The 65338-nt window shown below is 31.5% G+C and overlaps 2 protein-coding genes across 3 annotated transcripts; one reads left to right on the forward strand and one right to left on the reverse strand.

Annotated features, from left to right (window-relative positions):
* The first annotated feature begins 10539 nt into the window (after positions 1–10539).
* On the forward strand, positions 10540–28037 carry LOC134708639 (uncharacterized). The gene is made up of 12 exons (XM_063569286.1): positions 10540–10691; positions 11352–11470; positions 11995–12097; positions 13572–13689; positions 14675–14763; positions 15528–15649; positions 16720–16764; positions 18153–18320; positions 21298–21384; positions 22835–22870; positions 23841–23922; positions 27315–28037. Exons 1-12 carry the CDS (start codon positions 10540–10542, stop codon positions 27667–27669), a joined length of 1476 nt encoding a protein of 491 aa, XP_063425356.1. The 3' UTR covers positions 27670–28037.
* A 4647-nt stretch (positions 28038–32684) lies between these two features.
* LOC134705605 (uncharacterized) lies at positions 32685–52250 on the reverse strand. Of its 2 annotated transcripts, none has more exons than XM_063564328.1 (4): positions 51982–52250; positions 35446–35539; positions 34362–34430; positions 32685–32895 (listed from the first exon to the last, which is right to left on the reverse strand). In XM_063564328.1, the coding sequence occupies exons 1-4, from the start codon at positions 52108–52110 to the stop codon at positions 32738–32740; spliced, it is 450 nt and encodes a 149-aa protein (XP_063420398.1). In that variant the 5' UTR covers positions 52111–52250; the 3' UTR covers positions 32685–32737. The 2 variants fall into 2 exon arrangements, with proteins under 2 accessions (XP_063420398.1, XP_063420397.1); XM_063564327.1 differs by having other exon boundaries at positions 51970–52250.
* Between the last annotated feature and the right edge of the window lie 13088 nt (positions 52251–65338).

Here is a 65338-nt window from a genome sequence, read left to right on the forward strand (position 1 = left end):
TTACACAAAATTTTCATAAGTACACAGGACAGTTATTTTCGCGTTTATCTGCATGTATACAGTAATAATCATACTAGTATATTGTAGTAGACTACTATTATATAGAGATATTCTACATATAATAGATCAGTGATCGCCGTGGATAATAAACTTGGAGTTGATAGTAAATAGCAAATACACTTTATTTATAATAAACAATTATGTATGTTCATAGTATGCAGAAAACAAAAAAATAACAGACTTTAGAAAAAAGGACTTCAATAAAATGCCTCTAACTACATTATTTTTGACTTTTGATACCTTTTCTTAAATTCTCCGATAATAAAATCTTTTACAAAAATTCAACCATTTAAAGTCATAAGAAACCTCAAATCAAAAAAAAATAATGCATATGTTTTTTTATAACTCAATGGATAGTTTTCATTGTAAAACTTATGTACATATATACTTTTTTCTGAAGAAAATTCTTTAATTTATTCATATTTAGAAGAAGTTTACTTTATTTGAATTGCTTCCTTCCAGCAAGCGATTCCCCCGATATATTTTCCGTATGCAAGGTGACCTCAGTGTGACCCATCTCGTAAAAATCCGGTGACCACAATACGCATGGATGTCCTTAAAATAAACTATTATCTGAATTTACATGTTAAACACGTGCTCAATTTCCATGCTGTTTTTTTTTATTTTTCGTCAATTGTTGACAACAGGTGACAATCGTTAAACTTCGGCTTCAAAACACGAACTTTATTTACCTGCCATATTTTCACAACACTGACCGATTGAAAAAAAAAAATTGACGATTATACGAAATTGACACGAAAAAAATGATAAATTCGAGCACAGAAGACTAAGTTTATGATGTTTGTATGCATTGGTTTAAGAATTGGAAGAACATTATTTTTCAGCGGTCACTCGTTTCTTATGACTTTAAAATGTACTATCGATTTTTTTTTTTTTACAAGCTATATTTTCTTTTAACAAATGTGAAAATTAAGACGGCAACGAAATACCTGGTTGTCTCTCTTTGTATGAAATTGTTTGTATTAATTTTTTTCTCAGGTTTTTAATGTTATCGAAGTTTTACCATTGAACAGAGTCTTTAATATGATACATTTATGTTTATTCATTTTTCTTCATTTCTTTATCAACAATTTCAGAGAAGATAAGGAAAGTCTTTTAAATTTGAACAACAATAGAATGTATAGTGTAAGAGTCCTAAAAAAACATGGATTATAGGACCTCTATTTCCCCTGTCTTCCGCTCTCAAAATCCCAAGAGAACACTTGCTAGATTTAAGGATTCATTCAAAATGTGGAAGACCGTTCTTCGACCCATAACTATAGTTGACATTACAAATTGTGACTTAGATGAGAGAGTTGTCTCATTGGCACTCATACCACATATTCTTCAATAATCTTTTTACATTTAAAAACAAAGAAAGTATAAAGGAGAATAAAAAACAGATGCCGATTATAAAGCTAATAAAAAGGCGGCAATACACAAAAAAGAAGAAGATAAAACATGGCTGTCGACAATCATTAGCCGGAAATTGACTTATATGCAGTACCATGACCGAACGGCAAAAGAAAACACGAAAAGTACATCAACAGTCTTAAACACGCTCAGCAAAAAAAAAATAATTGGGCTGCTAAATATCCATCAACTTGAGTAGAAGCAGTTGAAAAAGTTTAAAGATTTTCCGTAATACGTAAAAATTGACTGACTTAAAAGTGAAAACATTTAATATCTCATTTAAAATTTTATAAAAAGCCTTTGTTATGTATTAACTCACCATTAGTAAAAGAAACTTGTGATGATTTGAAATTAAATGCATTTCTACTGGAAAGATAAAAGATCCGCCATTGAAATACAACGATGTGTGTAATATTTTGTATATTTTGCAGTTTGCAAAGTGATTCCAAAAAATCATAGTATAACAAACTATATTAACTTATAATTTAATTTTAGATGTAACGTGTCTTCTGATTGGCTGACGTTATTTTAGTTATGAGCACATAGACATAATTTAGTCATGTGACCCGTGACGTCATCAACGTTTTTTCATGGTTTTCTATGGTTTAAAATGGAATTTAGAATCAAATCATAAGAAATGACTGTAATATTTTTTCTGTCTATGAAGAAATAACATAAAAATGTGGTACACACTGAATAACGCGCGTAGCGGGTTATTTAACAGTGTGCACCACATTTTTTATGTTATTTCTAATAGACAGAAAAAATATTACAGTCATTTCTTAAATATTATGACGTGATTCCCTGAAGTACTAGCTTGCCACATGAACATAAAGGGGAGCGTGAATTCAAATTATACGGAGGGCTACAACATCAAGGGGAGCGTGAATTCAAATTATACGGAGGGCTACAACATAAAGGGGAGCGTGAATTCAAATTATACGGAGGGCTACACATAAAGGGTAGCGTGAATTCAAATTATACGGAGGGCTACAATATAAAGGGGAGCGTGAATTCAAATTATACGGAGGGCTACACATAAAGGGGAGCGTGAATTCAAATTATACGGAGGGCTACAAAGGCTAACTACCCAAAACTATTGTAATTAATAAAATCATAAGAACGATACCCAAGTTAATAAAGTAATTAGTATGAATATCAAAATGATAAAAAAAAAGTAAAAAAAATAATTTATAATGCGGAAATATTTACACCGAGAAATAACGAATATGAAAATCGTCAATTCCGTATGAATTTAGTTGTTTACTTAATATGAACATGAAACCAAATTTTTGATAATTAATGAGAATACAAATGAGCAATGACAAGCGGTGAGGAAAATGCAACATCATAGATTTATGATATTGTTTATGTTACTGATGCCACGACCTCTTAATTCATCCATACCCTGAAGCCACAGTAAAAAACTGTAACTTTGCATGTGGTACAAGATACGTTTACTATGTATCTGTCATTTTGATATTTTTCATTATCTTAACATCTTGTCCTTATAAGTGTAAAAAGTAGTTCCGTGACGCAAAAACAGCTTTACTAATAAATACTTTAGTTGCAACATCCGTCAATTTAGACACTTTAATTTATTTAAAAGTTTAATTCGTTGTTTTTAATTCAGGATGTTTATGTTATTAGATTAAAAAAGTTTAGATGTATCGGAGTGTTCCGAACGGACAATTGAATTGATACGATGTTAACACAATATTTTTTAGGAAGTGTACTTTTATATTGTATGTGTCATGTTTGTGTGATTGCAGGTAAGTGTTTTTTAATATCATTACATCCTTTTTTGTAGTATGTGTATAAATTAGGATTTGCGTAGGGAGTTCTTCGATTAATTAAATCTATATTCTTCAATTTTTCAGATAATTTTTTCTCTATTCTTTAAAAATTTTGCCTGCATTTTTCATTTTTCATCTTTTGACACCGCGACATTCGCTATTCTGTATATTTTATGCTTTTTTTTTATCTTTTCTACTTTTCTTCTTTAATTTCTAACCAATTTCATTGCAGCACTTGCTCATTATTCTCTATTCTGTAAAAACCATTCAGACCCCAATAAATTGAACGCCGGAAATATTAGGCAACCAAATATGAATCAATTGCTACCATCTTCAATATGTTTGGACATCTCTTCATACAAAACCATGCACTGTTTAGCATTGTATCAATGTGTTTTCAAATATCCCTCAAACGTTTGTCACTGGGCGTAACGTGCTTTTTCCCTTCAGAAATATCAATATACTTAATATTTTCTTTAAATATTTTTTTTTATTATGATTGGGTTCTGTCCGGCTTATTGACGCATATATTATACTGTTAATCTCTTTTAACAAACAAACGTTTATCGTTTATATCATGATGCGTTTTCACGTGATGGTAGTAAAATTTCAAATAAAGTTTGACAATCTGGCTTTTTTCACTCCCGTCACATAACCAAGATATCATAACTGTAATGAAGTATACTCTGCCTATGTCACAAATATGTGTTTAAAGTGTCATTGACTTCATACCCGTGCTTACGCAAAAAACTTTGAAGAATCATATAAATTCATTATACTAGTACATTCTTTCTGAGTATGTTATTCTTTAATGTTCAGCTCTAACTCGAACAAAAATGCTCGCACAGTTTTTCAATCCTGACGAGTATAGATGAAAATTGACATGTATGTAAAATATAAACGATGTTTTACTTTAGAATAGAAGCGTCCAGGTGAACATTGTGAAGATTATATATGACGGAAGCCACGTGACAGTTGCACCATAATGCCCTCATATTTACCATCTTAAACATATTTTTAAGGGAGCGTATATAGATCAAATATAAAAGTGCATATTAGGGCCAAGCAAATCGTTGTGTGTTTTCAGGTTTTTCTCCATAAGAAAAGCTAGAAAGGCAGACCGGGATTATTTTAATGCTACTCAGTTTTTTGCCTTGAGTATATAAGGATACCTCAAAATTTGTCATCATAATACATTCACCACCAATTACGTCAATAGATGTTTTTTTTATGTTTGAATTAAAATGGTCAAAATTTATTTTAAAATGAATTACACAATACACTACTAAAATGATAAATCAATTTGATATATATACGTCATCCATTAATTTACGTTTGATACATTTTTCTCGTTTGTCCATATTAACGATATTTGATTTTGAAAGAATCGTTACACTTGGTTGACATTTGACAACATATCTTAAATTCCAAAAGATCCATTTGCATATCACAAGAGTATTCTTTCACTTTCTTTACAGTAAATTGATTTTATTTTCATTTTTGTAGCCTATCTTCTATGTAAATAATACTGTGTAGTAGCATCCATTGCAGTTGTGTTGCTTTATTATAAGCAAACTGTGTGTGTTCTAAATATTTCAATGCCGGGCCACTCGGATTCAAAATACAGTTCCTACCGCCTGCGAAACTTGATTTATTTTCCCGTTCTAAATAGAAAGACCAAATGATAATGTTTATCAATATTTTTTTAACGTTGACAATAAGAGGCGTACAAAAAGAAAATCGATACGGTATGGGTTTTGCTCATTACAGGAGACCGTACGATGACCTATAGTCGCCTCCATCCACGTCATTTCAACTATTAGGGGTATTTGTTTCATAAGCGAAATAATTACCACTACTCTTTTTTTTTCTAAAATTATCGGAAGGTAATGCAAAAACTCCCGTTTTGATATTTTAACCTTATATATTTGTCCATTTCACTTTTTTCATTTCTAAAAGTATTTGTGATTATTATAAACATTTGTTACCCTCAAACAAATCTTTCATCGCACCGGTACCGGTTGGAAAAACAAATTTTCCTCTTGTTGAGTCAGTTGTATTACCAGTCGTCTTTACGTCGATCCGGCTAACAAATTGGACCTCGTTATTTTAGTAGTATAGATATTACCCAATTACAAAACCATGATTGGAAGAAAGTTTGGTTAAGATACCAATAAATGAATTTAGTCTCTCATTTCATATCCTTTTTGGTTTTGATGCTATACTTTATATTCAACTTTGTATCATATTTGACCTATTTATTTTTTTTATTTGAGGGTCACTGCATCATGTTTTTTTTGTAGACTGCACATAACTTACCCAATTGTAATCCTTGTTTCAATGAAGATTATTTTATAAACAATATTTTTTCTTCAAAAGCTTAAGGGTACATGACAAGTATATTCCATCTATCAGTGGCGTGCGCACTAAATTAGATATCATAAATGTTTATTACCTTGAAATATATTTATATGTTTCTCATAACGAAACTGTCCAAAAATATCTATATAACATGTCATAAACAACTGTACCGTTATATTTGTAGATCATAATGTCTTTATTCAACCTATTACTATATCAATTTAAGCTACAAGTATGACATACATGTACCATGGATGGAGAGTTGTCACATTGGCACTCACACCACATCTTCCTAGATTCTTCCTATATCTACCAATAATAACACCAAACCTGTTTTGACCTCTCTTTACTCGTACACAACAGCACAAGCCGCCTATTTCAACAGTAGATGCTGCGAACCAACTAATTTTGACCCACATAATTGGAAGTTAATTTAACGTACATTATTTTATCATGTTCTGTATTTGATATATGTCATGTTTACAAGAATGGACACCGGTAAAAAAGGGTGTAAACATTTAGGCAATATTCTTTTTTCTTTCATTTTCCTCTTCTTTTTTTTTAAATCGTCAATCTCATGTTATGCAGACCATGACCGAAACTTTCCGCAAAACAGATCTCCTATGCCCGGTCACTTTTTAAGCCAATATTTTCCCTTATTTTTCTGCAGATATATTATTAAAATAATTATCAATTATTAAAATATATATACATTTTCTAGGAAACGTGTTATAATTTTTTCTCAAATATAGGTCATCATGTTTTGGTTACATGTACCTGATGTTTTTTTTAATGTTATTTTGTACTGTAATACATATTTCATTTGAAAGAGACTGACATAAAGGAATGTGAATTAAACATGTCATGAATAAATTAATGTACTGTTTGTAGGCGCCTAAATATTATTAAATGCCTGAAAAAAACACCAATCAGAGTCTTATCGGAGCCTTTTATAGCTGACTATGCGGTGTGGGCTTTGCTCATTGTTGAAAGTCGTACGGTTACCTATAGTTGTTCAGTAATGTTTGTGTCATTTTGGTCTTATGTGGACAGATAGATATAGGAAGATGTGGTGTGAGTGCCAATGAGACAACTCTCCATCCAAATAACAATTTAAAAAGTAAACCATTATAGGTTAAAGTACGGCCTTCAACACGGAGCCTTGGCTCACACCGAACAACAAGCTATAAAGCTATAAAGATGTCTCTTTGGCAATCATACCACATCTTCTTTTTTATATTGATCAGGAATTGACTATACTGCACGGACAACTGTACGGACGTTTGTAAAAATTATCATGATTTTGACATTTAAACTCTTTCACCACGTGGTGCTTGTGTATATTTAATCATTAATCAGCTTGATTATTTACTGAAAGTTCTGTATATTCTTTCTTATACATGTATCAAGTTCAAATTCGTTTTGAGTAAATATGCAAATGAAGACAGCATATTCGGATAAATCATCTTCATATGATTTTACTTATACACGAAAGTCCACAAAATATCTTAAAGCAGTGTTACGTATTCATGGTTATTGTAACCAGGGGCGGATCCAGCCATTTAAAAAAAAGGTGGGATTCAAAGGAAAAAAAGGGGTTTAACCGTTTTTACACATTCAAATTCATTGATCGTCCAAAAAAAAGGAAGTGTCCCCCCCCAGATCCCTGACTCCCCCCCCCCCCCCCCCCCTTTGTCTCGATCCGCCACTGGTAATAAAAAAAAAGCCATTATATCCTGTTAATATATTAGTAGTTTCTTCAGTTGTGGCGAAATTTTCGTTCAGTATTCATATCTTGTATAAAGTTATAAAGATATCAAAATGCAAACCCGCTACACTGCTACCACATAATTCTTAGTCTTGCATAACAAGTTTAATTTTTGAATATAACATCCATATACCTCTTCATGATTTAAATGACAAAAAATCGTAAACTCGTGATAATACGATAGTTATTGAAATAAGTGTTAGAAACTTATGGATAAAATTGCGATTACTGATATCACTTATAGATCCAAGATGTCCACTGCACTGGATTAAGATTGGATCACATTGTTACCGTACTAGATATAATTATGCTACAAAGACTTGGGAGGATGGACGACACTGGTGTCAAACACAAGAGGCAGATCTAGCAAAATTTGACAGTGTCCAACAACAGGTAAGTTCATCCTCTTTGTGCTATTCATTATTTAGTTTTTGTTTTATTGAAGATGTTGTCCTTCAGGATGATTTTCTTAAGGATAAATCTTGTGATTGTTATTAAATCTTATTATTCATTTCAGTAGAAACTGATCCAATTGACTGTTCATATTATTTAAATAAGACTGATGTTCCGTGGATGTAATTGTCTGTGAGTGTCCGTTTTTATTGCAATGCTTGAGTCACTTCCACTTTAAATTCACTACTAATAACGTCTTCAAAATAGCATTTGTTCCTTTTCTCTGAATATGTCATTAAGCATACCGGTGCCTTTCATGGTTACAAAGCTACCATAAGGTTTAAGACTTATGAACTAAAGGACATGAAGTAAATTGTCTTCTTCTTGTTTATTCCCTTACCCTATGTCCTTTAAAAGTAGAATTTGACTAATTGTAACACGAATAACTTTTTTTTTATATTTATTGATTATACATCATAATTAGCAGCTGTGAACCTGTAAGTTCTTGAAATTCTTACAATTGGCACACATGTGGTATTCAGCTTTCTATTGACATATTTCCACAACATTTTGATAATACCCAAGTATTTTAGGGATGACATTAAAAGTTCAATGTAGGATAAAAAAAACTTAATTCACATAGTTTTTCCACTGACCCCTACCCCCTCTTAACTTAATTTGGGAAAAATTGATTTACCGTAAAAATCGATTTAAGATATACAAAACTTGTAGAACCCCACCCCCCCCCCCCCCCAAAAGAAAAAACAAAAAAACCAAACTATAAGATTTAAGTTTTTTATCCTACATCGGTCTTTTGATGTCGTCCCTTAGTATACCACGTTCATTGATAAAGTAAGGGGATTGCATCTACAACCCGTTGTAATATCATGAATATCCGTTTTATGTTGATTAAAAAAGTAAATCACAATTTTATAATTTTCTGCAGAGTATTAAATTCATATTAATATCCATTTTGTTATATCTTGTGATCAATTTTATTTGGCAATCGTCAATGGCAGTCAGCAGGGTTAAAGAACATCAGTTGTTTGACCTGTTAGTTAAATGCGTTTTGTTTAAATATACTTTTTCACTTTTTTGGTCTTTTGGAAAATGCTGTTTGTGCTGTATTTAGACCCTTCTAAAACGAAATTTGTTTTTCATGCACACGTATAAAAATTGCGGTTTGTATCCAACGCAATCACAGGTTTGAACGTAGTTTTCAATTTAGACTCGTTTACAATTTTATTTCATACACAGATGATTAAAAACATGTTAGTTATATATGATATTGTATGTTGTCATAATCATCTTGAACTGAAAATTTAAGGTATGTTTTACGTTAATTCATGTTAGATACACGAATGAACATCTATATTTATGAAATGTCATGTACATGTCTTGGTCAGCGTCCTTAGGGTAATCTACTTATTTGATGTGACGTGGGTGTTGTAATTATATATATATCTTTACTTAAAACATCTAAATTTCTTCTTTCACTCTAATTTAGTATTATGTAGATATAACGTGTTTCTGTTGTTTATTTTCTACAAGTAAATTGACAAATTATAAATGTTTTAATTAAACAAGAGACACTAATGCTTAAAAGAGTAGGTCCGGTAAGGACCGATTTTGGCCTCAAATTTCAGGTTCATCTAAGGAAAGATTCCGACCACTTTTTAAACACTTAAGTGTCTATTTTATTTGATTCTATTAGTTTATGTTCAAGATTTTAACTGATTTTGTCATTAAAAACGATCCGATTCAAGCTCAAATGTGCAAAATCTACAAAATATGCCGAAAAATGTCCCTTTTCATATGGTTTTTGTCAAAAATGAAAGTGGCCGTATCCGTGTTCATTCTCAACCTTTATATATGGTATGTATTATCATCAAATACAACTTACATTTAAATATTAAGGATGAACACGAATGCGGCCACTTTCGTTTTACACGAAAACCGTCTAAAATTCAACTAAAATGCTAGAATTGTGAAGATTTCAGTGATTAAGCATGACTTAATGGTGCTAGTACACGATATATGTGCAATGTATTGTCAAACAGCCCATATTTATGTAGCAGAAGCATTCTACTGTCCAATAAATAACTAAAAGTTTACTGTTTAACAATTTTGTAAAACAGCTATATTTTGGGGCCAAAAAGAGGTCTTACCGGACCTACTCATTTCTTTCAAACCTTTGTGTTTAGTACCAACCTAATAAATCCAGCTCTTTATAACTGTTACTTTTATCTTATTATGTGCTGTAACACAAGGGTGTTAAATCCCGCCACACTTTAAACTCATGGGCCTGTAACTCAGTAAGTGACGTTCGTTTCTGTCCACCATTATGGGGGCATAAATGAGTTTTCGTTGTTTAAGCCTTGGTCAAGCAGTTAGTTTCCCTATTTGAATTGTTTATCATTTTTTCGAAATCATTGTTTATAGATGACCATACGGTCAGCGTTTTCCTTTTTTTAATACCATATGAAGTCCCCTCTAGTTGTTTTCACTCTCGTCCACTATTCGTTGTCGGATATTAATCTCATTGTCTCAAAGGCAGTCATATTTCTTATTTTAATACCGCCTAAAACAAATGTAAACGATTATAAAAAAAAAAAAAAAAACAAACTTGAAATTAGTGTCTGACAAACCAGACACACACCTAGTAACATCTAATATGTCCACTGCTCTACTTTTCAATGTAACTCGTTAATTTGAAGCTAATTTCACTAGTCAATTAAAATGTTCGAAATGTCATCGATTTTTATGTTGTTGAAATTACAGGATGAAGTTAAAACCTATGCTGGATTATTAGTAAAGGGATTCTCATTCTGGGTTGGATTACATCTTGTTGGAGAGGACTGGAAATGGGCCGATAATTCAACAGTTCATAGCAATGTTCTGTAAGTACTTACTATTCTTATCTTCAATACTTTAAATACCTAGTTATAAAAGCATGGTCATACGGCTAATATTGTTGTAGAATTAGTTTTACATTAAAAATCATTAGTACGATTGAATTGTCTTTTCCACGATTGGATGGTGTATAATGTATGTATGTGGACTGTCTCTCAAACAGAATACTAATAACTATTAGACAGTTAATGTAGAACAAACCAAAAACAACCAACAATAACCATTGCATTAGAACAGATTGGTACCGCAGCTGTCAGACTTTAAGTCCTCATGTGTATCACCCACCGTTAACTAGGGCTGTATGATGGTGTTCGTGTAGCCCAGTTTTTAGCCATCACCCACCGTTAACTAGGGCTGTATGATGGTGTTCGTGTAGCCCAGTTTTTAGCCATCACCCACCGTTAACTAGAGCTGTATGATGGTGTTCGTGTATGCCAGTTTTTAGCCATCTATTTTTTTTAAATTTATATGTTGTAAATATATCAACAGAACATCGTAAATTGTATCAATGCCAAAACTGTTTTTTATCAAAGGTACTGTATATGTCAGTCTCGGTACTGTATAGGTCAGTCTCGATCTGTTTAGTTGCTTTTATTATGGTAATGTTTGAAATCTCATTTCATTTAATTATATTCCTTTTGTTTCAGTATGCTTGCTAAAAAGGTTTTAATAGGAGGACATAATTGCATAAAGTTTGATAGTAGAACTGGAATGCTGGTGGCCGAATGTCATACATTAAATGGTGTACTGTGTCAGCGCCGAGCTGGTAATTATATGACATAGAAATGTGTCTTTTTGTAACATTGTTGCTACACATATATATAAATATTATACACACATTTTTAGCAACGGCTTACCATTCTCGCAATATAAATGGCAAGATCTTCTAATAGTCACTTGCTTGTATACTCTTATGTTATATATTCGGTTTGATATGTTCTGTTATCATTTCAGAGAGTTATAATGTAACGTTTTATTATTTTTTTTGTCAATTAGTCAGTAGAGTTTCAAGGACATACGGGACTTTTTTTAGGGACCAAGCATCTAATCTGAATGGAGGTGCAAATACTGTTACACTATGTTTTGAATCTGATCCCGTAAGATACGATTGCAAAATTCAGCGTTGATTACATGCTTTATTTTAATTATCATGAGCATTATTACAACTTGAATGTAAACCAAAAAAAATCGTTTTACTTATCAAATGTTTAAGCTAATGTTTATTTTAAACAGAAAATAAATACCTCACAAGAAGATTAAATTCGTATAATTTCTATGTATCTATTCTAGGAATGCAAATCAGATGTAATTCAGCGGACGATTGGCAATCATATGGCGACAAATGTTATAAAGTAACAGGTCATGGGCAGAAAGGTAGTTGGAAGCAAGCAAAGTAAGACATGGACTAATGTTAATTGATAATAAAGAAGTTTTTATATGAATTGCTATAAGTATGTTTTTCGATAGAATGGACACCTTAAAGTTACTTTTAGATTATCTGGAAAGGTTTCTTCAAATTACAAATCCAAGTAAAGTTCACCAGCGAGATAGACAGCACTTCTGTGTTAACATGAAGTATTATTGACATAGTCAAAATTATAAATAAACTGTTTACAAAATATTGAACTTATCAAAATAAACATATTTTACTACCCTTTACCTCATAAATTATATGTATAACTTTTGGACTAGTTTGATTTCTGTAATTTATTCTTACATACTTTTGATTTTTTAACCCTGTCTGCGCTCATTGCCTATGTAAAATTTAAAATTGTTTATAATCCAGGTACTTTTGATAACTATTGTATGCACATTGAACGACAAATTTATGTGACGTATATAATTTTTCTGACGTCAGACACTCAAATCAATCCATGTGTTCGTAGATAGTAGATGTTGTTGTGTCCTGTTAAATTGTTATACGATGATGACTGATGTTCCCATATTTTGACTATTTTATTGATTGTGACTGTTTATTTAACGCATCATGTAAATGTAACGGAATTTGATGAGACTGTTATTAAAGTGAGAGGGTTAGCGCTATAGAACCATGTTTAATCCACCATTTTCTACATTTGAAAATGCCTGTACCAAGTCAGGAATATGACAGTTCTTGTCCATTCGTTTTTGATGCGTTTTGTTTTTTGTTTTTTTGATTTTGCCATGTGATTATGGACTTTCCAAATTGATTTTCCTCTGAGTTCAGTATTTTTGTGATTTTACTTTTTAGAATAGATTATCATAACTTATCTTATCTTGCAAAACCTTTAAGAATTTTATTTCCTCAATGCTATCCAATTGTGCACTTGTTTGATTATGTTTTATTTTTTTTACATGTGCTGTTTACAACATATCTTTATGATGACGATTTTAGGTTTGCCTTTGCCTGATGGGCCATTTAATCGAAAAAGAATGCTGCAAACTAAAAACAGAAAAAATAGTTGTTAAAATAAGTGAAAAACATTATATAACAGGTCACATATACGTGTCTGAAAGCCTGTTGAACTATTTTGTTTCTACATGAAATTATTAAATGACTCGTATTTTATGGCGAACATGCTTCATTAGCAAACCTAAACTTATACATTGAGTACTCCATTCATTGTTATTTATTGGGACATTCTCACAAACATAATTATGCTTCGGCATAGACTATATGTAAATAACTTCATCATAGATATCATGATAGAATGTGTACATCAGACGCACTTTTCTTCTACAAAAGACTCAATAAAGGTTTGAAAGGCAAAAAGGTTTTGCTAAATACAGCTTAGGTATTATATTCTAGGGGTAGGAATTTGGTTTTCAATTATGATTTTTTATTATGATCACGTATATATTATTATTTGCATGTTTCTTTCTTTAAGGCTGTATTGCAAAACAATGAACGCTACTGTTGCCAGTCCCATGTCGACAAACGAACAATTTGCACTATATGACTTCGTACAAAATAATGGACAGAAATTATGGATTGGCCTTCATTCCGTAAGTTCAGATACTGATGCAGGTTAATGCAGTTCATTCGTATATATGTAACTTGATGAAATTGGCAATGAAATCAAATAATTTTTAAATTACAGAAAATGGCATTTTTTCTTTCTTCTCAAGCCGTGTCAAGATCTTTTGTTTTGTTTCGGGGTGGATATTATTTGTAATTTTCACAAAGTATAATACAGTTTATTACAGGTTGGCATACTATAAATTCAGAAGTAAATAAAAATGTGAATGGAAATGCATGCATCTATTATTTTTTTGTCAAGTTATTTTTGATCTATGAGTTTGACTATTCCTCTGGTATCTTTCCTTCCTCTTTCATGCAAATCACTGTAAACTGGTTAAATCGAGATCGAATTAATTCGATGGCAATTAAATTTTAAAGGTAACAGACTGTTGGAATTATAATGTCGATTTTTAAAAATTATTTACGGTAAATTTTTTTAAAGCATCAAACTTAACTTTATGTTTTATTCACGCTAAATAACTAATATTCTACAAGCAATTTGCAAAATCTTTAGCTTGAAGCAAGGTTGGCGACAAACATATTATTTATATCTTTGTTGAAGACATGATATGAAAAATCAAAGATCAACCAGGCTAACAATTCAGTATGCCAAACAGACTCATAAGTGGCGCTCGAACTAACAAATGTAGGGATAATTCAATTATCAAAAATATAAAGTGTATCGTTACGAGTTCAGCATCGTGCCCATAGGATAGTACTTCACAGTTTTTCAATTGTTACCGTAAAATTGGCTATAATTGCCAAAACAAAACTTGTCTTTGTACTTTCATATTCGGAACAAAACATGTGGAAGACAGTTTTGGTTAAAGTACAATTACAGTATTAATTTAACAGATAAAAAGATGTGCTTTTCATCAATAATTTTTATTATGGTAACATAAATTTTTGTTTGGTATCTCTTGACAACATTTATTGTCATAATCGCAATAAGTAAGTTAACTTTTTCAGGCTGATGACCGTTTCAATAATCAGTGGATTTGGACTAATGGGTCTGTTTTAGTTGATGGATTCTGGCAAGAAACTGGTTCAGCTACTCTGTAAGTATTTCAAACCGTACTTTATATGCTTATTTTGAAAAAAAATTATCTGAATTTAAAATTCATTCAAATTATGTGTATTTTGGGTTTTCTTATAAAAAGAACTGGATTTTGTAACGTTAAAAAGACAATGCACTGGGAGTTCCAATTAAACCGGTACACATTTAAGCTGACGTAAAACGAAATGATAACATATTAATAATCAAGTGTATCAACTATTGCACAACTGATTATCTCTTATAGTTGATGTGTTTCCCTCAGTTTTGGTTTGTGACCCGGATTTGTTTTCGTTAAATCGATTTATGACTATTGGAAAACGTATACAACTGTGTCCTTTATTTATATTATATTGGAGACAAAATAAAAGAAAAAGGTGAATGAATTTAATGAAAAACAGCACCAGTGATGTAGATACGTATAAAGGAAAATAAAACAAGATAGGGAGAACATAGCAAAGACATCCAATTTCCTAAAGCTGCCTGGATTGGTAACTTCTCTATATACACCTAGTGTAAAGTAGTAGTAAATAAACTCATCATAAATACCAGGACTTAATTTTGTATATACGCTAAACGCGCGTTTCGTCTACAAAAGACTCATCAGTGACGCCCGAATCCAAAAAAGTTTAAAAGGCCAAATAAAGTACGAAGTTGAAATCATCTTAATTCACAAATTGTTTTGCTAAAAACACTGTTCCTTTTTTTTTAAGTTTCTCTTATTCCTTATAATTTTATCAAATGCTTTATATTACTTTATTATAACAGGTTACGTCGGCAGCAAAATGAATGCGCATATATTAACCCTGGAAGTAACAATTGGACACAATCTTGGAAATCAACTTCATGTGATACTAGAAATGGTAACATTATATGCGAAATGAAAGCTGGTATGTATTGGTATCTGATAGAATAAATAGAAAACGATATTATGGGAAAGATTTCAGCTAAGCAATATATTTATTCACCCTATGTTTTTGTAGTTTCCATATTTCTTATGGTATTCCTTTGGTTTTACCTCAGAAATTTAGCTTTCTACATATTACAAAACTATTTTGCTTTTACTTAGGAAGTATAATTTTCAGTACATTGGGAAAAATATTCAACTGTTCGTAAACAAGATATTTTTTTCTTCTTTTTTTGGTGTGGTAAGATTAAGTATAATATATTTCGTTTGTGTTATCTTAATTCAGGGCGTGAATATCTGAGTACAATTTCCCATAATAGGGTTTAGTTGTTAATATCTGTATAATAAACTTTAGTTATAGGTATCTTTCTTGAACGTTATGATCAAATCAAGAATCAGAAAATGATTTGGTTGTATGTTATCTTATTTTCAATGTATTTTATAGACTGAAAACACGCAATATAGCTGATTAGGTTCATTCAAGTGTTGAAGGGTTAACGTTTAACCTGTTCATTTGTCTGTTCGATGCGAGCTTTAGCAATTTGGATCTCCTCCTAAACTTAAAAAATAGATTTAAATGAAACATTTTCAGAATCTTCAGCGTTTACTGTCATTGACCACATCATCTGATTTTCAAGGGTTTCCCATAGTAAAACATGGACCTTGTCCTGTTTACAAAACGATTAGACAACGCTTATGTAAGATTCTTCCTATCATTATTTGAATAAAAACTTTTGAAAACTTCAAAATAAAACCGCCTCTACCAAGCAGTAGGCAGCGTGTTATTGACCCTGCATATCATAAGCGATGGGGGAGATGGCATCAACATTATTAGCCAAGCCATCATTTTTTTTAATTGTTACTATATTCTGTTCAATTCTAACGGTGAAGTTATCATTTGCTAAGTAGATATTGCTTTTACAATCTGAGGTATAACAAATTGTACGATAAGTAGGAAAGGTCGGATATACATTAATAAGAAATTACCACAACATTTAATCTCAATTAATAATTTGTTTTCATCATTTATTAATACTGAATTTTGCTTTTAAGACATGGCAAACGGAAATGACCTTATCGAAGTAAAACAACTTTACGGTTTGTCGCATCAAATATTTTCTTAGCTTGAACTTTTCTGACAAAGTTTCATTCTGTTATATGTTTGTATATTCTATATATAATTCTGTCAACATACAAATGTTTCCCTATACAAAAAATCATCCTTTATGTTCCTGTCTATAATACCATTTACCCTTTGTTTGTCCCAGAGGACATATGATCTAGAATAGTTATTTTTTTATTAGAAATTTTATTTCATGAAATAATATCTATTTCATGGCAGATTGCTTATCTTAATAAGATAATTAGTATTTCATGCACCATTCACTGCATATAAATAACTAGCAATACATACCAATGAACTATTCGAAATACTAAGGATTTTCTCATCCCAGGCATAACTTATCCTAGACGTATTTCGCACAACGTTTTTGGAATTTTTGCTCTTCAACTTTATTTTTGTTTGGCTTTTCAACTATTTCTACATTGCTAAATGCATGTACCAAGCCAGGAATGTGATTGAGGTTTCCTTTTCGTTTTATGTGTATATGTTTTTGATTTTGCCTTATGATAAGGGACGTTCAGTAATGAATTGTATTGGAGTCCTGTAATTTTACTTTCTTATGCTATCGATAATATAGCTAAAAGGTCAATTTTCAGACTTTGCCGTTTGGTTTGTATTTACTCATAACATCATTGTATTTGTCCAGATATATAATTGCACGAAACTAGATATCTTTATTGTTGCTCCTCCTTTGTTCGTAAAATATACATTAACATATAAATATAGATATGACTGGTTAAACAATCTTTCACTTCTTTATAATTGATAAAAAAAACTACAACTAAAGAATTTGTGCAAAAATGCCGGCATATTTTTCTCTTCTTTTAAATAACGGTTATTACCTGGAACGGTATAATTATAATTTTTAAAACGCAATTTTCTTCATTTTAAATAGAGTAAAATCAATCACGTCTGAAATTTTCATTTAACAATTATAAATATAATTTAGAACTTTCTCTTTTGTTTATAGATGAAGGTTGCGAGAATATAAAAATTACCATGTTTAAACAAGCAACACCTTTTGAAAAGCATGTCTTTACTTTCTGTACTTCAACAAATAAAAGTGGAAAATATCAATCAAGGATTTTATATCACGAGATTTTAAAAACATAACGACGTATACCTAACTTACACAGATAAAAACAATCGCATTTACATCATCTTGTTTAAGCAGTCATATAATTTATCTAATTATATAATCAACTATTCATGATTTTAAAAATAACGTATATAATTTAGTTCACAGTGTGTCGGGAACTCTCTTATTTTACATGTTCGAAATGCATATTAGTCTCTGTGTAGTTTCCTACTAGCAGTTATCATTATGTGTAAAATAAAATCATACAATGCATAATATCCACAGAACAATTGTATGGAAACCTTGAATACCACGCAGAAAGAAGGACATGGTATGATGCAGAGGCTGTTTGTTCCGCTAGAGGAGGTTTACTAGCATCGAGGAATGAAACATTTCAATTTGACAGTGACGCATGGATCGCAGGATCTATTAAAAACAGTTCGATCACAACAGGTAAACACGATCTATTTTAATTATTTAATAACCGCATTAAAATATTTGATACATCGGTTTCATGCAGTTTCGCTTATCAGTCCTCTACAGAAATGTAAGGCTGACTTTTTATATTTTTTATATGAATATTGTAATAAAATATTGAACATATATATAATACCACTCTTGGATTTATTTCTATTGAGCATTGCTTGGTTTGTAGACAAATAATAAAATGATATTCTTAAACTTAGGATAAAATGTGACATCTTTCTGGAGATAATTTACTCAATATTCAGAAATATTGCCATAAATAATGTTTTGGAGACGAGATCCTTTTTTTCTTGCAAATAAATGCAAAAAAAAACCCGGACGATATAAAATGCAGATTTTATTTTATTAACTGTTTTATTATCCTGATTAATGATTTAAACAACATAATTATGTAGTTTGTAGGTACTAAATGCTCATATTTTAAGTCAAAAACCAAATTTTTTGAATTGCAGAGAATATTGTTTGTTTTTTTTAACCCAAAACATTTTCAATGCCATAACTGTCTCAGATAAAATCTGGTAATTCTCACGTTATAAGTCCTACTAAAATGACAGTGACCATATGTTGTCTTCTGTATAGCTGTTCCGACTACTGTGCCATCAACCAAAGCTCGAACAGATAGTGATGAATTAGATGACTATGTTATTGGATCGTATGGTTGGTTGCAAATGTGGATATATCTATTCTAGCGGATACAAATTTTCGTATTTTAAGACAAGTTTTTTTTTATAGACCCGGGAATTTTAAACGATTTTATGAACCATTGATGGTATGTCTATCCCAAATTCATGTATTTGGTTTTGATGTTATATTTGTTATTCTCGTGGTGTTTTGTCTGTTGCTTGGTCCGTTCCTGTGTGTGTTGCGTTTCGGTGTTGTGTCGTTGTTCTCCTCTGATATTTAATGCGTTTCCCTCGGTTTTAGTTTGTTACCCCGATTTTGGTTTTTTGTCCATGGATTTATGAGTTTTGAACAGCGGTATACTACTGTTGCCTTTATTTAACGCATCATGATGATTTACAAAAAATTAAAGACAACTTGTGTAAACAACTGTGCAAGAATTATAATTTCAGAATTTTCGCGTATCAATAATTATAAGTGGCTGTCATATATTTTTTGATTAAAGAGATATTTCTTGTATAACGAAGCATGATATGCAGAAATGATACAAAAACTACGTTAATTTTATTAGCTTATCCAGCATCATGAAACTAAATTACGACATTTCCATTGGCTATCCGTTTGTTCATTTATAACTTTCAAAGGTTACGACGATGTACATTTCTTCAATAGCAAGCGATTTATGTGATTTCTAAATTTAATATAAAAAATTATTCATATTTTTAAATCTTCTTTTTGACAAATGTTACATTCTGAAACCTACAAAAGACTGAAGATATCTCACATAAACGTTTGATTCCGGATAAGGACTTAAATATTAAGACGTCATGCTGGTTTGTGCAAAATTCTAGATCAACAAGTCGCCGGATTTACAAATAAACACAATGAGAGTGTTAATCATAAGAAAAACAGGTTTATAAACTTATACAAATTAGATATCACTTGATATCAACTATCTTTATGATATCTAAATAGAAAAAAATCTCGCAATGGCACTTTTTTTTTGGTTGTTGATGAAATTAAATTAAATATTTCAATTTGATATCAATCGATATCAAATTCTCACTCGTATAAAGCCTATAAATGTTTATACCTTCACCAAGAAAATAACGAAAATTTGTATCTCAAGAATAAAATTGAATCCTCTGTTATGCATGTAAACTTCTGATTCCTCATGTATTATTACTCTTTTGTTCTTCATAAGTCTTCAGTTATATCCCCTCTACATACTTTATGATATATATCTTCAATTTTGATAAGATTGTAAATTTTAGTTTGCCATAAATCAAAAAGCAACAAAAGGCATAACAATTGCAAGAATCTTAAATTGACAGTTAATGAAATTTCAGATGTTAAATTAAAGACAAACAATACATGTACATCATATACAAATACTTATACATGAGAGATAACTCCAACTGAACTTTCAGAACATAATGTTAAATATTATTATTCCATTATCAACTCCAATCTAAATTGTTTTCCTCCTTGTATTAGCAAGTATTATGTGTTACATCTCTATTCTTAATATTCTGCAAGTTACCTTGAAACAAACGAATAAAAAATAAAGAGATAAAAAATAAAAATTAGTACAATAGTCAAAACTAGTATAAGGAAACCGCATAATCAAACTAAGAATGCCACTTTTTCAATCAAAGAGCATTCATTATCCCACACATTGAACACTTTTGATGCTTCAGTACTGAACGGACGTTCCAATCTCATTCTATCATTGAAAGAATGTTTTAATGGGGACCATAATTGTTCAAAATAAAACATAAAAGACGGAATCGACGCACACAATGTTCAGGTTCAACAAGGATATTAACCATGAAATACGGATTTCCATGTATTTATCATATCTCTTCTTCCATTTATTTTTCTTTTCATCACTGTTTGAACTATTTGTATATCCTTTGTCTTGTGCATCTTACTGGTTTATTTATTTATTTATTTTGTATCTTGAATATGGAACTAGATGTGATGAAAACGAGTTTTAAATTCATCACGGTGAAATACCAGGGTGCATTGCAATTCATTGCATAAAGATATTTCTTTGATGGTAACTTGTTATGTTTACACTTTTATGTAGTATACGAAGTATTTGCTTATACTTATATGAAATCATATATATCTGAATGAACTTGATGAATCTAAAGAATCACCGGATAATTTAATAAATTTAAAAGTTTTTCACATTGTTGAAGGCCGTACTTTGCCTATAATTGCTGACATTTACTTCATTTAAACCAAGGTGGATTGTTAACTAATTGCAATCATACCACATCTGCCTATTTTTATATTTAAATCATTCCAATTTCAGAGTTGTGCCCTTTCGTCTCTACAACTGGTTACAGTTTTGGAGACTGTAAAGCAGTGAGGTCCTTCGTGTGTAACATCAGTATAATAGGTAACTATATATATAAATATTGTTTGTAGTTTAAGGCTACCATTATGTTTTTTTTTATCTTTTATTTTTATCTATGCATCATTCCTTACGCCTTCCCTTTTCTTAATCGGACTTAGTTTTGATTAAGCTAGTTTTTTATGATGTAGGGGACTCAACAACTAAACACTTAACACTATTTTATATTTGTTCTTCATTTTTTGCATTATTAGATCTTTCCACTTTTCTGTGGAAAGACCTATTGTATTTGTTCTGATTATTATTATTATTTTTTTTTTCCGCCAAATTTTGTCCTTGCGATAAATGTTTGTTTCGCAATATGTCGCTTAGATATTTCTAATATGGTATCGTATAGTTTATACGCTTTTAAATTTAACCCTGCTAAGGGGAACCATTTTCTTTGTAAGAGTTATCTCCCTATTCACTGTTTATCATCTGTGTGCATCTCCTTCGTAACAAAAAAAAGATAGCTACAAAATTCCTTTTACAAATTGTTCGTTACATCCTCAGGAATTTTTGGCTAATTTGGATTGAAGCGATTCGATTAAATTTTATAGGAGTTATCTACCTCTACGGAATAAATTTGTCGGTATGTTTTTTTAACTCATAAACTGTTAACCTTATAACCCTGGAATGTTTTTATTTGAGTCCCCTGGGTCCTGACTTAGAAAATTAGGTCAAGGTCAAAGGTCAAGGTCATATTCTAATTTTTGAATTTAGCTTATTCTCTCTTATTTCCAGAGACTGTATAAGATAACGACAAATTATTTTAACTAAATTGTTTGTTGTGACATGTCGTTACACGTAAATTTTGATTGCAAGGGTACGTTGAACGTAAAAGGGAGTTTTCCCCCCTCTTGTATTTAGAAATACACGTATAGTGATATAACTCATTAACCAAATATAAATAAGACCTGTAGTCTTTTGATTTGAGGTCCTTGGTTTGTGACCTTGAAATTGAGGTCAAGGTCATAGGTTAAAAGGACGTTCTAGATTTTGACCTTTGCTTTAAATTCATATAAATACATCATAAAGCCATAGGAACTAACATTATTAACTGATTTTTCCTATATCAATATCAAAATAGATCTTTACTTGTGGAAAGACCTTCAATTGTTCTCTGAACAATTGGTTTTTAATTGTCTTTTGTTTTGCTAATGTGCTTTGGTTTTTTTAATTGTTTTTTCTCTGTTGACATATTTGTTTGTTTTTATACATGATATCATATTAGGGCTTTTTTATGTCGTAAAGACACATGTTTTTCCATCTTTGGTACTTTATAATTCAAGCAGATATTTTTCATGTAGTATTGATTTCAAAGAATTGATTAACAATCCTGTCTTTTCATATTACACCAGAAAAGTCAAATTATCCCATCTACTGTTTGCCGTTATATACAGTTTATATGTATCAGTAAAGGGCTACACAAAATTGTAATTTTGTATCATTCTAGCTGCTCCACTGTCAGATTCACCGACAAGTCCTGCAGGTATGTATACAGTTTATTTCAATTTTCGATCAAACAATTTTGGAACAATCCATAAGTTGTCCAACACATAGGTGTGTCGATTAAACATCTAACTTCGACATGATGGATGGATGGATGGATGGATGGATGGAAATTTCCAATTGTTAACTTCCTATTTCTTTCCTAGCAGCAGCATACATATTGCTTCGTCCTATGACGTTTGCATTTATCAGTTAGAACCTTACACTTTTACATGTTCACATTATGTGAGCTTTATTAACATGGTTCTGCCCTTACAAAAAAACTGTTCCAACAGAATATTTTGAAGGACGACAGAAATGGACATCACCAACATTTTTTAAACAAAGAGACGATTTTGATGATAAGTTTCATATAAAATGCTTTGAACTTAAAGTTTGGACTGTTATAAGACGTTAGTTAGTGTAACAACAGTGTAACAATATACATAATCAAAATAAGATCGTTTAACAGCAATGACCCCCTTTTCCAAAAAAACTAAACACTGCTATGTTACATCCTTTATATCGGCACAGGTGCTGACTTCTAAGCTTAGATAGAATCATTAGAATCAAGTCCACCATCAATTGGGTATACTCAGTAGTTGAAAAAACACAATAGTGACAGGCTTATAATTTGGTACGCTAGACAGTCGTTTCGTCTACATACTACTCATTATTGACACTGGGATCAAAAAGTCGACAGGTCAGTCAAATATAATCAAAAATGGGACTTGAAAACAAAAAAGAAGATCTGGGTAATGTTAATGACATTACAAGAGGAAAAACCACAATGTAGTAAAACTATATGCTTCGACTGCATATTGGGAAGAAGGCATAGTTAAGTTAAGAAAGATAAACGAAAGGAAGCTAATATCTTATAGCATTTACGTATAAGGAATTCAGCCATATTTCTTGAGAGATGAAATATTTAACATGCATTACAAAATTTGTCTTTTTTTTATACTTTTCAGTTGTTGCTGTGTCTATTTTGCTGGTTATTATTGCGATATTAGTCATCCTGTTTCTTGTTCTGTGGCTAAAAAGGAGAAAGAGGTATGTTCATTAATTAACAGGTAAATATTCAGATTATGCCATATTGGTTAATATACAGGATGTTATTATACTACGATGGCGTTCCTCAGATATGTTGACATAATGATACATGTACTATTGCCAATTTATATGACATCAAACAAGGAATAAAATAGTAAGAATACACATTCAACCTGTAATACTACACGAAAGAGATCATTCTGCAAGTTTGTGTAAGTGTGTGAACGAGGTAGGAGAGGAAGATTTGAAAGTAACACTGTACTTTTAAGCTTTAATTTCGAATTTATATCCATTCGAAAAACAGTAATGTTTCAATACGAGGTCTGCTTACAATAGAAACGGCTCACGAAATGTTTACGGTATGATTCAAACAAATATGAATACCTTTTTAATTGTATTAAATGGTTTGCTTTTTAATGATGTAACTACGTCAGGTTTTGGAATTTGTGTTACATGTTCGACCGCTTGATTTTTTTCCCTACGATTCAAGGTAAAATATTTTACCTCATTACACTTATAATCTTTTCATATTAGTCGTAATAGCTCATAAAAGGTCATTTGCCAAAATTATAGCACATTTTACATTTTTTTTTATTATTTGAGACTTAAATACTACCAATGCTGAAATCGAAGTAGAAGTTAACCGAGGACGTACAAACATATATTGTAGAAAAGCATACCAAAACCTGCCCAAAAAGATGAGTCGTAGAAAGGTTTACAAAACCTGCTCTAGAGTTGTATGTTGCAGAAATAGATCTTTAAGAAATAAGTCATAGGAAAGCATATCAAAATCTGTCTTATAGACATATGTAGCGAAAAAACATACAAAAATCTGACCTAAAACATACGCCGTACAAAGGCATTACAAAACCCCTACTTAAAATATTAGTCGTAGAATGGAAAAACAAAACCTGCCTTAACGACATTAGTCGTGGAAAGATATACGTATACCTGTTCTAAAGATATAAGTCGTAGAAAGAAATATCAAATCTTGCCCTCAATAGAAATGTCGTAGAAAGACATACCAAAACCTACCCACAATTCGTGCAGTGCAAAATAACATATTTGTGAAGTCGAACGAATAGACCTGTGACCAGTAAGGCTAACATATATATTTAATTCTATAACATAATAATGTACTTTTGATTGTGTCATTTTGTAAAACCTCGGCCAGAATAGTATGTTTAGCGAATTAATCGCAGCACATGTATGAATTATCACCACTGTTCAACGCGTACCCACTTTCTGTTTTATGCTACTTCATTGAATGTTTTGACAAAACCTACTGTTGTATTTAAAAAAAAAGTTTGTTTATTTTACATAAGAAATTGGTTTTATTTTGACTAAGGAATCAATGTATTTATTGCAACTAATGTAATAACAAAATTCAAAATAGCATCAAACATTTTTTTTGTTATTTTCAACTTTCGATAAAGATATAGATAATACATGGCAAAAGAGGCTGTTACATCGAAATTATCATCATCAATACTTATTATATATTGAAATGTATCCATTTAAAGGTAGCACGACAAATAACTTATGTCCAATTAAGCCTTAATGTACATGACAATGATCACGATAATGTAAAGCGTGTAAGCAAAGGCTAATACATGAAACAAACAAAAAGTCATACAGGCCACTAGGTGTCGGGATCATTTGACATATCATACATCATAAAGTAGTTTTAGTTCATTATACAGGTCAAAAGGGGAAAATGTATCATTTATCATATATGATTAAGGAATTTTATGGATTCTAGTGATACGAACATCACTGTTAAGTAGTTTTTTCATCAACATGACGCTTTATCCGTGAGCTTTCATTTTTATGATGAATTTTTACAGGTAAAACATGCGTATTATGATTATCCGTAGCACGAGTACTTCACAATACTAATATTAATTACGATATTACGTTACAATATAAACATTTTACCGGTGTCACCATAATTGTTATATTTGTAAACATAATCAAGGTTATCATTTATCAATTTTCATATACTAGATGAAGATCCTCTTCTTATCATGCAGTAATGTGAAGAATTGTTCAATACTATATTCTCACATTCCTGAAACAATAAAACAAAAATGACAGCATAACCGTCAGCTATACGCGTTTTTTTTTTGTATACATTTACAATTTCTTTACGACCCAGATTTGAGCAGTTATATGTTGTTTGTCTTAATACCTTTGCATGTCAATTTAAAGCGGGCGAACGATACCTACGGTACGTTTAAACTCATAAATCGAAAATATACTGACAACACCATTGTTTAAGAAGAAGACATAAAGTACACAAAACACAACATTTGTTCAGTGGAACATAATAATGAAAACAAGCCAACATTCTCATTATAATGTTTTTATGGAGTTATGTATTGATAAAGTTATATTTAAAATCTAGCCATCGATGTAATCACCTTTTAGCTAACGTTGGTTAAGAGGTTGTTTGAGATAATATTATAACTTTCCAACAAATTGAAGCAACAATTTTGAAATTTATATTTACGAAGCGCATTCTGTGTTTGTTTTATTTCAATTTTTATCGTACACAAGTTGTTTAAATTGTTTTCCCTTTCAACAAGTAAAGGTTATTTCCAAATATCATTACCTTAAATAGATTAAAAATTTTAAAGCATTTTTATTCAGGGTAAAATCGGATGTTTCATAAAGATGAGCAGTGCATGCTCTACAAGTGACACATATCTTGTCCATACTTCTACCGTTCGTTGATAATACTTATTTTGTGTATGTCTGGGTGGTTTTAATGTTCCATTTATGTTTTCTGGTCTGTGCGACCGTCTGTTCGTTCGTTCTTCTGTCTGTCCGTTCGTCCCGTTTAAGGTTTAAGTATTTGGTCGAGGTAGTTTTTGATGAAGTTGAAGTCCGATCAACTTGAAACTTTGTATACATGTTCCCTATGATATGATCTTTCTAGTTGATAGAGATTTTATCCCATTCCCAGGGTCAATTGAACCTATAAAATAATAATGCAGATGGGTCATCCGTGTACTTCGGACACATTCTTATTTTCTGTTATAATTCTATTCACATATACATTTAGAAACTTGTGTAGTGACAATTTATAATAAAAAAACACCTTTTACTTATGTGGTAGACAATATACATATTTTACAATAATCGACGGAGTAACTATCTTATACACGACAACCAGATTTCATATCAAAGAAAAACAGATAGTAAGCACAATATAAATGGCCTCATTTTGAATAATCTGTAAAGTTATAATGATTCTGTGGATAGATGTATGTGACCACGTTTATATTTCCTTTATATACTACTCATTTCTGTCTATCATTATATGTTAGATTATGCTACCTAGGCATATTGAGTTTATCGTAAATCAATTTCCCTAATTATTTTTATAGAAAAGACGAGAAAGAACTTGAAGTATCTTATCCCAAAATAGAAAAGACTAATGGTGCTTTACCTCACGACAAATCAAAAGAAAATGGTTCAAAACCAGATCCAACTGAAAATACATACAATCATACTACATCATCAAAGCCTGTAACAAATAATAGCAACAACCAGAACTTGTATGACCATTGTACCAAGGTCCCCGAGGACACATACGATCATACGGAAACAACAAACAGTGGTACAGGGAAACAAGCAGCTGACTATGGTTGCGTTGACTTAGACGATAATCAATACAAATCAATCGATAGAACTCCTGGATCACAAAATGGTACAACAAAGTCAAACTACAATGATATGTGAATATATTTGTCATGTGATTTTTTTGATTTTTTTATCATTTTGTAGTGCTACTATACGATTCGTGAATACTCATATTGAAATGCACATTCATTAAGATTGTGATGTATCTATATTGCTGTACACTTTAGCTTTTGACAATTGTCAGTTAAACATTGTTTCATCTGCATAATTAAAAGACGATTTACAGCAGGATATTCCTACAGCTAGTTAATGTTTTAAAAGGTGCTATTTACTTGTCAGGTAGTAAATATGTTTGTACGTTATAATAGATACAAAGTTCTATATTGAAAACATGTATGTAAATATTCTCATCTCACTTTTAAGTAATAAAAGTGAAAATATGCAGGCTTCGTTGTTGCTTTGTAAAGTGTTGCTGTATTTTTAATAAAAGAAATTTTATTACTTAACAACGTTTTTGATTTTGTTAAGTATATACTTTTTACGTAACTTAGTTGACTTACTATTGATACTTGCAGTGTCATTTTCAAGCCATGTGTTGCCCCTTCTCCCCCTCTGTAACAGTTAGTTTCTCCATTTGCTTTATGCATATATAACTCTTTGTTGGCATATTTGTTTGTTTTGTAGTGTTTAAGAGAATACCACAATGTTGGCTGCTGAAGCCTATTCAAAATGTGTCATATTACGTCTGTTTGTTTTGTTCAGACAAAGTTATCAATATAATGTAATTTTTTGGCGACTGTCCTACAAGTGATAGGTTAAGATAGCTATACATCAGGTTTAATCCACCATTATCTACATAAGTAAACGGCTGTACCAAATAAATACAACAGTATCATATACCGATGTTCAAATAGTTATCAAAGGTACCAGGATTATAATTTAGTACGCCAGACGCGCGTTTCGTCTACATAAGACTCATCAGTGACGCTCATATCAAAATAGTTATAAACCAAACAAATACAAAGTTGAAGAGCATTGAGGATCCAAAATTCCAAAAAGTTGTGCCAAATACGGCTAAGGTAATCTATGCCTGGGATAAGAAAATCCTTAGTTTTTCAAAGTCATAAATCGATTGAGAGAAAACAAATTCTGAATATGACAGTTTGTTTGATATGTTTGAGCTTTTAATATTGCCATTGATAAGGTACTTTCCTATATGAATTTTTATTGGAGCTCGGTATTTTTGTTATTTTACTTTACATTAATGGTGTGTCTTATATGGTCTATTGGTTTACTGTGCAATCCAAGGCGTTTTATTTCAATATGTTTTGGCAAATATGACAAGTTAGCTATATACTGCAGGATATACATTTACTTGGGTCTGTTTTTAATTCTTAGAGTTTTCACTGTATTCATGCTCATGTGTGTTTGTCTTAACCTAAAGTGTTTTTATTTTTTATTTTGAAAGATTCTTTAAAAGTAATGTTATGTAGTTCTTGGATCAAAGTCCGAAAACTAAATGTAATCTGAAAACATTGTGCGGTATAACTAATTGTATTTTTATGTAGATTTTGATTGGAAAGGGATTTAAAACGATTTTGAATAAACAATATATCAACACTCAATTTTAAAGGGGCATTTGCTGTCAGATTCCTGTTTACCGATTTGACCCAATATTTCATTTTGACTTAGAACATATTTAAATGTATTTCAAATAAAAAAGTATAAAATTAACAATATAAAATGCATTAACTCGAAATTATGTATCAGTGTTTCGTGTGGATTTTGATCTGGATGCCATCTAATTAACCATCGAAGAGTGCCAACTGTTATATAAGAGGTTCAATTGAAGTTACATGAATAATATTTAATGAGGTTGAATTATTCACTTGGAAGTGTCTAATTTATCAGCGATGAGTTTTGCCTTTTTTGACAAAACTCAACCAAACTGTCTGCTAAATAAAGGCAACAGTATTCTACCGCTGTTCAAAACTCATAAATCTATAGACAAAAAAACAAAATCGGGGTAACAAACTTAAACCGAGGGAAAGCGATTTTTTATTTCACTATTTTATACAATTTTAACTTTTACACTTGAATATAAAAGTCTATATATAATATATTCCTTAATTTGTTATCCCATCCGAATTTTTTTAATTTTGTGCAGTTTGAATGCATATTTTATTTTTTATGTATATCATTTTTCAACTTCTCTGTAACCTTTGTATTTGCATGGTTTTATGAGAATAAATGTCCCTTTAACGAAATGATTCTAATTTGTTCTTTATGCAACAGTGCATCATTTAGTCTAGTCTAATAGTATTACCGGAAAACTAAAATAAACATAATTCATTCAATGATATTTAGAATAACGAAGATAGCGAGAATCACTATCTAAAATTAACTACCTAACGTCCCTCTAACAGTAAACAAAGGATACCATGATGATGTCAATATACATGAAAGTAGGACAAGTTATTTGTATCATTTGAATACAGTATTGTACGATCTGAATGAATATACTGCAACATTCCGGGGTTTACTAGTATCCAATTGTATGCTGGTTGTAGAATAAGAAGTAATTGGTTTTGTTATGGGTTTTTTCGAGACATTTTACAGAAATGCTCATACCAAAAGCTAAATAAAGTGCAACAATACTTTAATACGCAAGGTGACTAATTATCGAAAGGATAATGGAAATAAATACCATATCCTAATGATTTTGCTTGAGGGAATTGTAATCTTCGATTTGTTTTATTTTTAAATTTAACAACGATTTATTAAAGATATATAATTGACCAAGCTCAATCCACCATTTTTTTCTTAAAATGTCCTATACCAAGTCAGAACTATGGAAGTTGTTTTCAAAAAGTCCGTTTCTATGTATGTTGCCGTTTGTTTTTAAAGCAGTTCAGTGCTTCTTTTGTTCCGTTGTTTTTCCTCTTAAAGTGTGTTTCCCTCGATTTTTGTTTGTGATGCGGATTTATTTCAGTTAAATCGATTTATGACTAAAACAGCGATATACCACTATTGCCTTTAAAACAGGGACGAAAGATACCAAAGGGACAGTCAAACTCGTAAATCTAAAACAAACTGACAACGCCATGACTAAAAAATTAAAAAGACAAACAGAAAAACAATAGTACACATGACACAACATAGAAAACTAAAGAATAAACAACACGAACCTCACCAAAAACTAGGGTTGATCTCAGGTGCTCCGGAAGGGTAAGCAGATCCTGCTCCACATGCGGCACCCGTCGTGTTGCTTATGTGATTACAAATCCGGTAAAAAGTCTAATTCGGTAGGTCAAATTCATGGAAGGGAAGGAAATTGTAGTTACGACGTAAGGAACATATCCGATATCATTTGTGAAACGGTTATTCCATAACGGTCAACCAACTCGTGATGGCGTCCGTAAAATTTACGAAGGGATGATTTCAACTTCACCATTTGGAACTCTTGGTTTAATAGCTTCCTTGTGAGCAGTAACCCTCTATCAAGAAAATCATGATAGGAAATGCAAGCACGGGAATATCGTATCAATTGGGAGATATATACCCCGTATGCAGGTGCTGCTGGAATGTTGCTACTTAGAAATGGAAAGTTCACAATTGGAAAGCTGAAATCATCTCTTTTGTCGTAAAGTTTTGTCTTCAACCGACCCTCATTGTCAATTTCTAGATGTAAGTCAAGATCTGTACCTTAAAACTAGATATTGGGGTTAAACAACCCTCTGCAGTTCACCAGCAGCAGTGTCAATCTAGCGCTTGAATGAAAACAACAACCCTCTGGAACTAGCAGTTCACCAGCAGCAGTGTCAATCAAGCGCTTGAATGAAAACAACAACCCTCTGGAACTAGAAGTTCGCCAGCAGCAGTTTCAATTTAGCGCTTGAATGAAAACAACGATTAATGTAGTCGTTAGAGTTTTAACAACCCTCTAGAACTAGCAGTTCACCAGCAGCAGTTTCTATCTAGCGCTTGAATGAAAACAAAAACCCTCTGAAACTAGCAGTTCACCAGCAGCAGTATCAATCTAGCGCTTGAATGAAAACAACAACCCTCTGGAACTAGAAGTTCGCCAGCAGCAGTTTCAATCTAGCGCTTGAGTGAAAACAACGACCCGCTGGAACTAGCAGTTCACCAGCAGCAGTTTCTATTTAACGCTTGAATGAAAACAACGATTAATGTAGTCGTTAGAGTTTTAACAACCCTCTAGAACTAGCAGTTCACCAGCAGCAGTTTCTATCTAGCGCTTGAATGAAAACTACAATTTATGTAGTCTTTAGAGTTTTCCTCTCTGCATTTTTTATGTTGATTGTTGATTGGTAGTTATTTAACACACGGTCATTTGTCGCTGTGTAAAGATATCGAATGTCCTATACGGCGCCAGCCTACGCCGGTTAGCTTATAAATGCATTAAATATACAAACTTCTAAGAAATAAACTTTATTTGAAAGAAAATGAAAACGAAGAATATTTTTAAAACAAGTGTATGTCGCAGTTGTAGTTGTTGACAAATGAATGTTAGAAATCGTTCACCACATGTGACGTCTCATGTCAAATATTTCATCCAAAAACGATAGTTACTGTCAATTTATAGTTTCAGGTTTTAACTTTTTTCGGCTCCCTTTCTGAATGATTTCGTCTTTTGAAATATAGTTTCACTACTTCCTTCTCTTGTTACTTAAGATATAAATTATTATACTTCACTTTTGTATGAACTTTTCTACAGGCACAAATGTACCGTTGTATTGGTTTTCACGTGTCAAATGTTTTAGCGTTCGCAATATATCATATTTATGTCAACTCTATGGAGATTTGTTTGTTTTCATTTTAAAGTACAATCCATTATTACAATCAGAAAAAAAAATTTGTTTAGGAATACCTTAATGGATATAAGTCGGATGCTTTTGATTGAAACGTAAAATCGAGATCGGTTTAACATGTTGTAATTTACATACAAAGTTTCTCGATGCTTTTAAGTCTTTCACACATTACTATATCACAAACGTTTTAACACATAAGTACCAACTCGGCTTTTAACCTAAAATTATTATTCTAAATGTTTCATGTTTCTCTTGTTATCCTAAATACTTCATTGTTTCTTAAAAAAAATATTCAACAACAAACAAGCTGAAGACTTTTATACACATAAACTATTTTACTTCTTCGATAATCCATCGGCAAATTGACGATAAGACGTGATGCACATAAAAGGACCATTTTCCCGTGCACAAACTTGGAGAACACCGTATCTGTGTCGTCTTATTGATATGCAGCATCCATCGATGCAATCTGAGCTATCCTCGCATGCCTCACCTTAAAGTAGAAATAATATTACTCAGTTCTTTCATATACTTGGTACTAATTTTCGTGTATTTCGTGGGAACAGGCCAAATAATTATTCGAATGTTTAACGATTAAAAAAATATTATAGGAATGTATTAAAAATTAGTTATTACCACAAAGTAAGATATCTATGAAAATGCAAGTTTTTCTCTATCCACGAAAATTGGTATCCACAAAATAAATGAATCAAAAGAAGCAAATGCTGTTTTGATAGTTATCTTTTTCATGCAAATATGAGTATATTCTCGTACCAACACACACAATACATGATAATCATAAACTTGTAGTTAAACAAGAATGCATGCTTTTACAATGGACTAAAGCTGTGATAATTTAGGTTAAGTATACTTGAAATATTGGCAAATAGTACACTTGTTTAAAAACAGTCGAAATTATTCATTATCAAACGTTACTTTTGCGTCACCGTCGATGTCATTTTGCAGATGTGTCGTGGTCTAATAACAGGGGATCATATATACCTTGACGAGACAACTGTTATATTATCATTATATCTAGTAATGAATAGCAGGAATGCAGGTATGTACACAATGATCCTCCATCTCGTTTCTTGTAAATTTTCCGTTTCAACAAAGTTATTTATTGGTAAATTTTATTTACTCAATAACATTAAGAGAAAAAAATGCTCCCAAAACAAGTTTGGAATTGTCATCTTACAAAAATCCGAAAACTTGTTGTCACTGCTGTTTGACAAAGGTTTACCAGATAAAATATGACATTTTTTTACATAAATATGGCCGTTAGCTTTCTCGCTTGAATTGTTTTACATTGTCTTATCGGGGCATTTTAAAGCTGACTATATGCGGTATGGGCTTTGCTCATTGTTGAAGGCCGTACGGTGACCTATACTTGTGTATGTTTGTGTCATTTTGGTCTTTTGTGGATAGTTGTCTCATTGGCAATCATACCACATCTTCTTTTTTATATAAAGGTCATTTGAAAGTAATCCTTTATTTACCTTCAATTATGTTCAAACATTTGAAAGCTAAAAATAAATATATTTTGAGGATCGGTATAGCTCTTCAACTTTGTACTTGTTTGGATTTATAAATATTTTGATATGAGCGTCACTGATGAGTCTTATGTAGACGAAACGCGCGTCTGGCGTACGAAATTATAATCCTGGTACCTTTGACAACTATGACCAAATAGCGCTAAAACAAATTGGCCACGATTTCTTACGCTCAACGATGGGTGAGTCAGTTTGATTGTAACTTTCTTCGAAATTCTAACTTTATTAACAAAAAGTTATACACTGTATGTTTTAAATCATGTCAGTACCGACGTAACCACTATTGAGACTAAGATGCCCTCGGGAACTTATAAACCACAAATTAGGGGTGTCAAAACTGACTAATAGATATAATAACTTATCATATAATTATGCTATTAATAGATATAAAAGAATACTGACTTACCTTCAAATTTAGTTGGCTGGATATCTCCCCGAATATATTCAAGATCTCGACAAAGTCCAATTTTCCTACCTGAAATTTAAACTTCTTAATAAGTGTGTCTTTATACTTAGTAACATAATCATTTGATTATTTATATTCATAAGCTTAAACTATTTAATTCATTTGTAACGAGAAACACGACGGATGCTGTATGTGGTAACGAAGCTGCATTTTCTTATGAAGCAACTTAGTTCAGTCCCGGTGTTGGGTGGGTTCTATGTTGCTCATTTGTTTAGATCTCTGAGTAGTGTTTTGTACTGGTTTTTTCTTTCGTATTTAGTATTTCGAATTAGCCATGGTGTTTTTATTCACATATAATTTTAACTGCCATAATATTATTGGTGATTTGGGAATTAAATTGAATTATGACAAGAAAATTTCATACAGCATAACAAGCTATAAAAGGGGCGGAGATGACAAAGAAAAAAATACAAAAGAGAAGAAAAAAAAACTGCAACAAATGCCAACTACTGAAGAACAGGCACATACAGAATGGGGCATTGTGAACAATGTATACGGTGAGTATGTTGCTTTTGTTTTTTATATTGTGTTTTGTATACTGATATTTGTCTTTCTATCCCTGAATGTTTTCCATACAGTTGTATGAATTTTTGTTATCTATTGCTTCTGGTGTTCAAATGAACTCGATTTGTTCTTCTGATGACCAGACGATACAAAGACTTTGAGAAGATACCAAAGTATTGACCAACAAACAAATACCTGGATAAGCATGAGAACAGAACAATGATTTTTTAATATCAATGTCTAAACAAGTTTGCATTTTAATCATTAGATCAGGTGATTTCTAGTTTCTTACGGGAAGAAACTGATAAGTTTTGAAGGTTTTTTTTATCAAATATTTCCAATAATTTAGTTGTTCCCTATAAATCAACTATATGTGTATGTCTAATAATAGTTCTAGATAAGACTTTCAAATTGTCAAAACTTAAAGTACTCAGTCAGAAACATAACGAATCATAACGGTTGTCAATTGGTCGTTTCGGTTTCTGTTCGGTTCACTAAATCAGTATATTCATATACATACCAGCATACAATGAAAGTTTGGAATCCATAACACAAACATCATTTCTGCTACAACACTGGCTTGTATAGAAACACTCTTCGTTAGCTTTGATACACTAAAATATAAAGAAATGTATAATTTATTCATGTATATCGAATCAAAAGATAGTTTGAATATCGTCCATTTAACTTCTAGTATAACCAGGTATAATCCACTATTTCCTACTCAAGAAAATACCTGTGTGAAATCTGAAATATGGCAGTTGTTACCAATCGTTAAATGTGTTTGAACTTTTGATTATAACATTTGATAAGGGAATTTCCGATTTAAATTTTCCTTGGAGTTCTGGGGTCGATTTCACAAAGAAACTTAGGACTAAGATTGGTACTAAGTTATGAACAATTCAGTATACCTAAGATTAATCATAGTCGTAAGTTCTTTTTTAAAATCGATTCCTGAACTTTTAAAATTTTTATTTTTTCTGCTCTCCTTGCAGACAAATATCTTAAGCTTGTCTCAAGAAATAGTAAAAAGGTAAGGTGTCAAAACCTTCAAACAACGTTTACTTTATACGGATTGGGCTTTAATTATGTGTCTTTCTTTTTATAATATACATGTTCAACTAATTTGGTTCTTTTACATCATTGGCTTTCAAATATTCTGAAGGTTAATCCATAAAAGCGCTTTGGTCGAATATAATTTATAAAGTGTTGTTTAAACTTTTCGTCTTTACATTGGAGACCGTATGTCGAAGATGTATATATATGGCATCGTATGGTTCTAAACAAAGAACATACCCCTACCATATAATAAACTATGAAGGAGTCCGACATGATTTTTTTTTTAGATATAACAGTTAGCATCCACTGACTACCAGTGAATCTCTGGGATAGGCAACTACAGCATGAGGTGGATTAACCTATTGAGATATGTTATTGATTTTTAACGTATTTAGTCAATAATTTTGATTCACTCTATGCATGAATTTTTCGTACAAATGTTTGCTGTTATGATTGTCGAAACTGATCATTGTTTCACCGCCTGATTGTTTGATGAATAGAAGCACTTTCATTTATGGTTCTTAATGTAATGTTATCGATTCGCCTTTTAAATAAAAGCAACAGTAGTATACTGTTCGAAATTCAAAAATCGATAGAGAGAAAAAAATCCGGGTTACAAACTAAAACTGAGGAATACGTATAAAATATAAGAGAACTACGACACAACATTAAAATGTTACACACACAGAAATGAACTATAATATAACAATGGCCATTTCCTGACTTGGTACAGGGACAAAATGTTGGGTTAAACCTGGGTTTAACCATAATAAAACATAGTTAATGTTATTAAAGTACATGACCTGATGACTTCTCCCAAATGTAAAATATGCATTTATTTTAAATCATATATCATTTTATCTAGTTATGTAATTATGCATCAAGTGTATTCTGTGTAATCTGAGAAAGGTCGTATCACACTCGATGCACAACGATATCGCATTTCCTTAAATGTAAAACCAAATAGCTAAACATAGATCTTCATCATGATAATTAGAGGTTAGCTGCAGCTTCAAAGTACATTCCGATGGTGTTAAGGCTTCATCAACTATTAAAACCGGAAATGGTATCCGATCACCGGAAGAGTAAGCTTGTCTTTATATGATTGGATTACTCTGTAGTGTGAATTTATCTTTGTGATGTCATTTCATAATTTTGTTTCATGGAATATTAAATTTGTTTATGGTTTCTTTTTGATGATTCATTTAGGTGTTTAGACTTTTCATTTATAATTTTCAACAGGTCAGGATCTGGTCAAATTAATTTAGCGTTACACGTAAATGACAAATATACCGAACTCAAAACAGAAAGTCCGTATTCAAATGGCAAAATCAAAAGGTTAAAACACTTGGTAAGGCAATGTTTAATCATTGTTTTGAAAGAATGAAAAGCTTGTAAAATATGTTCAGAATGTCTTCCATATAAAGACAAACTTTCGATACCTGATTGCATCTGAGTATTGAAATCGTCACTTTTTAGTAGATAGCCCCTGGTTAGTTTTAAGAGAGATTTTATTTTTTCAGACCATGACACTACGATATAATTCAAGTTTATATTCCCGTAAAAATTAGGTTCAGAATTTTATTCGGTTAATAGATTGTTGTTCGGTGTGAGCCAAGGCTCCGTGTTGAAGTCCGTACTTTAACCTATAATGGTTTAATTTTTAAATTGTTATTTGGATGGAGAGTTGTCTCATTGGCACTCACACCACATCTTCCTATATCTATTAAAAAAAAAGAACTATGAACAATTTCTACATGCAATCTCAAAACATGTCAAAGCTACCCTACTAAATATGTAAAACTAGTGTTTGTGTCTCGTTAATCCGTCGTTGTATTGATACTGGACAACACCCCTCCACATGCCTTCTTGGAGAAGGATTAGAAAACAATCAGTTTTAATCATATTTTTATTGTTTTAATTAGAAACCCATCAAATCTTATCGACGTTCCTATTATATTTCATCGGGATGAATTAATCAAACAGTTAGAAAAGTTAACAACGTGATTGCCTAACGTGTGTACCCATAATGATTAAATCAGGGGATCGGACTTACCATAGATCTAAATTCTAATTTTTCTTTCCAGATTAGAAAAAAACAAAATCACAAGAATACTGAACACCGAGGAAAATTCAATCGTAAAGTCCCTAATCAAATGGCAAAATCAAATGACAAAACACATCAAACGTATGGTCAACAACTGCCATATTCCTGACTTGAATATAAATATTATTAAATATACAAATCTGTTAGTTCTACTTTATTTGTTATAAATATTTGTTGTTGAATAAATGCACCTGATACTCGGATGATTGTTTTACGTATTAACAATTTTGAATAGTCTTCACTGACGAACTAAGAAACATGCGTTTCTATGACTAAGGAATGTGCAATGCATTATAATCAGTTTATCATACATATTATCAAATCATCAGGCCAAACCAATGGTGTCCAAGCTTGGACTTTTAAAAACGTGTTTGCGTTTGTGTTATTACATTTTTGTTTATTCTGATACAGTACCGGGTTTATTTTTTTACAGTAATGTTTGTTATTCATTATCCTTACAGTTCGTTGCCTTTTTTTCTTTTCCATAGTACTGTTTATAGTTTATTTTGTTACAGTACTGTTTGTGTCACAATTTAAACATGCAGTTATTGAAAATTTAACAGAAATTCCAAATAAAATAAAACAACACTGTATAAATATTGGTACCGTTTATGTTATTCATAGATTTCATACATCAGAACCGCGTTTCTGAATTGACTTTTACAAGTAAAGCTTGCTATTTCAAAACATAGATGTATAAGAGCTATAACAGTTGAAGAGCTTTTGACTTACAAAAATATAAAAATTGTAGCTGAATCATGTAAGGACAACTATTGATTTTGATCATTCATACGTCTGAAGACAAACAAAATACTCGGAATTTAGAAATAACAATAAATTTCAATAATCCGTTTTAATAAAGATCTTAAGACCTATCAATGCCATATAATATTGCAAATATTGTTGAATTTATCCCTGAGCGCTTTCTAATAGCGGCGTTTGGATTAGTCAAATAGTGAGAGGACAGCATGTCCTTCGTATAAATCAAATCATATATACGCAAGAGGTGTAAAATTGACGAGATGATTATAAGTATCATCTATTGATTACTTTAAACAGCATAATAGCACATCATTAATATGTCTGCAATACCTCTCTAGGGAGACAAAACACAAAGCTTTTCACTCAAAATCTTTCTGATATATAACGTTTTAGTTTATAATATCTATGACTTGGTTAATAGATATAAGAAGATGTGGTATGATAGTCTTTTAAAATCAGTTAATTGCAATTCATTATTCTATATTTTGTTTTTATCGTATGTTTTTTTGTATTCGTTTATGATTAATTCTGTCTTGCTAGTGTCAACCGGCCTTAAAATCAAACAGTGGTGAAAATGTGACAAGTAAAACCACTCAAGTAACTTGTGGCAGGATTTGTGTGCCCATGTTTTGAATTTCTTATTAATTGCCTAATATATATAAAAAAAAGACTGGCACTTTGATATAAATATACAGTTATTTAGAATGATAGCCACCAGGTTCCATGGCCAAATGATAAGGACAAAAATCATCTATTTTAAAAACAAAAGAAAGCGATAAGAATCATTTTGCGCCCTTAAATATATTATATTTCAAAGTACTCATATTCTTACAAGATTATATTAATCATTTTAATGCAATCATATCAGAACTTCAATCATTGATAAAAAAAAAATTAACTGTCAATAACGTCATCGAAATATCATCATACGCACACTTAACCAAGACTGGTATTCATGAAATTGCGTCAATACACAGATAGCCAAAAGACAACTTGAGGTAAATATAAATTTTTCATTAACTAATAGTGTTGTAACAAAATAAACAACAAAGAGTTTTGCAACAAAATTAACATTTGTTCTCACTGTTGTAGGGAAAACCAACCCTCTTACCAGGTGAGATATGAATACTAAAGAATGCATTATACAACTAATAAAAACAACTATATCAACTCTTTGAGCGGTCATGGTAAAGGTTAATCCAGAAAAGTGGTTTAGACGCATGCAATTTATGTCGTGTTGATTTTTATCTTTTATATAACTTGGTCGATACTGCTACTTGAGGACTATCCGTCCCCTTGGATATCATCAGTACAGTATGCAGTACTTCTGTACTGACTTGGTTTATAACAAACTTCTTTTTTTTTTTTAATTCTTAAGAAACAAAGATTTTCACTCTCAGCTTCAAAATTTTACTTTAAATGAAACTGTCTATTTTTTTTCAGGTTCTCTGTCACTGCCACAGTTTAATATATACACATGGAAAAAAGTATTGCAAAACCAAATTGTAATTGAAATTAAAAAAACACTTTTTTTTGTTAGATAATTTGATAAAATAGACATAGTTAAACATTATTAAAGTATCACCTGAGTTTAATTAATAAATATCGACTCGATAAGTTTGTATCTGCACATGCAGCTACTGTACCAGTAAACAGCAAAACAGATGTTTTTATCCTCATTGATTTCAAAACTTTAAATAACAAAGTTTATAAAGATATGTGATTGACACCTTGTAATGGGTTCTCGACAACTTTTAACTGCAGCAAGATGGCAGATTGTCAGCATGAGAGACGCAGGGATGTAACAACTGCACGTATTGTTGGTCATCACCATTCCGCTATAAGTCATTTTGAGAATAAAAATCAGGCAATAAACGATGTTAAAGACCTTCCGAGATAAAGAAGACACCATATGCCAATTTCTAGGGAAAATCAAGCATAATGGAGGTTGGTCAGAAGGAAACCCATTGCATACAATACCATCCTAAAAAGAGAGTGGTGGGTATACAGGAGCCTTTTAACAAGAACTGTTCGAGATCGACTCATCGTTGCTGGTTATCGTGCGATAAGACCATTTCGAAGACATTTGCTTACAAACAGATACACAGTTTTCCGTATCCAATGTAGTGCAGAGCTCGCCAAATTTGAAAATTAGCATCGTGGATGAAGATCCATTGTTCCAATAGAATTCGGTTCATCTTCCTTGGCCCGATTGGAGCCCGGATTTGAACCATATCGAGCATATATGGGACATTATTGGGCGGAAAGTGCGCGAAAGAACACCCCAGTTCAAACACATCATGAAATAAACAATGCCCTTCGTCAGAAATGGTTGCTGCTACCTGAGCAATAAATTAGTCGATTTTTGGCAGGAATCAGAAGACGTTTAGATGCGGTTATCCGTTTGAATGGAGGCTGCGCACAAAGTACTAATTCTTTGGCGTATAACGATCACCCATGATGTGAACAGTCATCTGAAGATTTATTTTGAAATGTCTGACATTGTAAAGTTCGACTACAGTAAAAGTTGTGAAATGTATTTTTTTGTACAAAAAACACTTCATTTTGTTATTAAAATTGGGGTTCTATAAATCCTTTATTTTTCAAACATTTTTTGTTTGTTTAAATGCCAATGTTATCATCAATTATGTTTCAATAATATTATACTAATATTTTATTATATTTCATCCAAAATAAGAGGATGATTTTTCAAGTTTTAAAAAAACAAGGTGTTGCAATACTTTTTTCCATGTGTATACAATAAACGTAAGAATTAAATTGAACTGAAAACAAAAAAAGAAAGATAAAGCGCTTCGTTGTTTAACTGCCAGTTGGGTTTATGGCAGGCTGCAATTACTCTTCTAACTCTGTTTTGACATAATAGTCTTTAGAAGATAACAATACATGATAATGAAATTATCAATAGTCCCTTAGATTGTGTAAAAGCGAAAAACAATTCACCTCATTGACAAACACATTAAGGTACTACAAAAGACTGTCGTGATGTTAAATGTTTGAATGTCAAAACCTGCCACTGTTAGAATTACAGTAAAAGCAAGAATTGAATTGAATCGAATACAAAAGAAGAAAGATAAAGAGTTTCGTCGTTTCACTGCCATGGGCATTAATATCAGTCTACAATTACTCTTCTGACTGTTTTGACTTAATAGTCTTTAGAAGTTAACAATACTCGATCATTTAATTAGACAATAACTCAGCAATCAGTCTGTGTCAGGGGAATGAATAATAAAGAAAGTGATGGTGAACCAACAATTCATTTGTTTCCATTAACCTTTCTTAATAGAACGATAACAGCAAATATTGTTCAGGAAATTATTTCTCTTGAAAATGTGCTAATGCATATATTGAATTGTGATTTGCAACGTGATAAGTTCAATTATCAGTAGTGTAAACCGACATTGATATTATTGCAATAATCTGAAATTTACAACGTGATAATATACATCGTCAACAACTGTTCATTTCAAAGAAAATAGATTTAAACAACTTGGAACATATAATATGATTGTCTATATGTTTCTAACATTTGTAATTGTAAGGAAGAATCAGAAGGTCAAGATGAGTTGGTGAAAACGAATTGCACTTCATCAATGATTGTATGCTTAAAATAGCAACCATTCTTAAACAAATACAAACTGTGGATTCATTTTTTTTCGTAGGTACTTATTTTCGTGGATTATGTTTTATGTCATTTAAGAAATAATATGGTGTCAAGTTATGTCTAAGAACAGTTTTGCAGCAGCTATTTAAGCCGCTGTGTCTTTGATAGCTATCTATGTTGAAAGATATTCAGCCTATGTAGCTAGCCTTAACAAATGACGTCATGAGTAATAAACTTGCCTGTGCCATTTTGAATTCTCTATATGACTCACATGTTTGGAGCTATCTTAATCTATTTAACGGCCAGACTAGCTACGTAAGTTTAAAAAGTATGCTTCATTTCTTCAATATATTAGATAACGGTATTAAACTTCCAAATAGGTAAATTCAATATATAAGCAAATTAAAACAAATGTATGAGAGCTTTTTAATTTCATTGTTATCTTTAATACTTTATTTCCATTTCGTCCCTGTTTTTTTAAGTAGCGTGGCGCTTCAAATTTAATATTAATATTGATATTTACAAGCTTGTAATGATGAAAAAATCTATATATCCTAAAAAATTAGCTTCTATAGATATTAAACATCCATCAAACGCTAGAGATACTGGTCGATGCCAAATGACAACGAATGTAATTCAAGAAGATGATATGAAGTTTCGAAATCAATGACTGTAGACGTTTTTATTGGATCTTTCGGGGTTGATGAATGGCGATTTCTGGAATTACCGCCCTTTGACAACCATAAAGAGTCTACACGTTAACAGGAAGTCAATATGTCACTATATTAAAAGCTATTTAGATATTCAATCACAACCTAAATGTGTGAAATGCTCAGTTGAGATGAAATTAATGGTATCCATGACTTATGTTTGCTGTTGTTGAACGAGGACTTTATAATAGATTACTTTTCATTGCATATACATATTGATAAAATCTACCACTGTATGATGCAAATTTAGTGGAGGTTCTAATTAGCAATCCCATCTGCAATTTACCAAAAAGAGAATCAATGAATACATTTTCATCTTAAAAGTCGGTTTCATGACTTTAGTACTAAAAGTCATCTTGTAGGCGTTTATGGATGTTCATTCTCGACCGACTCACTCACAGAGGGGAAAAAGATAGAAAGATTAAACACTTAGTTTGGGAATGGGAGAGTTCACAAGACAATAAATTCCGATTAAAAAACTTCAACCCTTATTAAAAGAAATGGATTTACAGCGCCGATTGCTTACTGTGTAGGTAAAGGTAATAAAGTTGGTTAGCTTGCTTGCTAGCTTAAACATGTTATAAAAGGTGGTCATTACTAAAAGGTCACAGCTTACAAATAAAAAGTAAAATAAGAAAAATACCAAACTCCGAGGAAAAATCTTAACCATATAATAATGAAACAAATGTAAGGTTCTCCAATCTTTTACGAAGTCCTGCGTTGGAAGTTGGTGTTAGTTTGCATGTACTGTGTTAACTCTAAAAAAAATCATTTATTATGTAAATTATTATTTTAGCGGAATTCTGAGGTAATCTCTACAAATATTCAGGACAGGGTAGAACTTGTGATATTTTCCCACAAATTTTGCCTTTTTTATGTTTAATCAGAACAACTACAAACAAACAAATCAAAATCATGTTTTTGTAAAGTTTGAAAGAGGGACAAAAGATACCAAAGGGACAGTCAAACTCATAAATCTAAAACAAACTGACAACGCCATGGTTAAAAATGAAAAAGACAAACAGAAAAACAATAGTACACATGACAAAACATAGAAAACTAAAGAATAAACAACACGAACCCCACCAAAAACTAGGGGTGATCTCAGGTGCTCCGGAAAGGTAAGCAGATCCTGCTCCACATGTGGCACCCGTCGTGTTGCTTATGTGATTACAAATCCGGTAAATAGACAATCGACAAAAAAGGGAAAACTAAAACTTTTATGTCAAAGAAAGACAAACAATGACAAAAAAAAAGAGAACAACAGTTACACAACAGCACACGCAACAGCACACACAAAATTAATGACTGGGGGTAAATAAAAGTAGCCGTAGTATTCTGCTGTTTTAATACAAACCCGTGAATAACCTAGGGGAACACATGAACCCAAGTAGGGTAATGAGACCCTGTTCTACGTGTGGAACATGTCAGGTTACGTATAAAGTACAAACTCGATGTTAAGTCTCATTTGGATTTTACAATAAAGTCAAAGCGGTCAAGAATAAAGCTAAGATAATAAGAAAATATGCGTGGTCATCTGCGACACTGATATTACAGAAGGGTCAACCGTAAGTGGTGCGATGGGATGACTCCATTTTTAAATCAATAACATTCTATTTATGGAAGTTTAAAATATTTTTCAAGTGTATTTTCAAATCATATTGTCAAACAAATACGACAACCGTGAGAGGAAGATTGAAAAGAACTTTGTCTTTATCAACAAATAGTGAAGTCCGTGTCTAAATTTGAAATGCCATTTTCACATCTGCTCAATTGCATCAATGAGCTAATAGAAGCAATTTGAAAGAAATTCCTTAGAGAACCGGATTATCTTTGAAATAATGAACAGTTAAATTACCAATTAGTGAAGATCATACACAATCAGAAGATTTAGTCAAATTTTAAGAATATTTGCAAATGATAGAGAACTGTTAGAATTTGTCGGTCGTAAATTACATACTTTATCATATTATATCAAAGAAACAAATAAATTTTCTTCTATTTTTTCATCTGTTTGATGTACATTTCTTATCTATAATTTTCCTGAATTAGGCATGTAATTTTGTTTTCACTAAAGACTGATAATTGTACTTGGTTTCATGGTACATAAATAGATAAAGGTTGCGAGAGTTTGAAGATAATCATGGATTGTTTAGTGTTGAAATATCAAAGTGTTTTCATTTAAAAAAATGTCTAAAATATCGGATTTGACATAAAATAAAACTTTAATTATTAACCATTAGAGTAAAATCGAAAGTCCACTGATAGGAGAACGGTTTATTATACTTTAGTATCGTACTTTTTCTATCAATAGATGCATACAGAGGGATTATTTTACTTTGCATATATTTATAACATGTGATATAAATATATACATATATCGACAGTTATCCTGACGTCATCACAATTATGGAATAAGGAATAATATGATCTGTTCTATTTATCCTTAACCATTCACCTCTATCCGTTCTCGATTTAAGCACCACATAATGCGACTAATCATCGGATATGTACTTGTAATAAACAATACTCCGGGTAACATGAGGGTGGAGCAGGAATGGATAACCCGTCCTTGGTTAATTTGGCGGGTTGGGGATTCCAATTATGTCCCACCAACAAAAGTAGAGGGGCATTATGTTTTCTTGTATCTACTTTGATTTGTTCATCCGTCCATCTGTTCGTCCGTCCGTCTGTTCATCAGTACATCCGTTCGTCCGTCCGTTCGTCGTTCGTCTGTCTCGCTTCAAGTTTAAGTTTTTGGTCAAGGTAGTTTTTGATGAATTTGAAGTCAAATCACATTGAAACTTAGTTCACATGTTCCATATGATAAGATGATTCTAATTTAAATGCCAAATTAGATTTTTGACCCAAATATCACGGTCCACTGAACATAGAAAATAATAGCGGGAGTGGGGCATCCGTGTTCTATGAACACATTCTTGTTTATCCTTAGTTTGCTGTGCATTGTTTTGGTGTTTTTAGCTTACATGTAAATTCATTAAGTTCATTCTTATATTCTTCTGACTATTTGTTTTACTCCGTCCATAGGCAAATGTCTACCAATTCAAGGTGAAAAAAGTTGTAGTCGTTACATAATCAACAAATGTCTACCAATTCAAGGTGAAAAAGGTTGTCTTCTTTACATAATCAACAATTTTGAGAATCTCAATGTAATAATATTTTGTTAAAGAGGGTTAATCAGCTACTTCTTGCACCGATTTGAATGAAGTTAAATACAATTTTATGCCCAATATATTGGTGATTAATTGTTGGATAGCTGTTTACATATTCGATATATGTGTCCATCCTTAGTTCAGGTTGTGTAATCCCATCACGAAATGTTGAGAACTGAGAAGCGAGATGATATGAACAACACATAACACCTCAAACGTAAAGTAATACGACAGCACCTACATTTCATGAAATTAAAAGACATTTAAAGGTTTTCAATAGCAATCACAACTGTATATGAACGCCCATTTCCCTGTAAAACTGCACTTTTAAATTAGAACTCATTCTACCGATGAAACCTTACATAGTAATCTGGTTAACGTGCTTTAGACACTTTGATTTTGTTCAAAGTGCTAGACGGTTACACATTTTAGGATCGGAACTAGAATATCAGAATAGCTTAACTTATTAATTACATTTAAAAGTCGGCATTTGGAATATAGAAATGTCTAAATAATCTATATTATAAGTTATATGGTAAGCTACTGACCCCCTACGGAGTCATATAGGGTTAGTAAAATCCATAGGGGGGGAGGCCGTAGGTCAAATTCCCTATGAATCTTATTCACCCTCTATGGATCCGTAGCCCTGGGGTCAGTAGTTAACCGTATAACGAATTTATCGGACGCTGTACTTTTTCTGTGTCGTTTTGTTGAAAAATAAACAATGAAACACAACAATATTAATAGATGACGTCGCCATTAACGCGTCATGAACCCCATATGAAACATACAAACCCCATACGGTGTCATAGGGGGTCACCACGTGACGGCGTTTAACTAATCACAAAGTGATTATTCATCTGTGGTCCGATAACAATTAATAGTCTGATTTTGTTCGAGCTGAAAAAATGTCATTTACAGTTTTCGTTTTACTCATTCTGAGAGGCAGTACTGTGTCACATTGTGTTTACGTTCTCGTCTTTCGGTCTCTGGAGAATAGATGTATCCTTGGTAATCATGCCGGTCTCTCTTTTTACATAACATTTTAAACTTCACATTTGTTTATGTCTTCAGGAAAGAAAATACGCATGTGGTGATAGTATATATAGCGTATGGTCTTACACAACTTTTGATGATGATAGTGTATATAGCGTAACGTCTTACACAACTTTTGATGATGATAGTATATATAGCGTAACGTTTTACACAACTTTTGATGATGATAGTATATATAGCGTAACGTCTTACACAACTTTTGATGATGATAGTATATATAGCGTAACGTCTTACACAACTTTTGACGATGATAGTATATATAGCGTAACGTCTTACACAACTTTTGAAAGGCCATAATTATGTTTAATTAAGCTATGTCATAGACGAAGATCATTTACTATGCTTACCCTTCCGAAGCACCAGAGCTCATCACCCCGAGTTTTAAGTGGGGTTCGTGTTGCTTAGTCTTTCTATGTTGTGTCTTCTGTACTATTATTTGTCTGTTTGTCTTTTCATTTTTAGCCATGGCGTTGGCAGTTAATTTTCAATCTAAGAGTTTGAATGTCCCTTTGGTATCTTTCGTCCCTCTTTTACTGAATTAAATGTCCAATTATACTTTAAGTCGTTTTGCTATATTTTTTTCATTTGACTGCAAAAACGCGTTTGAAAGAAAATTCCGTATATCTTGTTACGCAACACGCACATTGACTTTTAAGAGTTAATTTCTAATTTTTTTTTGGAAGAGTTATCTCCCCTTTTAAATGCAAATCTCCATAGGAATTTTAAAATCATGATTTGATAGTTTTACTCAAGTTAGATTTTGTTGGACTTTTCACCGTGTATATTAGGGGTTTAATGGTTAAGATAAAAACTTTAAAATCTTGTGCTTCAATTACTTCAAAGTTAGGGTCAAATTTATGCAAGATTGACTTAAATATTAGCACCAACTCATTATTTCTGTGATCTAATAGTATGACCGTTTTAATTTTTAGAGAATAACGTTGATGTAAAACTTAAATTTCTGTATACAAATTAACATATGCCAAAAATATCTATTTCAAGCATGATTAAGCATTTACCATGGATGAAAAACCAAGAATGTCAATGAGACAATGAATCATAGGAAAAATAACAGATTATCGTACTGCCTTTAACAAGGAACAAAAACCCATAGAAAATAGTAAGCTATAAAGGATTCAGTTTGACAAATATAGGGCACAATCCAAAAGTGAAAATAATCTGCATAATTATATTTACTATAGCAATAAACAAAAACTAATCTAATAGTGCTGTATTATAAAGTTTAAAAAATATAGGAGTCACTTTAACGACTACTTTCCTCCGTAAATTCCATTTTTTTTTAAATAAGGTTTATTCATCTCAGGAAGCCCTGTATTGTAATCCAAAACCACTTTCTTAAGCGTTATATCTGCAATTTCTTTACTTCCTGACAGTATGCGTGCTTTTTAGGATTTTACTACTGGAATGAACAATATACATTTCAATACTTCAGTTTTTAGAAGCATTTAAAAGGCATCAATGATATAAAAATGTCAGATCAAGCCATTCATTTATAGCTTGTATTTTTTTGTTTAAAACATTTCATTTTGCATGCGTCGTTTGCTCTTTCGAAACCCTGTTTAATTTACTGCCGAAAATAAGATATAAATATTTGTTTAGACGTTTTTATTTCATTTGAATTTCATTTGAACTGCTTCATTGAAGTTCATCTAAATATGTATAAAACTTAAAGAAATATTATCACATGGGATATGTTTAACATAAGATTCTTTTTTGTGTACTGTTACATCGAAAATTATTAAAGATAAAGAAGAGTTTGATTATTGAAAGCTTTATCAATATTTATCCGATCACATGGCGTCTGATTACATTTTAAACACTTTTTTCTCATCAAGAATTGACTGATTAATTGATTTATTAATGCTTTCTGAACTTCTAGTACAACTAGTTCAGGATCATTCCATGCTAAGACAAACTAAAATAAATCCATAACTTTAGTGAGTGGGCCGTGCTAAAATTTAAACTGTAACTGAAAAACGTGAATATACTGGATGGGGACGGACATTCTACATGTATTTTTCACTGGATTACCTCTAAAATAGTTATTGCAAGGATTCCTTTACGTGCAGAAATCGCGATACTTCATTTCATTAAACCATCGGATTTAAAATTTCCATTTAAACTGAACGTGGCTACGTATTTGTACATCCCGCACAACAAAAATGGACGTTCTCCTTCATAATTGGTTCTGCGGTCAGTTGGGAAAAGTCATGATAACAATACTTGTATTCCATAGTCATCCCTCTGGTATTCTTTTGTGTAAAAAACAAGTATTATGTTCTACAATAATAATGAAGTAGGATTCCCTTAAATTTTACTGAGAACAAATATCATACAAAAAAGAAGATGCGGTATGCCAAAGTTAAACGGTTTGTTTACACTTATACGAGGGTTTGGGTCTGTTGTCTTTCTGTGAAACATTTGCAAATTGTTGTTTGTCGTATTGCCTTCTTTTTCTTTTTGTATTTTTTATGAAAAAAATGCAGAAGTCGTGTGATTCATGCCATGAGACCAAACAACATGAGAATTTAAAACTTTGTGTCACCGTCAGTTCTTTAACGCATAACAAGCTATAAAACACAAAGATAACAATGGTTAACAATTCATACGAGACAACTAACAACCTGGTTAAAATAGGATAAAAACAATGCACGAAGAACAATTTTGAAAATACAAAGGACAACCACTGATTTACAGACTCATCACTTGGGAGAGTCACATACAGAAAATATTTACTGTTTCCAATTTTAAGCCGATATTTTACATATAAATCAAAGGCAAAATATAAACAATAAATTCTACATGCTAAATGGATTTGAAGTTTACAAATAAAAATGTGTGATGTAGAAATTCCGGGGACTAATCTTTACAAGTTTCGGCTACATGTGTATCAAAATATAGTGGTGTCCTTTTGATCTGCCAATCTGACGAGGCATTGGTTTGTCGAGATGTTCGACAAAACGGTCAATACATCAGTCTTTTATTGCTGTGATTTAATTCTACATGCTAGCCGTTGATTAACAAATTATATGGAGAACATTTACAAATTTACATATTCCTATAATATCACAAGTGAATGGAATCCATGTGCACTTGCAATACCCTGCCTTATATATAGGAAACTTGTCACAAATTGACGAACTGGCCTATGTATATAGAATAACCATACGTTTTCTTCAAATGTTATTTGTCAGTATAAGGCTCAGAAACAGGTAGAAAGCGAGGCTAACAGTGTGTATATAAAATTATTATTATTATTATTATTATTATTATTATTATCATTACAAGGCATTTTTATAGCGCATTATACAAAAATACAATTACTCTAAGCGCTTTAAATGTTAAAACAACAGTACACAAGTTCGTACACACACGATAAGACAAAGTTAAAAATATACCAAAATATGTATAAAGCATACATCAAATCTTTTATAAAACTGCAACAACATGTTTTATATATAACCAATTCTCGGTATTTGTCAATTTTAACTCAAACGTTGCGATTCTGTTCAGTAATAAAACGGGAAAAGCAATGTTGTATTAGGGCTCTCTTGTTGTTCCCTTCTCTATGCCATTATTTTCATTTAACGTAGCTGATGCGAAGAAATTAAAGCAAGTAAGCAACAAATATTTCCAATGGTGGTCATTGTGATTTCGAATTGATTTTCCACTTCCTTAGTGTTGTAAAATTGTTCAAATAGAACACATTTTGACAACTGATAAGCGAGACCCCGAATTTCTATAACCCAAAGTAGCAAGAAATAATACAAAAGGTAAATTGGCAAATGTCTCAAACTAATGTCCCTTTGTTTTTATTCATTATTAACGTATTTAGATATATCTTAACCTACTGATAGTTTCGCATTTATATTGTTTCTTCAAGCCGACTTGCTTGCGTATTTTTTTTTTTATTTTGAAAAGCGTAAAAGAGGCGACTCATGATGGAATTTTACGCAACATTTTATATGTGTTCCTTAATTTTCTACTCGCCAAAGCCGGGAGAATAAATCGCTCAAGATCATTAAATTTGCAGTATATAGAAACCCGTGTATTTATACATTTCTAAGGGATTAGCTAAGACAAAATCAGAACACACACACTGCAATAACAATATTTATTAATAATTTAGATAATTGTCATCTTGGTTATGATCAAAGGAAATGACGCTTTATAAATTGGTAACAAGTCTAGAAATAACAAGCTTTTAAAAGCTCAATACGTCAAGTGTTTTCCATTGGTTTTTGTATTGTTCTTAATTTTCTATAATAATTTGTATTCAATCTTCCAAAATAATATTTTGCTCTTTTTTTAATTATTTTTTTTAAGAAATAGAAAACAAATTTGATTAAGTATGTTTTAAAAATATATGTATACTTTAACATGATTCTGTAAACTTAATATGACAAATACTAGACGTCTTGATAACAGCTGTAATATAGATGCAATCTTTTTAAATTAATATATTCAGTTAAACTGTCTAAACAAAACCACCAATGATAAGAAGAATAGAAATAGAAATAAAAAATGTACTTACCGGAGGACTCACCTGGCTATTCCATTTATGGTCACCATAATCACCATTAAAATCATATTTAGTCAACCAAGCATCAGTCACAGTACATAACGTAACGGCAAACGAAGAAAGAAAAATATACATTTTGATATTAGTTTGCATAACGGAAGAAAGAGTTAGTCAGCTGTAGTTGTTTAAGTTTCCAGAAGTCAGATATATTTGCTCCTTGCCTTTTCCTTTTTATGAGAAACGGAACTGATGTATAAATCTTTGCGCTTTGTGTTACAGAACTTTTTGCTAAATGAAAGTCCTTCTCACTTTATATTGGTTACAATTGCATGGGCGTTGAAAGGAACTTTATCAATATCGATAAAATGATGCAGCGACCAATTATTGTTATTTTTACAATCCGTTTGTTCTATGTTGTTTATTTAATCCAAAAATGGTAAAATATACAAGATAATTGCAATGTCGTGTAAAGTCCCACGCATGGAGAACATAAAAGATTATAGGTTCACACATATCGATTCAGGTATTACGGATGGGTCAGTTTTCTAAGAAAATCAAACAAAAAGACGAAAATAGCGGGTATCTTTTGTGTCATGTTTTAAACTTCTATTTGAGTAAATACGACGCTGCTGCTTTGTGAAAGTCAAACGATCGTTCAGAACTATTAACTTAGTAATACTTTAATCAGTTTCTTTAAACTGAATACAACAAAGACTCATTTATACGAGTGGGCTTCTACTGATATGAGAGTTATATGTAATTTTCGCCAGATATCATAATTTTCTTTTGGGAGATATTTTTTTTTTCCAGTTTGTTTTAATTATTTTTTATTTTCTATTTTCGGTAACAAAGATGTTAAATCGAAGTCTTATATAATTTTTAAGTCATCCTCTGTTGCGAAAAGAATCTGATTATTTAATAATAGTTAGAACCATCAAAGAAAAGGGATATTTCGCATGGATTTCTTATTAATAAAACACCTGAGATACGTTTGCTAACGGCAATATTTGCAATAAAATATATTAGTCACGTTTAAACAAAAGGTAAAAACACGAACAACCATTAAAATAAACCAATACACGAAAGCTTATGAAAAAGCCCATTTCGGATTATTGTCTCCCGGACTTTTTAAAATTTCTATTGAGTTAATTCTAACAAGTTCATTGATCTATTTGCAAATTATATATATATATATATATATAGATTGCCTAACAATGTAATTTTAACACACTATTTAGTGTGTAAATATAAGAATGTTTAAAATATTTACAAAATGATGAAAATAAACGCAATATTTCGCTAGACCAACTAGCTTTATCAAGCGTGCATCTATCCAGGTGAAATCGGATGTAGATGATAAGAAACTTTTGCAGCTCAATGTATATGTTAAACTTAGCTGCCTTGAAAATAAGAAATTTTTGCAGCTCAATGTCTATGTTGAATTTGGATTGAGATGCCTTAAAAATTTAAAAAAATTGCAGCTCCATGTATATGTTGCTCTTGGATTTAGCTGCCTTAAAAATACATAATTGGAAGTTGAAATTAGCAACGTCGATTGGCCGATATTACGGGATAAAAAGGACGATGCTTTGTTTTTAAATTATTCTTTGTCATTCAACAAGTGCAACATTTTCGCGGTCATATATTACACAGTATTTAATAATGTCGACCAAATCATATTGCCAACTGTAAAACCTTGTTATGAATAATATTTAACTGCATGCCTGCATAGTAACAAGATCTTTTTCATCGGCTTCTCAAACCCTGTTTACATGCTTGAACCGTTGGTGAAATTCAATCTTGTCGACAATATATGATTTTCATTTTCTTCTTACAAATTCTGCACATCTACAAGGACTTATCAATCGTAAAAATTGTATGGTTATACTATTATCACATTTGTTTTAGAGAGTTTTATTTGGAACAAAATTTCAGGAGAATTCTCCTGTGAAAACATGTTTTTGTCGCCTACATGTTTTAAAGCGATATTCAAACAATATTTTCTTGAGCAGACTGAATAAATTATTGAACTGATATAAATACAAATGGTATGATTAGTTCGAACGATTAGACAAAAACAAATGATGAATTATTGAAGTCTTCCAGACGATCATTGTTGGAATTTTTCAAAGAACTTCAATCAATATATTTAATATAAGATCTTATCATGAAACTACAAGAAGAATTGGAAATCATATAACAAAACGTACAAATACAATAGATGTAATACATAATTTATAACTCTTTTAAAAAAAAAACATGTAATTTATATTTTCATTGAATTCTTAAGTACAATTTTTTTTAAATATTCTGACTAAGTTTACATTTGTTTTTCAGAATAATGCCTTGAATGTATAGAATTTTCTAGATTAGAAAAATCAACAAATATCTGAGAAAAGTATTCATCCATTTGGAATATGTTGCTCGACTGATAAAAATGCATAATGGGCATCTTTAACAATCAGACTGACAAATGTATGTTTTATAAAATAGTTCAAGAAGGCTATAAGAGAGGGCAAATATACCAAATGAACATTCAAATTCATAAGTCAATCAGACTGATAAATGTTTGTTTTCTAAAAAATTACAAGAAGGCTAAAAAAGAAGCAAAAGATACTAAATGAACATTCTATTAATCAGTCAAAAATATAGTGACAACGCCATGGCTAAAAAAGAAAAGAAAAAAAAACCAAGAAAAATACTAGAACCCAAAGCACAACATAGAAAACTAAAGACAGATCAACATGAACCCCAAACATACCGCCGAAAGTTAAAACACACGTGCTACAACATTACAGTATTTTGTTTCAAAAAACAAGAAAAGAATTTAAAAATATTAATAGCACAATAATATTTTTTTGTAATTCAATGAAGTGGTTTTTCAAAAGCATTTGTCAATCAATGTTAAAGCGAAGCAATATCCTTCATCATAAATTAGTTCAATCGAAAATACCTCCTTATTTCAAAGACCAGTCTGTACCAATAATTTCTTATACCTATACCAAACCTATTGCAACTAAAATTTTCAATTACAAACGCGTTTTGCAGGATCTCGATATTGACGACTTCAAGTCTAAACCTCCTGATTGCACTTGTGCTAGTTCCCAATTCACATATAATCCTGCTGGCCACGTTATTACCGGTGACCTTAACATTGTTAATAACACTTCTCTACGAAACGTGTTATCGAAAGGTCCGAAATATCGTGAGCCTAAATAGATCAATTGGAAACACAACTTTAAAATTTTGATGGATTCAGTCGAGGATTATGCCAGGCAATGGGCTAAGCGCGAGAAGGAAGACGTAGACACTCTATCCGAATGGATTAAGGCAGTGAGGTCGTTAATACAAATCAGAATTAAGAAACTGAATGGGTCCATCAATGCCCATGCTACGTCAATCTTCAAAGATCCAAATGTTGCTAAACACCTATCTGACCTCCATGATGAATATGTTGTTGTCCCCGCAGACAAAGCCCCAAATAACATCGTTTTTATCTGTAAAAGTCATTACATTAATTGCTTGATAAACGAATTAGGTATAGACAATTCACTTGGAAACCCAACATATACCCTCACGACACTTACCAAAGAGGAAATCCTGGATAATCATAGGTCTGTTCTTTGTTCCTTTGGTATTTCAACCAAAGATGAAGAACTGGATCTTCCATCACTGTATTGGATACCTAAACTACATAAGTGTCCTTACAAACAACGGTATATTGCTGGGTCTTCCAAGTGCTCCACGAAACCCCTTTCTAAATTATTAACATCCATTTTATCAGCAATCAAAGACGGGCTTCAAAGTTATTGTGAAACTGCCTATTCTAGAGGTGGCGTGAATCAGATGTGGATACTTAAAAATTCCAAAGATCTTTTAGAGTACATACAATCTAACTCTCTTTCATCTTGTAACAGTATTAAAACATTTGACTTTTCTACTCTTTACACAAGTATTCCACATTCCAAACTAAAAGACAAATTAAAAGAGTTGGTATTACTTTGCTTCATAAAAAAGAATGGCCAACGTAGATACAAGTATCTTGTCTTAGGGAGGGATAAATCATACTTTGTAAAGAACCATTCTGATTCAAACAAAAAATTCTCTGAAACCGATATTATCAAGATGCTTGATTTCTTGATTGACAACATATTTGTTACGTTCGTACGTTCAACAGACTGTCGGCATCCCAATGGGAACAAACTGTGCCCCTCTACTTGCTGACTTGTTTCTTTATTATTATGAGGCTGACTTCATGCAGGAACTTCTTAGGAAGAAAGATAAGAAGTTAGCAATATCTTTTAACTCTACTTTCCGCTATATAGATGACGGTCTTTCACTAAACAATTCAAAATTTGGTGACTATGTGGATCGCATCTATCCCATCGAATTGGAGATAAAGGATACTACAGATACAGTTAAGTCGGCTTCATATCTTGACTTACATCTAGAAATTGACAATGAGGGTCGGTTGAAGACAAAACTTTACGACAAAAGAGATGATTTCAGCTTTCCAATTGTGAACTTTCCATTTCTAAGTAGCAACATTCCAGCAGCACCTGCATACGGGGTATATATCTCCCAATTGATACGATATTCCCGTGCTTGCATTTCCTATCATGATTTTCTTGATAGAGGGTTACTGCTCACAAGGAAGCTATTAAACCAAGAGTTCCAAATGGTGAAGTTGAAATCATCCCTTCGTAAATTTTACGGACGCCATCACGAGTTGGTTGACCGTTATGGAATCACCGTTTCACAAATGATATCGGATATGTTCCTTACGTCGTAACTACAATCCCCTTCCCTTTCATGAATTTGACCTACCGAATTAGACTATTTACCGGATTTGTAATCACATAAGCAACACGACGGGTGCCGCATGTGGAGCAGGATCTGCTTACCCTTCCGGAGCACCTGAGATCACCCCTAGTTTTTGGTGGGGTTCGTGTTGTTTATTCTTTAGTTTTCTATGTTGTGTCATGTGTACTATTGTTTTTCTGTTTGTCTTTTTAATTTTTAGCCATGGCGTTGTCAGTTTGTTTTAGATTTACGAGTTTGACTGTCCCTTTGGTGTCTTTTGTCCCTCTTTTAACATGCATGTGAATACATCATTACAACGAAAAGCACAAATTAATTGTGTCGTTTTGTCTACTAATCGTTATCTAGTATTTATTTAAATGAAATTTAAAGCGGGTCCAGAATATTTTACAATCATTGACAGCCATTGAATCCATTGCCGGGGGTATTTTAGTACTATTTTTAGCATTATCCGCAAATAGCAAAAGCATCAGCCCTCACTGATTTAATAACATTCTGATTAATTTTCACATGATATAATAAAAAAAAATCTTAAAAATGTTGATTACATCTCCCTCAGACGAAGCAAACCTTATTGGATGTTGATGGATGAATGTTAGCTAAAAAAAACGAGTTTCGATAAACTTATCATAGATACCAGGATTAAATTTTGTATTTACGTTAACCGCACGTTCGTCTAAAAAAAAGACTTAGCAGAAAAGCCGTAGTATTTCAAAAAATCAAAAGTTTTGTAAACAGTTAATTAATAAATATGGCCATATCAATGATAATTCAACTCAGCATAGAAGTCGAATGATTATCATTGTAATTCGTTTAAAACTGACATGTTGATACCTATTCATCGTATACGGTGAGCTATCTTCGAATTTTGAATACAAAATGGCGATTTAGTTTTAAAGAAGGTTTTTCCTTTTATAGCAGTCATATTATTCTTTCGTATCATACGAAAGATCGGGGGTGAAAAAAAAATCAAATGTAGGATAAATAAAGGGAATAATTGTATTATAAGAATTGGAAACTGTAATTAACTTAAAATGATGAGAAGACATAAGAAGAGGTCTTATTCTGAATATTAAATCTAATTATTTTGGAAAATTTGAATCATAAGTTAGTTCTCAGTGCATGAAAAACTTTTAAAGGGCATTGAAAATCAGATTTTAATTCATTACGGGCAATATTTTTCATATTGTAAAGCAAACACACTACTCGTTTAATTTTCGCACACATATGCATTATAAATATTAAGAAAGACACATCTATACATCTTTGTGTCATTTTCTTGTTATATTCAGATGCTTCTATATGTAACAAAACAGTAAAATGGATACCGTTGTTAGTTGTTCCACTAATCCAGGCGAGAAAAGAAGAAGGGTTGCTTACCTTAAAAAACTAGCTCAAATCCCCATATGTTGATTTGCGTATTAAATTTGAAAACTTCCTTCCTCAATGATCGTTGTAATATTTAGTTTTGTTCCCTAATTTTCTTTTTTTTTCGCTTTTTCATTGCATGTGCTATATATTTCATGTCATGCATACATATGGAAAATGACAAGCTTCATCAGACATACCAGGTTTAAAATTTGGTACGCCAGACGCGCGTTTAACAGTATCGCTCAGAACAATATTGTAAAAAGATATCTTTATGGTATCTAAGCCGAGACATTATTACAAAATGCATAGTCTGTAAAAGAAGAGGGACGAAATATACCAAAGGGACAGTCAAACTCAAAAATCTAAAACAAACTGACAACACCTTGGCTAAAAATGAAAAAGACAAACAGAAAAACAATAGTACACATGACACAACATAGAAAACTAAAGAATAAACAACACGAACCCCACCAAAAACTAGGGGTGATCTCAGGTGCTCCGGAAGGGTATGCAGATCCTGCTCCACTTGTTGCACCCGTCGTGTTGCTTATGTGATTACAAATCCGGTATATACTAGTAGTCTAATTCGGTAGGTCACATAACTTTCAATATTTCTAACTAACTTTTGCATAAAAATTCATTTTGCAACTTTATCTACAAGTGCAGAAAACAATATTTCTTCGAGATCACTAAAGGGTTGTTATTCATTTGTAGGGTAAATACTTCCGTTTACGAATGAACAATTCGCCGTTTCAGAATCTAATGCATTCTGGATAATATTTACAAAAATGTACATCGAATTGTCGTGATTGGTTGAAAACGTCCAACACAATGGAAATTAAACCAATGACGTAACGTTATTTTCACTTTGGGGTAGATAGTTTAGATAGTTTATTCTCATAAAACCATGCAAATGAAATTACCTATGATGCTTTAGATTCTGAAATGGCCAATTATCTTTCATATATTAAAAACAAATATGTTTTTTTTTTAGTAAAATAAGTTATAGATCTAAATATTGCAGTTAAAAGAGGTTATGATATTCTATAAATATAAACATTGATCTACATTGCGTGCGAGCATGTTTTCTTTGAACTAAAAGAATTATTAACATTTGCATAACTACCTTATAATAAGCTATTTTTGAAGGGGGAACATATTCTTAGTTAATAACTGGTAGTTCTTCGTATATTAAGTCCGTTTTTCACTTATTTTCAACATAAACGAAATCCGACGGCCAATAATGGATATAGATCATTTGAAAGCATTGATCGTCTAATGTGTCATTTTCCAGTTAATCAGACAAAGTGGAGATTTCCTATTAACCGATCTAAGATTCCCCTTTGGACATATAAAGAGAAGCGTTCATTACAAATACTTCCAGTATACACTACAAATTGGTCAAATTAAATAGAAATGGAAAAGTGACAAGGATTCTGTTATTCTGCCAACCACTTATTATATTAACACAGATTGAGCAAATATTTGAATTCACAGTTAACATTTATAAAAGTGACTGGAAACTTAATTGAATGTGCCATTGAAATTGCATATCAAACATTTTATCGATAAAAATAGCAGTTTAATCGTTTTCCACGCAATTCAAAATCAGATTTTAAAATTTAAATTTAGCCTTTTGGTACATATATTTTTTTAAAGCAATTTGGTCTTATTAGAGAGTCTGACTTTTTCTTCATACTTCATTAAATCTAAACGATTTTTTTAAACATTTTAAATTTGATTACTTAAATGTTTCTAAACATTTATTTTCCTATTCCAACGTCTATCTTATTGATTATGTCAATCTATATTTTTATTATGTGGTTCTTGAAAAACTTTTTTTAAGTTCGGGTATGCATTTTTCACCTATATTTATACAGCTTTTGAAAAGATGTTGGGAAACATGAATTTAATCTTCTTCTTTTTTTGGAAACTCCCAGAATGTATAAATGTCCAAGCTTTCCTTTCTATTACATGTTTTTGAAGTATATGTTGGGTTTACAAGAATGGTCAATTTTAAGACAGACATACATTACAGTTGTCACATATTTACAAAAGCGCTGCATGTCCTTTGATGAATCTGATCTGGTCCTGGCCCTTTACCCGTTCAAAACGATTGGTGTTTTTAGCGATACAATATTTATGTCCTGGATCACCTGGTATTAGCTACTGTTGTTTATTTTGATAATCTAATTTTGTATTATTTTCTTCCTTGTTGTCAATATGCATTGTCCCTTTGTTCGAATTGGTCCTGGAATTTAATTAATTCATCTATGACAAGTTGTGCATTTTATCCTCCACTTCCTGTGACTCTACTGCAATGTAGAATAACAATTACGTTAAGCGTGCCAATGCTTTTCAACATAATAACGGTAGCATTTGCTATAAATTTATGACGTTGTAATATCATACTGTGTATTTTGTTAATAGTGATCAAAAAGGTAAAACACGCTACACAGAGGAACACGTAATCAATTCCCTTGATTTTCTTATTGAAAAGATATTTGTTGAATTTGGAGGTTTAATTTCCAACAAATTGTCAGTATTCCTATACGAACGAGCTATGTGTCTCTCGTTGTCGGCCTCTTCTTAATTTCATATGAATCAGAGTTCCGTCAGACACTTTTCCAAAACAAGAAGATCACAGAAGACAAGCCAGGTCATTTAGTTTCAATTTCAGATATATATATATGAGCTTCTTTCCATTAACAATCCAAATGTTTTTGATTGGATACATCACAAGAACTTGAAATTAAAGGAACAACAAACATCGCTGCATCCGTCTAAATTTTAAACCTTTACCTCAAATTTGACATACACGGTTATTTCAGTACTACAATCTATGAAAACGAGACGATTTTAATTTTTTAAATTATCAATTTCCCCCACCATAGTATAGTAAAATACCAACTTCACCTGCATATGGGATATACATTTCCCAACTTATTCGGTTTTCAGGAGCTTGCTGCTCCTACCTTTTCGTAAGGCTGAAGCTAATATTAATTTCTAAAATTAATGACAAGATCTCCAAATAGAGTTATTTTGAAAATTTAGAAATTTCGAAGTAAATGGAAGTAAGAAATTAAGCAAATCTGCAAAATAATATTTGTAAATATGAATATTAATCAGTCAATTTAATGTAATGTGAATATCTGAATCATGATTTAAAAGATTAATTATACTTTTTAATTTTCGAATTAAAAGGTCAAAATATGGCACTATCAAAGTCTCCTTTTATTAATTCTATTCTTTTTGTCTTGAACTTCTAGTCTTGCAGTATTCAGAGAACTTGATTTATAAAGTTTATTACGTTTATCATTGATTATCGGGAAATGTTTGTAATAACTTAGCTTTGTAAGTCTTCATTTATGTCAAGTTTTGTCTGAAAGTCATAATTATTTAGAGTTTTATGTGCATTGCTAGAAATGTCGAATTTTGTTACATGAATCTACACGTTGCGAATGTTAACATACTGACATGAAGGCAGGCTACACGATGGCTTATGCCTTGATTTTTCGTCAGCAGAAATGGACACTCATAAAGAAACAAAGAGAACATACTTAGGGGGGAAATCATAAGTGCAATGACAATAGACAACATGATAACAAAACAAAACTACAAAAAAAACAAACACCTATTACAAACATCACAAATAAAATTGAGCAACATCAAGCGTCTTTCCACCCCAAAGAAAACACTCAGATGTTGCAGAAGAAGAAGTAGTCCCTGCCGTGTGTACCACCCATTTTATTTCGCTCATGAACGTACTCACAAAGTGATTTGCGAAGTGAAAGAGCTCTGTTTCCCTCTACATCACATTGTAAAACACAGCTCATGCATTTAAATAAAATCCAGCTATGCGCAATGGAAAGTGATGATTTTTTGCCCATCTCGTATTCAGTCATTGCATAATCACAGTGTTATTCAGAATTAAAAATGTTTAATATTGGTTTTTTGATCATTATTTGTACACAAAGTTTAAATTATCACAATACTTTAGTTTTTCAAACTTCCAAAATTTTACTCTGATTAATATTCTTTGAATTTAAATTTTATCATGAAAAAATCTATTTAGCTCGGTGAAAGATGGTTTCATAAGAAGAGTTCGTTTTAAAGCTAAATTAACACGGTTTATTGTTTATTTCTAGTAAAAGGTGAATAAAGAAAGGAAAAAAATAAAATTAAAACTTAAAATTACCGGTCCTTTTCAGAAAGGCTCATATTCAAAACATTATATTGATGTTCAAATCTAATATACTGATCAAGGTTCAGATTCAAGTGAATTTGCATGATTCACAAATGAACAGAAATACTGTTTAATTGGAATTGAAGGCGATCACGTTTGAACTATACAAGACGAAGTCTAAACCAGACAAGACAAAGTCTGAACCATTCTAAATCAAGTCTGAATTGTACACCACCAAGAATGAACCATACTCAAATGCAACCTAGTCTGAACCATACACGACCACGTCTTAACAAGCTTCCATTGGCATTAAATTTTATCAATATGTAATATTTAAGGAATGATTTGTCACATAACAAAATTCACATATATGTGATAAAAGTTTATTTGTTAAATAATAGCTTAGTTGTTCCATTTACAAAACTTTGAAATTTTCGAAATACTAAGGATGTTCTTACCCCAGGAGAAGATTACCTCAGCCGTATTTGGCACAACCTTTTGGAATTTTGGGTCCTCAATGCTCTTCAATTTTGTATTTGTTAGGCTTTTTAACTGTTTTGATATGAGCGTCACTGATGAGTCCTATGTAGACGAAACGCGTGTCTGGTGTATTAAATTATAATCCTGGTACATTTGATAACTATTAGTTGACCATGGGTGAAATATTTTCATAGAAATGAAGAGATGTTTATGGTCTACTTGTTTTTAATTATTAATTGATTGATATACTCTATACTTAAAAGTAACAATTAATAACCAAATAACAAAACATACATTCCTTATAAAATAACAGGATCTTGTGGTTAGTAATACAATTAATCTTAAAATCTTAATAACTCTAATTTGTTTTTGCTTTTTCCTAATAAAGGTAACATATAATACATACTACATATATTTGTCGAGTTCAGATATAAGTGGTTAATTTTTATAATTTGTTTGAAAACTTTGAATATATATTCCCCTATATTTATATCACATAATATTTATGGAAAACAAAATTTATTAAAATTGTCAAAAATGAAATATGATTTTAAATTCCATTTTGAATTAAAAGGGCTTATGCAGATCCTCAAAGTCAAATTGGAACTAAATGTTTTCTGCTTTTGAATTTCTTTGTAGTTATATAAAAATATTGGGCGTACTCATATGAAATTGGAGTTAATATATCAGAAGTATTCAATCAGTGAAAAAAAATGCTTTCAAGACATGCTCTTATATTATAAGAGCTCAATCTCACAAACACTTGAAAGCAAATTCCTTTAGAAAACTGTAAACAAAATAAAACATTTGGTTATTCAAAACTTGTTATATAAATGATGCTATTAATCACATTAATAAAGTCCCATCATAGTGAATACTAGTTTCATGATTTTTTTATTCATGCTCTACGTTTTCATATTGTTTATCAAAAACTATTTTCCTATTTACCAGTATACAAGATTTGTAATCTGCAAGTAATCATAGGAATTTAGTCTTAAAGTAATCTGAAAGTAATCAAGATTAAACCTGTTTTTTACAATGTAATCGATTACATTATGTTTACTTGTAATCAAAAATGAATTGATTACTGATAACATAGAATCATACTGCAAAATGTAATTGATTACAGCTGATTACGATTACTGATTACGATGACCCCATGCCTGGTTCAGACTTGGTCAGCTATGGTTCAGATTTTGGTTTAGTATCGTTCAGACTTTGGTCGAGTATGGTTCAGATTTGATTTAGTATCGTTTAGACTTGGTCAAGTATGGTTCAGATTTGGTTTAGTATCGTTCAGACTTGGTCAATTATGGTTCAGATTTGCTTTATTATCGTTCAGACTTGGTCAAGTATTGTTCAGAGTTGGTTAAGTATCGTTCAGACTTGGTCGAGTATAGTTCATTCTTAGTCGTGTATATACCTTCAACTCCTTTGGTCAAGCATTGTTAAATCAATGAAAACAGCAACTCTCTATCATGAAAATCATGATAAGAAATACCAGTCCTGGAATATCGTATCAACTAGGCGATATTTACTACGTGTGCAGGTGCTTCTGAAATGCTAATACATAAACATGGAAAGCACTCAATTGAGAAGCTGAAATCATCTCTTTGTCGATCTTTTTTGTCAATTTATATATGTTAGTTAGCAAATGTAGCAGACTCAACTGTATCCGTTGTGTACTTCATCTCTCAATTTCGATGGGACAAATTTTTTCAACTTAGTTAACAAATTTTGAATTATGTAGCGAAAGATCATCATCTATATAACGAAAAGTGCAACTAAAGGATAATGCAAACTTCATTTCTTCTTTTCCTAGAAATTTTGGTATAGAGTCATCCTCATATGAATAATGTAATTATATAAGTCGTCAAAAAAAAGAGCATTCCCGTTTCTCATGCCGATTTGTTCTTGAAAAATACGTCCTTCAGACATATATTTTGCCAATGAAAACATCCTTTTTTATGGAACAAAAAGAAGACTCAACTATTTCATATAAAATTGTTGCAACCTTCATCCAAAAGTACAATTTAAATTTGTTAGAAGATCTGCATAACGTTGATAAAAAGATATAATGCAACTGCTTTTTCGATATTAATGAAAAACAAACGAATCCTTTCTGATAACATCAAACATTTGTTTGGCAATTCAACTAGATATATTAGAAATTAAATATAGCGTTAAAACCAAAGCATGCGAATAAAACATACTGATACAAATGCATGATATGCGTTTTTGGATAGATTATATATAGATTACCAGATGATTTATTCATTTGCATGGTCTTGTTAACTAGAGCATAACAAGTATGCCACCTTTTTGGTTTTTTTTTTAATATCAAAACAATTTTCATTTAAAGGGAGGCTTGCATATTATCACTAAATTCAATCATTAATCTCTAGTTAAACTAATTGTGAAATGTAAGACTAATTCAACTTTGAGATACCTCTGACGGGATGCGCTGTTATTTTGGAGGGTATCACGAGCCCAAAAAACAGCTCTTCGGTACTCTTAAAATTC

The sequence above is a fragment of the Mytilus trossulus genome, chromosome 2 (assembly GCF_036588685.1).
Source record: "Mytilus trossulus isolate FHL-02 chromosome 2, PNRI_Mtr1.1.1.hap1, whole genome shotgun sequence".
In the NCBI taxonomy this organism is placed as follows: Eukaryota; Metazoa; Mollusca; class Bivalvia; order Mytilida; family Mytilidae; genus Mytilus; species Mytilus trossulus.

What these genes read in the sequence shown, in the direction of transcription:
- LOC134708639 (XM_063569286.1), top strand. Translation starts at nt 10,540, where the DNA reads ATGTCATCGATTTTTATGTTGTTGAAATTACAGGATGAAGTTAAAACC. An exon ending in GAAACTGGTTCAGCTACTCT is followed by an intron (nt 14,764 to 15,527) that starts GTAAGTATTTCA and finishes TTATTATAACAG; the next exon opens with GTTACGTCGGCAGCAAAATG. An exon ending in TTCACCGACAAGTCCTGCAG is followed by an intron (nt 22,871 to 23,840) that starts GTATGTATACAG and finishes TATACTTTTCAG; the next exon opens with TTGTTGCTGTGTCTATTTTG.
- LOC134705605 (XM_063564327.1), bottom strand. Translation starts at nt 52,110, where the DNA reads ATGCAAACTAATATCAAAATGTATATTTTTCTTTCTTCGTTTGCCGTT. An exon ending in ATAGCCAGGTGAGTCCTCCG is followed by an intron (nt 35,540 to 51,969) that starts GTAAGTACATTT and finishes TTTATATTTTAG; the next exon opens with TGTATCAAAGCTAACGAAGA. An exon ending in CAAACTTTCATTGTATGCTG is followed by an intron (nt 34,431 to 35,445) that starts GTATGTATATGA and finishes TTTAAATTTCAG; the next exon opens with GTAGGAAAATTGGACTTTGT.